The sequence below is a fragment of the Giraffa tippelskirchi genome, chromosome 5 (assembly GCF_054371585.1).
Source record: "Giraffa tippelskirchi isolate mGirTip1 chromosome 5, T2T-mGirTip1v1.2.pri, whole genome shotgun sequence".
In the NCBI taxonomy this organism is placed as follows: domain Eukaryota; kingdom Metazoa; phylum Chordata; class Mammalia; order Artiodactyla; family Giraffidae; genus Giraffa; species Giraffa tippelskirchi.
The window spans coordinates 107,427,839-107,499,927 of record NC_137279.1 but is presented as its reverse complement, the minus strand read 5'-3'; the positions used below and the strand labels follow the sequence as shown (position 1 = coordinate 107,499,927).

General features: G+C 45.7%; 1 protein-coding gene across 1 annotated transcript; it reads right to left on the bottom strand.

Moving 5' to 3' along the window:
• Positions 1-12,018: 12,018 nt before the first annotated feature.
• On the bottom strand, positions 12,019-69,207 carry NGF (nerve growth factor). The gene is made up of 3 exons (XM_081493324.1): positions 69,134-69,207; positions 20,766-20,889; positions 12,019-12,912 (listed from the first exon to the last, which is right to left on the bottom strand). The coding sequence occupies exon 3, from the start codon at positions 12,898-12,900 to the stop codon at positions 12,175-12,177; it is 726 nt and encodes a 241-aa protein (XP_081349450.1). The 5' UTR covers positions 12,901-12,912; positions 20,766-20,889; positions 69,134-69,207; the 3' UTR covers positions 12,019-12,174.
• Positions 69,208-72,089: the final 2,882 nt, after the last annotated feature.

Sequence of the window (72,089 nt, the reverse complement as noted above, 5' to 3'; positions counted from 1 at the left end):
GTGGGGCTCTTAATGAGAGGAATAATGCAATTATAAATGGAACTAGACTGAGCAATTGCTATTTTATTCACTCCTTTCCAGTTTGGTCTCATGTTTTTTTCTTTTTCTTCCCTGTTCTGCTTTGTCATCAGATGTGCTTGTTTCAATGAGTTCATAGAAGTTCTACAAAGATCAGAGGTGCTCCTATTCAGGTTGCTGGAGTGGGAGACATTATATGGATTTGGGAGCCAATGTATAATTAGAAGTAAAGATCAAGCTTATGCCTGGTGCATTCTTGGTGCCTTTATTCCTTAGGCTGTCATCATAGTGGGAAGCAGCTGGCAGAAGGTATAGCTAACACATCCCTGAGCCAGGCACTGTGATAGGCTCTGAAATTCCATCATGAGTTAGACACAGCTCCTGCCCACAAAGACTTTAAGTCTCACCATTCAGTAAACCACACGTCTGTGTTTAAGCTAAATAATCACTGGCAAAAATGGGAGGTGGAGAAGTCCTGGTTTAATAATAGTAAGAAAACAACAAAACAAAACAAAAAAACCCTAGCAGTTATAATTTACCATAAACTCAAAAGGAAAATTTAGAGTGATGTGGCAACTGAAAAAGGTTGTGTAATTTTAGACGCCATTAATAGACATATGCCATGTGGATCAAAGGAGTTAATAGTCCCATTGTAATTAGTGCTGGTCAGTCCACATCTGGAGTATTGTATTTCCTTCTGGACACCACATTTGAAGAGGAACATGGATAAATTAGAGTGTGTCCAGAGAGGGCTGGCCAGGATGGTAAAGGGGCTGAAAATCCTTTCATACAGAGTTTACTGAAGGACCTGGGAATGTTTAGCCTGGGAAATAAAAGACTTACGTGGAGGACATAATAGCTATTTTCAAAGATTTGTCATATGGAAAAGAGCATGTGTCAATTCTATGTGTTGTTTCAGAGAACACTTCCTAGGGACAATATTTGGGTGAATGGGTATAAATTTTGGGGAAATATTTTTAGTTCAATATGAGGAGAAACTTGCTAACATCTAGGCTGTTCGACAGTGGACTGATAATCCTCTTTTCTTAGCACTTGACTTTCTTGTCTCCTTTTCTGCCTCTCCTTCTCAAGGTCAGAACTGGTTTTCAGGTTCTTCTTTCTTCTCTAAGAGTCTCAAATCTCTGATCCTTTTTGGTCATCTAATGGAATGCAGTTCCAGAATTCACTTCTATATGAGTGAAACTAGCTCTTGATAACTGACAGTATGCTAAGCACTCTACAGAGGTAATAATGCTTACTGCAAAGGCATGAGGTAGATAAAATTATCAATTATATATAATTGTCTATTTTAAAAGCAGAAAAATAGCTTAAACAACTTGCTCAAAGTCAAATAACTAATGCTACGGACTGAATGGTGTGCCCACAGGGCTACCCTGAAGGTTCAGTCAGTAAAGAATCTGTCTGCAATGCAGGAAACCTGGGTTCAATCCCTGGGTTGGGAAGATCCCCTGGAGAAGGAAATGGCAACCTACTCCAGTATTCTTGCCTGGGTAATCCCACGGACAGAAGAGCCTGGTGGGCTACAGTCCATGGGGTCAAAAGAGTAGGATATGACTTAGCAACCAAACCACTGCCAACAACAATCAAAATTTAGGTGTTCAAGCCCTAACCCACAATGTGACTGTATTCAGGAATAGGGTCTTCAAGGAAGCAATTAAAATTAAATGAGGTCATAAGGGTGGGGCCCATACCCAACAGAATTAGTGTCCTTATGAGAGCTCTTCCTCACTGTCTTTCTGTCGTTCCCACCATGTGAGGACACAGTGAGAAGGCAGTCATCTATAAGCCAGTAAGAGAGCCCTTGTCTGGAACTTTGATCTTGGACTTCCTGGTCTACATAACTGTGAGAAAATACATTTCTGTTGTTAAAGCCAATCTATGTTATTTTGTTATAGCAGCCTAAATTGGCTAATACAGCCAGTCAGTGGGAAAACCAGGATTTGAACCCAGGAATTCTACTTCCATAGCCTACTCTAACCACCCTGCTATGCTTGCCTCTTCCCTACCAAAATATAAATTCTTAAGAAAATAAATAAAAGACTTTTGGTAGATTAGGAGTTTGGACCAATGTGGACTATTGGAGCAGGGTTGTTGCTGTTGTGTGGTTTTTTATGGTGAATAAGGGGCAAATATAAGCATGTAGCTTGTATGGGTGTGTCAAGAGCAGAGATGTTCAGTGTGTTCCCCTGGATTTATCATTATTTGCCACTTGAGTTGTACATAGTGTCTTTGTTAAAAGAAAACAGTACTTAGACCCACTCATTCGCCCAGATGGTCTGCACATGTCACCAGGCTGAGAGCCCTCTTCATTCAGTGGCACAGTCAGGATTCTGATTTAAACATTGCCCTTCTTTTTTTGACACTCTCCCCTCATTCCACTGGGATCTGGGTATTCCATTTTCATTGCATATTTATTGCTTAACATAGGACAAAGCCTTTTATAATGAATAAGAAAATTGAAAAGACTTTTTTCCTCCTAAAAGCCTCTATGACTCACCCAATACACACAAACCACAACCCAATAAAGCCATGATTAAAGTCTATGTAGAATAAATCTCTGAATGAGTAAAGTTTCGAGTTCTGTTACCACAAGTCATCCAAACCCTTTAATGTACGTTGGGCCCTCTTGCTCATAGACCTCTGTCCCTATCATCACTTTCCCCAGCCGTGAATCTTAAGCTTGTATGATTTCTCAGTGGATAAGAGTCTTGTTTAACAGGAGGCACAGGGGGAGGACTTCCTGGAACACATGGAGAAAAATCAGGAAAATGCCCCAAGTGAAAGGTAAATCCAGAAGAAAAGAATCAGCAGCAAACAGATAGCTTTCCTAGTAGTAATCCTTGCCTGTACTGAGTTCAGAGGCTGCCAGAATAAGTGAGCAAGACTGATTTAGAGGAAATATTGCCCACATTTTCATTTTCTGGCTTCTGTTCTGTGTAGAAAATTGTTGTTTAAAAAAAAACCAACAACAGTAACCACAGCTCAAACAATCTCTGAAACAAAATATTTTCCAGATAAATTTATATTTATCATCTAGAGCTACAAATCTCTGGCTCCGAATGATGCCAACCAAAGACCTTCATTGAGTTATATAAATATATGATTTCTGATATATGAATACAACATTCATTTGGTTTTATTGCTTCCATCAAATATTAATTCAGAGAGAACTAGGTGGCCATCTATTCTGATAAACCTTAAGTAGCTTGAATTCTTCGCAATTGCTTCCAGCAAAATGCCTCTTAGGGCAACTGAAAGCCACACTCTTTTGTGTGTGTCCATGATATTTTGCTCAAAATAGTGATATTTTTACTTAATGGATAAAAGAGAAATTATAATGGCAGCAGCAACTGTTGTAGATACAGAAGGGAGGTGACTAAATAGAGAAGATATTGAACTGGTTGTTATTTTTAAATGACATTCTTCAAATATAACAAACTGTAAATAAACTGTATATCACCCTTTAAGGATGAGAGCCAGAGGTGGAAACTCTACATATGGCTACCAAGGGATCTAGCTTGAGATTTTCAAGTGCTTCAAGAGACTCCTGATGTGGTTTGGCTATGAAATTCATCTACTTGAAGCTGATGGGTGACAAACTTTGAGATGGAAAAGGGCTACTTGTTTTACACATTTAATTGTGACATTTTTCATTTTTACAGCCATTGCCAATAGTTATATCAAGTGTTATGTAAACTGTCCTGGGTGCAGTAAAAAACAACCCCTCCGGGAAGTTTTAGGACAGTTCACAGTGTCTAAGGCTGATGAAAATGCTTTTTCATCCCTCTGTTATCAAGACAAGGAAACTACAGGTCAGAGAGGAGCAGGACCTTGCTCAGAATTATTTTGAGAGGGAAAGACTCTGCATCATGTCTCCACTATGGTGTTTGCTTGTCACTAACTTTTTCACAACTAGGATGAGCCTGGTGTTGTATGGCTGATGACTTTCTTTCTTTCTGTCTGAACACCAAGTACACCTTTGGGACCTGACACTTGCAACCCTGCCTCCGCCCCAGGTTTCTTTTTGCAATAAGCTTCTGCCTCGTTGGTTGTAGCTCCCATTGCATTCTTCCCAGCATGATGTAAACTGGGCCTGCCGTTTCTGACTTCTCCCTTCTCAAGGGAAGATAGCAGCACTGACCTTGTGGGACAGCAACTCAGGAGTGTAAGGCAGAGGTTGAATTCCCAGTGACTGGAGCAGAACCAGCACTGTTGTTCAGTTCAGTTCAGTTCAGTCGCACAGTCGTGTCTGACTCTCTGCGACCCCATGAATTGCAGCACGCCAGGCCTCTCTGTCCATCACCAACTCCCGGAGTCTACCCAAACCCATGTTCATGGAGTCGGTGATGCCATCCAACCATCTCACCCTCTGTCGTCCCCTTCTCCTCCCGCCCCCAATCCTACCCAGTGTTAGGGTCTTTTCCAATGAGTCAACCTTTCGCGTGACATGGCCAAAGTATTGGAGCTTCAGCTTCAACATCAGACCTTCCAATGAACACCCAGGATTGATCTCTTTTAGGATGGATTGATTGGATCTCCTTGCAGTCCAAGGGACTCTCAAGAGTCTTCTCCAACACCACAGTTCAAAAGCATCAATTCTGTGGCGCTCAGCTTTCTTCACTGTCCAACTCTCACATCCATACATGACCACTGTTGTACCCAAAGCCAATTTGGACTCTAAGAACTAGAGATGAGTCTGGTTAGAATTCCCAAGGGAGAACTGAGGTCTAGACCAAGGGGAGGCCATGTGTGGTCTATGACCTTGCTACTCAAGTGTGTGGTCCCTGGAGTAGCCTCATGGACAACATCTAGGGACTTGTTAGAAATTCAGGATCTCAGCCTCCTACCCACTACATATTGAATCAGATCCCCAGGTGACTCAGGTGAACATTATAGTTTGAGAAACACTTCCCTGAAAAAGTCAGGTCAGGATCAGGGTCAAGGGGATGAGGTCAAGGGTTTAGAACTCAGTGAGGATGAGATACGAGTGAGAGGAAGTCAGGAACAAGCAAGTGGAGGCCAAGGTGAGGGGGCAGGGTGATTGCTGCCAATACCAGGGGGTATTTGATGTGTTATGGGTGTGGGGCTGTAGATATATTTGGACTAAAAGTTGAAAGAAAGATCAAAATTCTGTGTCTAGCCTCCAATTCAGACATTGAGCCCTGGAGGACAGGGAACCCCTCTTATCCCCTGTCTGCTGAGGGCCCAGCATGGCATCTGCATGTCGCTGTTGTGTAGTTGGTCTCTGTTCATCCGATTAAGTCCCCTCAGCCTCTCCTGGCAGTTATACAGCATGGGTGATTAAAAGGAGAGTTGCCACTGATTCTGTATCTTTGTCAGGAGTTTTCTGACAAGATTAAGACATTTTGGTATATTTTGTAGCAAAAATCACCCTGATAAATCAGAAAGGAAGCAGCATCATATCCCTTGAGAGTACAGGCAGTGTCCCAGAAGACCCAGGCTCCCCCTGGGGTGTTGGCCCATCAATGTGCCATTTCTGCAAAGAGGAGAATGGGGCTGCTGGTTCTTGCTATTATTGTTGAAAAGTTCCTGCCTAGATGCCAAATCTGGAGCCTCATTGCATACCTGGGAATTGTTATTGCCACCCTCTGCAGAGCCTTTGGAATGAGCTCGGCTTGCAGCAGGCTTCTCCTGGCAAGAGTTAACGCTAGGATGCAGCTGAAGGAATGTGAAGGCTGGAAAGCCAGCTCAGGGGATTGCTATTGCAATCAGAAGACGGCCCAAGTCCGATTTCCAAAGTCCTTTGAAGGGATGCCAGCTTGGACACATGTTTCCAATTATCATATGCAATCTTGAGAAAGTGTGCAAGTTGCACTTTCATTATGTCAAAGTGAAAGGGATGGTGAGGGCGAGATAAAGCAGGAGAGGCTGCCAGGCCAGAGACTGCACTTAGCTGTGGCACCGAGTGTCAGCCAGGGCATCGAAGCTGGCCTCCCACCCTAGTTCGTCCCTGGAGCCAGGGATGCACGGTGCCCACTCTGAGGATCCCTTTTCTTCCTATTTACTTTGAGCTTCAAGGAAACCAGCTGATAAGGCTGAAGGAAGTCCCATATTCAGAAGCCATTTGACTAGCCCTTCGGCATTTGATTGAATACAAAGATTGGGTGGACAGCATACGGGGACCTTGTGTTCACCAGTAGGATTTCACACTGTTATTATCTGAATTTTCTCATGGTCTGTGTTTACAGGTGAAGCTGGTTCCTTTGTCACTTTGTACCAGGTTGGCCAATAAGTTCACGTTTTTCTGTAAATGAGATGGAAAACCCGAATGAATTTATTGGCTGATCCAATCATTTAGACCAAGGTGAGAGAACAGGGGCAGCTGTTCTCTCTCTGTCATCCAGAGCTGGGCAACTTCGTATTTGGGTTTTACCTTGTTTGTAAACCTGGCAGAAGTCCCAGCACAGATTCCATTTATCTGGAGCACAGATAAATTTCACTCAACTTCTTTGTCTAAAGACAGTTCAGAAGCTGTTTCCTTCAGGAAGTCTTCCTGGGTTTACTATTTCCACCCGATTGCTTCTTATCACTGTGACCGTCATTCAGAATCACTGTGGCATCGTTGCAGTGATTTGTCTTTTGTTCTGTGATTTTAAGTCAGTATGTGAGTGTGTATAAGTGTGGAATGTACACTTCCTGGCTGCTTCATAGCTTGCAGGGACTCTCTTTGTGAGTATATCTGTGTGTGCTCCTTTGCGTCTGACGCTTTGCAGCCCCGTGGACTGTAGCCCACCAGGCTCCTCTGTCCATGGAATTTTCCAGGCAAGAATACTGGAGCAGGTTGCTATTTCCTACTCCTGGGGATCTTTCCAACCCAGGGATCAAACCTTGGACTCTTACATCTCCTGCATTGGCAGGTGAATTCTTTACCACTAGCGCCATCCAGGAAGCCCCCAGTGTATCTGTATATTGTGTCTTTAAGTGGGCATCTAGGAATATATAGATGTGTGTATCTTTACACATGGTTTATACATAATAATTTACTATGTGCCAATCACTGGACTAAGTGCCTTTCAACTCAACAAAGTAGGTGCTATTGTCATCATCCATATTCTCCGTATAAGAAAGCCGAAGTGCAGAGAATAAAGGTAACTTGTCCGATATCACTCAGCCCAGCTAGTGGTGAGGCCAGGGTTTGACTGTGGTGGTCTGATCATGCTCTTCATTAGACATCAACCTCAGAAAGCTGCTCAGATGATTCCCAGGCAGTGGCTTCTGGAATGACCTTCAGTTCAGACCATTAACCCATTTCCTGCTGATACAGTGCAGACACAGAGGGGGTGGAGATGGTGGTGGTGGTGATGGTGTTGGAGAAAAAGATGAGCATTAACTTCTTAATGTCTTAATTACCTTAAGACACTGGTGGAGTGCCTGCCACATGTGAGGTTAAGCCAGGTGCTGAGGGGACACAGATGGAGCACTTCCTTCATTTTAAGAAACAGCCCTGGGTTGGAAGGATTCTCCTCAGGCGACTGCTGCAGGAGGACCTTCCCAACTTCATCTTGGACCCGAGGTCCCTGAGTCATTTCCACAAACCCAGGTGAACTTTGAGAAGGTCAGAGCTTTCCAGTTGCAGACGCAAGTGAATTGGAACAAAACAGAGCCCACGTGCTTGACACGTGGAAACTCTCAAAGCCAGTTGTTTATAAACTTGTCAGGGGATGGGGAAGTAAACACATCCCAGATAGCCAGGGAGTAGTTCTCTGGCAGGGATGCATAAGACAGAAAGCACAGCCTTCCAGTGTTCTCCTTAAGGTGGTCTTGGTTTTAGAGCCCATAGACTTGCTCGGAGCTGATCGACATGAACTACTAAATGCCGTGCTCATGTAGAATAAGCTCTTAGTAAATATGCTGATGATCACTGTCAGCATTGCTTGTCATGAAAGGGACCTGTGATACATCCTGCTGAGCTGTCTGTTCATGAACCTCCTTTGCCTTGTTGAAAGCTGTCCACTCCATTCTAATAAACCTTTAGAGTTTCTCTACTAATTCTACTTTTCAACACTAAAATTTATTATACACTTCTTAGGCGCACACACACACACACACACACACACACACACACACACACATGCTCAGTTGTGTCCAATTCTTTGCAACCATATGGACAGTAGCCTGACAGGCTCCTCTGTCCGTGGGATTTTTCCAGCAAGAATACTGGAGTGGTTTGCCATTTCCTCCTCCATGGGATCTTTCCGACCCAGGGATCTAACCCATGTGCCCTGCATTGCAGGTAGATTCTTCACCGCTGAGCCACCAGAGAGGTATTGTTATCCCCATTTCACAGATGAAAAGTTGAAACTCAGAGAAGTGCAACAACCTGCCTTAAGGTCACATAGCCTATGCAGAAGTAACTTGCTTGTCTGATTCCAAAGCCCATGCTCTTAACCATGACACTAGAACCTCTAGAATCTAGGTGGCCTTCCTGAGCCCAGATTTAAGAAGAATCTGAGCTGAAGAAGTGCTGTTTTTGCTCTTACCCTTTGGGGCCTGGCTGTACCATACCTGTATCCCACGATGTCCACTAGCCAGATTCTCGTTACCCAATCTATGTACCTGACAACAAACAGATATCTACTGAGTACCAGCATTATTGTCACTCTCCTATAATTAACACAGAAGTTATTAAGTTTAGAACAAATTACTTTGCCTTGCACTTGTATAGAACATGACTGTTTACTTTAAAATACTTGGTTTGGCTTCATGCTCACAACTCTGGGATATAGGAAAGATTATTTTCATTTCACAGCTGCAGGAACCGAGGTCAAAGAGGAGCTTGCCAAAGTTGCACAGATAGGAATGGGGGAGCTGGGCCTAAAAGCTAGCTCTGCTGATACCAATCCCAGTGTTCCAACCGTCCCACTGGCTACTTCCTCAGTACCAGGGCACCAGGGCTCCCACAGCTCCAGTCAGGCCTGTGAAAGAAAGACTGAGGTTACCACTGAGGGGGACCCCATGGTCTCGATTGCCCACACTTCTACTCAGGTCTGCTGAACAGCTGTGTCCCTGTTGTAGGTTTTCTGTTAGGAGGGAACGCAGGTCCAGGGGAGGCTGGTGCTGTGCTTGAGGGAGGGGGAAGTCACGGGGACAGACTTGAAATATAAACTAGAATCGGGTACCATGTGGATCTTGTCTCCCAGAACTGGGAATTTTGCCTCAAGCTGAGGGGAGCACGAGCCTCACCAGGAGGGCTGGGCCATGTCAGCCTGTGGACAAGCCAGGGTCTGCACTCATTTTGAGGGCAGGCGTGCTGGAGGGAAGTGGGATCTGGGCTTTTGTGGACCCCAGTTAAGAAGACCTCAGTGAGGCAAGTGAAGGGAAAGTTTGTGGGATTTGCAGGTGCTGCGCTTGGGCAGAATATAATGGGCAGTTTTGAGCTGTTTTTTCAACATATTCAAGTGTCTGGGCCTCTGGTGACCCAGCAAGCCCCTGGGGGGACAGCCTGGGTGGATCTGGAAGCCAGAGCTCCCCGCTGTGTGGCTGTGTGGGGGGCAGGTACAAACTTTAGAAGCCACCAGGCTCTGGGTTGTTTTTGGACCTTTCTGAGTCTTTTCAGCCAAACTCATATCGCCTCTCATTGTGTGAAAACTTTGGCTCCCATGCTGGGACTCCAGAGCTCAGCCTAGAGCAAATGTTGCCTTTAGGGGAGGCCATAGTGTTAGTGGAGAGGGCACACTTTCTCTTACCTGGCCATCAGCCTCGGTCTTTCCTCAGCAGTTGGAGGCTGCCTTCCCTCCAGGCAGGCAGTGGGGTCCCAGTCACCCACAGGGTCCTGCAGGGCCGGTGGTGGCTCTCCAGACTCTCTACAAGGTGTGGCTGCTCACAAACATAGCCTTGCTTCCCTGTGGAAGCTTCCTAAATGCCTCCCCCTCTCCCCACATTCAGGACCCACAAGGCCTGTCTGGCCCTCAGAGGAAGGCCACCGCCCCCCCCCCCCCAGGAACTGTTTGTAGGAGGGGCTGGGAAGGCCAAGGCCACTGGCATTAGAGCCCAGGAAAAAGCCACAGTCACAGGTCAGCAGGACGGCTGTCTCCCTGCAGCCTTTATCTGAGCAAGTATCTCAGCACAGAATGTTCTGGTTGGTGTTTCTTGTACATAAATCTTTATTCCAATTGCAGTAGCTTTGATAGGAAAAATAGGGTCCATTTCCTTATGCTTTCACCCTAATCAAATGTCTCTCATGCCAAAGCTCCCTATGTTTCTAATTTGCCCTGTTTGGATTGGGTTGAGGATGGCGGGCAGGCAGGGGAACAGGGAGAGTTACAGATGAATGGATACTACCATTTACTTTTCTTTTTTTTTTTTAATCAGCGGGGCAGTTTGGGCCTGTTACAAAAACTAGATCGGCTTTTTACCCTGGGGGGAAGGGGAAGGGTAGGAAAACAAAATTTTCATCCCTATGTAAGTGCTCTGTCTAAGCGAAAAAATTCTGTGCCTTCGGGGAAAAAACAAAACACAAAACAGACAAAAATGTTGCAGGGGAAAGTGGCACCTTGAGGATGGACAGAGCCCTGCTCCAGGCTGTACCTGGAGTCCCTGTCACCTCCAACTATCTCTAAGACTCTCCTGATACAGCCAGTGTGGATGAGCACACCCCCAGCTTAAACACACACACACACACACACACACAAAATCCAAAAAACCAAAGCAACACAGGAAACTACCCAGGGTGTTGGATTTCTTAGAGGCCCAGGGATCCTGATGCTGGTAAAGATGACACACCTTCCTCCTCTGCTTGTGCTCCCCATCATCAGACCCCCTGATCCCCTGTCTTTCTCTTCAAATGTCCTCTGTCAGGGAGGAACAGAGTTCTCCTTCCTTCTGGCTTGGCCCACCCCTCCTCCGCCTCTTACCCCACTGTTTGTATTGGTTCTCACTCATATTTGTCATCTTCTCCACAGGTCCCATGACCCCATCCACCTTTGGTCACTGGTGGAAGTCACCCAGGTAGGAATTAAAAAGTTCTTTTGGGTCTGGTCTCTGGCTCCTGTGGTTCTGGACTGATGCTGGGGCCACTGGAAGTTGCTGTGGGGCTGTGAATGGGTGGCAGGAGTGTTAGAGGTCGTCATGTTTTCTGGGAGAATGGAATCTTTCTGCAGGAAGCCACCGAGGGATAAATTGAGGGCCAGCCATTAGAACTAAGGCAATCTTAACATGTAACCAGATCTACCGTGACAGGCCTCCTGAGATTATTTTGTTACAACTCTTAAAGAGAGCTTTTCAGCCAAAAAAAAAAAAAAAAAAACAGCAGATCTTCCTCTCAAAAAAAGAGCCTGCCTCATTAGTCTTTGGTGAAAGTCTCCTCCTATCCATCTAGTGAGTCCTTCCAGGACCCAGCCTGGGCCCCTCTGTGGTGGGAGGTAGCTCTGTGCCCGGCAGGGATCTGCCTTCTGATGAGGCTCCATGAATTTCCCCAAATGAAGCAATCAAGGCTCAAGAATCTGGGCTGTGGGGCAGGTAATCCAAGGATTAGGTATCTTTGGCTCTGGAATGCAGAACAAAGTTGCAATCCAACAGACGTGCCTTCCTAATCATGCCCTGCTTAGGCTAATATCTGAACCCAGTTAGCTTTCCCTGAAGTGGCATGGCTGGCTGGGAGTGGCGGGTGGGTGAGGGTTACAGGTGTGTCTGAGAGAAAGAGTAAGGTGTCCCAGGTGGCACAGTGGTAAAGATCCGCCTACAATGGAGGAGATACAGGAGACGGGGTTTCAATCCCTGGATCGGAAAGATCCCCTCGAGGAGGGCATAGCAACTCACTCCAGTATTCTTGCCTGAGAAATCCCATGGACAGAGGAGCCTGGTGGGCTACAGTCCATGGGGTCACAAAGAGTCAGATATGACTGAGCACACACACACTGAGAGAAAGCCAGGGGGTACTGTGGACCCTCCTCCCTGCAGCCCCCGAACCATTGTGGATGGTCACCCTGGGCAGAATGACTGGAGGACCAGCACACAAACTGCTTCCAAAAATTTAATAAATAATGATTTTTTAAAACTGTATAAACTATAAATTACCATGCAGTCCTTATAATTTAAAATAATTTACAGGTTGAGGTAGGGAGGGGCGCAGGAGAGTGTAGAGGGGAGCAGGGAAGGGTTGGGGGCTGCTGCAGATCAGGCTCTCCGCCCAGTCTTCCTGCTGAGCACACACACGCAGGCCGTGTCGATCCGGATGAACCGCCAGGCGGCCTGCTTGCCGTCCATGGTCAGCGCCTTGACGAAGGTGTGGGTCGTGGTACAATACGAGTTCCAGTGCTTCGCATCGATGCCTCGGCACCCGCTGTCCACGGGGTTGGGGTCCCGGCACTTGGTCTCAAAAAAGTACTGTTTGAATACGCTGTTGTTGATGTTCACCTCTCCCAGCACCATCACCTCCTTGCCCTTGATGTCCGTGGCAGTTGTCTTGTCCCCCACCCACACGCTGACACTGTCGCACACCGAGAATTCACCTCGGTGAAAGACGGGGTGGGATGATGACCGCTTGCTCCTGTGAGTCCTGTTGAAGGAGGCCGCCCCACCCTCCTCGAAGTCTAGATCCTGAGTGTCTGCGGCCACAGGTGGGGGTTGGGTGCTGAACAGCACGCGAGGTGAACGCAGTCGCCGCTTTTTAAAAAGTTTGGGGTCCACAGTGATGTTGTGGGTCTGCCCTGCCACCCTGGCGGCTATCGGCCCAGCCGGGGCGCTGTGGGCTCTGCGGAGGACTGTGTCAAGGGAATGCTGAAGTTTAATCCAGTGGGCTTGAGGGATGGCGTGTCCAGCTGGGACATTGCTCTCAGTGTACGGTGCTGCCTGTATGCCGATCAAAAGAGCTGTGATCAGAGTGTAGAACAACATGGACATTACGCTATGCACCTGGAATGAAACAGAAATGAGGATTATTCCACGGGGTGCTGAGTGTTGGATGAGGGTGGTTTCTGGGTCCCTCAGAGTTGACCTTCCAAGAGGATGACAAGGAGGCTTTCCCTGGTGGCTAAGGGCAAGGTGACCCTGGAATTTCAAACTGGGACCCTTCTGAGAGTGAAAGGTGATGCTACAACTGTTACACTAGGATGACAAGCTTAACCAGGGCTGGCTCAGACAACCTGGGTGTCTGGGCACCTAATCGAAAAGGGGTGGGCTTTTCCAGGAAGGGATGGACAGAGTCCCAGAAATTCTGCCTAGTGGTGTGGTATGAACTTGGTAGTGCTGCTTAAAGAATCGTTTGAGTTCTCCACCTGCCAGTGAGGCAATAACCATGGGCAGGTGGTGTGTGTGCAGCAAAATGGTTTGGGGAGGATGAGTCTGACACCTCTCCCAGCGCTGTGCCCTTCCCAGTGGTTTGAATCCCTGGGGAGGCAGTGGGAAGGGCTGCTGGGGTTTTGTCTTGAAGCCTCAGCCTTGAACCCATCCTCTGCAGGCAGGAGCACCAGGTCAACTCTGAGATTTGTTGATTGAAAAATCCACAAACATGCCAATCCATGTCGGGCAAAAAACCCCAAAAAGTATATAGCTCTGGGACGTCTGAGCCAATCTATTCAGCCACCGGTGCATGCCTGTAAACATGGTATTGACAATGTTTTCTCTTTTCGGGAGTGATGTTTTTCAGCTTTTCAAATGCATTCACTTCAAGTTTCTTGTTAGCTTGTGACTTAGGTTAGGATTTATCATCTCCATTTCATATGCAAGGAAAGTGATCCATAGAAATGAACTAATAGGCTGACAAATACAAAAACTGGACCAGAAATAGAATCTAAACCTGACCCCTTACTAAGCCAGTTTACCCTTCCATCCTTCTTTCCTCCTCCACTTTCTCTTTCATTCTTAAGTGTGTCTTTTCAAAAATTATTTACTCTTAAGTGAGAATAGACCAAATAGCATAAATCATCTGTCCCTACTAGCAGTACAGGCCCCTCTTGAGCTCATGCCAGATGGGGCTCTGCACTTAACTGTACTGACTTGCCTACCAGCGACCACCCCCAAGGTAACCTGCTGTGAAACTAGCTCTGTTCTTGAGCTCACTTTTGGTGAGTCCTATGCACACTTGTAGATGTGTATCAGACGTCACCTCCTCTGGGGAGCTTCCCCAGATCTTCCTGGTAGGGTTAGAGGCACCTCCTAGACAGGGTGTTACACTTCCAATGCAGTCCCTCCCCATCTCTCTCCCCTAGATCATTCTGCTCTCTGCCCACTCTTCCAGCCTGGCATGGGTACCATCTCTTCCTTGAGACCTTCTCAGATCACCCAACCAATAGCCATCTCTCCCCATTCTCAACTTCAGAAGTGTGTGTGTGTTCTTTTCTACTAAATGAGTGTAACGAAAAGAACTCTGCACTGGATCTAGGGTTAGGAAAACTCATTTGGATTCCTAGTCCTGCTACTTGTTAGCAGAAGAAAGCCACTTAATCTTTCTGAGCTCTGATTTCCTCAATGATAAAAAAGCAGGCAATAAACACTATTTCAGGGCTTTTCTGGTGGCTCAGCAGTAAAGAATCCACCTGCAGTGCAGGAGACATGGGTCCATGGGTTTGATCTCTGGGTCAAGAAGATCCCCAGGAGAAGGAAATGGCAACCCACTCCACTATTCTTGCCTGGAAAAATTCCATGGACAGAGGAGCCTGACAGGCTACAGTCCATGGGGTTGCAAAGAGTTGGACATGACTTACCATCTAAACTACCACAAACACTATTTCACAGGGCTGTTGTTAGAATTAAATAGATGCTCATACACCTATTTAATTCTGAGTCATTCCAATGTCCTGTGATCAAGACTTTGTTTTCTTCAGTTATATTGCTGCTAATTCATTCTTGGAGCACACTCCATCCCACATCTTTTCATAGCACATAGTTTAACTTCTATCAGGCTTCTTTTCAAACCTAATGATTTGAGACTATCTCCCCACTAGTTGGGGCGAGCTGGAGGGCAGAGTTTGTCTCATCCACCTGCATGGCTAGTGGATGAGGTTTAATAGATTTACTTTTTGATGGAAACGTCATGAGAGGCATTGAAAATGAGAAAAATACAATCACAGGGTGTTCCTGTTGGGGGCTCCCCATCTGTTCTCTGTTTGATTATTGTTAAGCTAATTTTCAACTGTGTAATTCTTAGAAAAATGATATAAGTGTATGTGATTGTCCGGGGTGGGGTTGCGGTTATTTTATGTTCATGATTGTCTCTGTCTGCTGACCAATTTTGTAGCATTTCAGCAAATTCATTTCAATGTTCTTAAGTGTTTGTATTTACATGTCTATTCTTTGAATTCTCCTTGGAATTGGTCATAACATCTTACTGGTTCTCTCACCAGTTAATTTAATTGAATAAAAGTTGATACTTGTTCATGAAAAAATAAACAAACAAAAATATGCTTTTCCTACCCCTTTTTGCTCTAGTGATTTGTGCTTAACCCTATTACCTCTCCCTGTGTTGTGAATCATGGTTTACCTGTCTGTTTCCCTCAGAGCATTTTGGAAGTGGTGCCATCTGAGTTTCCTGGGGCCATGCGCAGTGCCTGGCATGTAGAAGGTCCTCAAACTCTACAAGGAGAGTGACTGAGAGAGTGAATGGGGATGTCCACAGCAGCTCACCATCTGCCTTCTTTCCACCATGATGCCTGGTTTCTTTTGGATGCTGTGCATATGACCGCATGCTGCATTCCTAATCTGTTTTAAAGTGATGCATTCTTCTTCTCGGTAATGTGCTTCTCTTCAGCTGCTAGACAGCTCTTTGGTGAGATACCAAGAATAAAACCACCAAATTCTTTTCTCTTTGGCTACTTCAAAAAATGTTTGTGTTTGCTCCAGTTCTCCAGCCAGCCATGCAGAGGAGGTAGTGACACATCTGGCTTTTTGACCGTCACTGGTTCTGCAGGCTAATGGTCTTGCAGATAAATGTCCAGCTGATTAGTCAGTTGGCTGCTAATTCAAGCCTTTGGCTTTTGCTCCCTTTCTTGTTTCATTTCTTTCTGCTTCTCAGAAACAGTATCTCTCATCAGGTAGACGAAGGGAGAAGAAATGAAATGGAAATTCATCCCTTCATATCCATATTAGTAACACTTAAGAGTTTGGATAGGGAAATGAGAAGACTACAATGTAGTCATCAAATGTATTCGATGATAATAAGGGACATACCGCTCCCTGTTTCCCATTACCAGAGGCTCCCACCTCATTCTACAGTCTCCCCTTTGCTGAGCTCACCCTCTTCTACAGAGTCAACTGAAATGTCTGTGCAGCTGATGCCCATGCCAGGATCTCTGGTCCAATTCCTCCTTTGAAAGCCAGTTCTGAACTTCTAGTTTCATGATAGGCAACTCCCCACGGGTGTCAACGTTTTAAAACCAAGCTGTCCAAGACAAGAACCTTCATTCTCATAGTCCCCACTAGGATCACCATCCTCTCCTTTCTCCTCTTTACTCAAAAGCAGCTGCCCGATTTTGGGCCACTTGATGATTGATGAAGGCAGTTTCACAGCTACTATCTCTTGTGAGCCTCTCCCCCCATCCTCCTAAACATGTTTCTCTGCATCTCTGTTTTCTATTCCTGGAACCACCATTTGCTTCATTTGCCAGCTCCAAGCCTCACTCCTCACTGGACTCTGCTTTTTCCTCTCTGCCTTTTATCCAGCCCGTTTTGTGTGTTTTAGTGTCATCTTTTGAAACTGTGCTTTTTGTCCTCACCTCTATGTTTCTGGTTCAGGTCATGCAACAGTCTCCCAACTTATGTCCTGGTTGCCTACCATCCCTGGTTGCTCCATTTAACTTCCTAAAGCATTACTCTGATCACATCACCATGCTCAGAAGATCCAGAGGTGAGCAGTTGTCTAGGGAGCCACTAGGACTGCTCAGCCTGGCAGACAGACCCTGCCTTCCATCTACTCCCTCCACATAGTTTGCATTCCTGGCAAACAGATCTCCTCACAGGATGTGCCAGCTCTGTGCTTCCCCACCGCTGCCCTCAGTTCAGACTCTTCTGTGCCAGGCATTCTCCCCTTTACCCCTCCCCCTCCACCAACCAGTGCCTTTTCTGCTCCCCACCTCTGCTGGTCAGAGTCCTTCCTGTTGGCTGTAAGAATCAACTTAAATGTCATGTCCATTGGGTAGCTTTTCCTGTTTTCAGAGAGACCAACTCTCTTCCTTCTTCATTAAGGAGAAGCATTTCCTTAAAATTCTCTTACAGCATTGTGTTCTACTCTTATCCTCCCTCCTAAAGGGCAAAGTCCCTGGAGGCAGAAATGCTTCCTGTTCATTTTTTCCTGTGCAGGTGACCTAACCCTCACAAGGAGCTCCACCTCTAAGAGTCTGAGTGTGTGAACAAGTCTCTTCCTTCTGTGTCCCTTCATTTCTACATCTGTTTCTGGTATCTTTCAACTCTGAGTGTAAGCAATTATAAAGTTTTCTGCTCTGCCTAGAACTCTGCTGGTTCTACTCAACTGACTACACAGAGTTTTAAAGTCTAATGCTGCTCCTCAATACACTGTCAAGGTAACCCGTGGTTGTGGTTGTCGTTTATTTGGTAAGTCACGTCCGACTCTTCTGCGACCCCGTAGACTGTATCCTGCTGGGCTCCTCTGTCCATAAGATTTCCCAGGCGAGGATACTGGAGTGGGTTGGCCATGTCCTTCTCTAGGGGATCCTCCCCACCCAGGGATCGAACCTGCCCCTCCTGCCCCTCCCGCGTTGGAAGGCGGATTCTTGACCATACGGCCACCTGGGGAGCCCCTCACCTGTCCTCACCGGGTGTATTTGAACACAGTGGAGATTTGCATCATGAAAAGATTGCTTCATTGTTTCATTAAGATTTTAAAATGTTGCAAATTTATCTCTCATTTGGGCCTTAGAGCAAAAGGATTTTTTTTTTTCTAAATTAACTTACTCATAACAGTATGCCCCTATAATCTTTTTAAAAAAAATCTTTTGTTTAAAAAGTAATGAGTAGATAAGAAAGAAAAGAAAAAATTAGTACGTATTTTATTCTAGTGATTTAAATTACAAGGTGCAGTTCACAAAAGAATATTCTCTCCTTGGTTGATTGTGAACCAGGGAGGAGTTTTATTTATTTATTTTTAAAAACAACCTTTGAAGCCTTACTTCTGAAGTGGTGACAGTCCTCACTGGGCTTTCACTAAGCAGAGACCTGTGAGTAGAATGATTACCTGGGGAAGATGCAATTAGGGGCTTGCAGGATGGAACATGTTCTGTTTAATGTGTGAATGTCTGTGTTTGTCCTGCTCCCACAAGAATGGAAGATAAATGACTAAGAGTTGGGGGGGACCTGCTGGGGGCTTTCTTCCATCTATTCAAGGGTCACCCAGCTTCCTTGCCCTCTCCTGGGCTGGAGGTACATTCTGTGGTTTTCCAGTCATTCACATACTCCAGTAATAAGAGAAATTTCCTGCACCAGGTGAGTGATTTCACATAGGTGTTCTCATCTGAATAGGTGGTGAAGCTGCTGGGCAGAGCTAAGTAACCGGTCCATCTCTGTGGCCAGGATGGCCAATGGCGCTGGAAGGCCCTGTGAGCGTGCCTTTGGATATGCCTTGTAGAGGGAGCGAGAGAATCCCTGCCTTGGCTGGAGGAGTGCTCAGAGGGAGCTGTTAGTGATTCTCAGACTAGCGATTATATCGGTGAACCAAGGTCACGAAATGCTAGCTGGAGAGGAAATCCTTGTGGCTGAGAAAATCCAGCCTCCTTCTCCATCTCATTCGCCACATTAGAGTGTGGGTCAAGAGTCATTTCGTGTTTTACACTTGGCCTCCACTCCAAATGTAAACTGACTGCTGTCTTCAGCTATAAAGACGGGGACACAGTCGGTTGTTGGGGCCTGCATGGAGTGAGAGAAGAATTCTAGGGCCCCTCAGCTTCCCAGGGAGAAATCCCTGAGGCTGCTGCAGAGAAAGGCACTGACAGTATAAAATCCAGCTCTTCTGCTAGCGTCTCCCAGCCAGAATTTATTATGGGGAAGCATGAACTGGAAGGCACGTCAGAGCTGATCAAGTCTAGAGGTTCAATGCATCAGAATCTGCATTGATTTTAGCCCCTGGAAGGCTTATGAAACTACGGACTGGAGGGCCCACTCCCAGAGTCTCTGATTCAGTAGGTTTGGGGTGGGGCCCAAAAACTTGCATTTCCCACAGCTTTTCTTGGAAGAAAAGCTATGACAAACCTAAACAGCATATTAAAAAGCAGAGGCATCCCTTTGCCGACAGAGGTCCATATAGTCAAAGCTATGGTTTTTCCAGTATTCACGCATGGAGGTGAGAACTGGACCATAAAGAAGGCTGAGTGCTGAATAATTGATGCTTATGAATTGTGGTGCTGGAGAAGAATATTGAGAGTCCCTTGGACACAAACCAGTCAATCCTAAAGGAAATTGACCCTGAATATTCATTGGAAGGACTGTTGCTGAAGCTAAAACTCCAATACTTTGGCCACCTGATGCAAAGAGCTGACTCATTGAAAAAGACTCTGATGCTGGGAAAGATTGAGGGGAAGAGGAGAAGGGGGTGGCAGAGGATGAGATGGTTGAATGGTATCAATGATTCAATGGACATGAGTTTGAGCAAACTCCTGGAGATAGTGAAGGACAGGGAAGCCTGGCGTGCTACAGTTCATGGGGTTGCAAAGAGTTGGACACGACTTAGTGACCTAACAACAACATCCTGTCCAATCCTCAAATCTTAGAGAGGAGAGAAATGGACCTCGGAGAGGCACGGTGACCTGGGGTTATGCAGCTAGTGAGTGGCAGGCTCTGCATGTGGGTACTTGGCATTGCTCTGCCTCAGCTCTTCTGGAGGCGAGAGGGCTGAGGCTGCACACACACTATTACTGATGGGTCCTGGGCCGCATTTATTCAGCCTCCAACATCAAAATGAAAATTCCATTCATCAGGCTGTAAGTTTTACCTTCCTGAAGCCATAAATCCAGATGCCAGGGAGTAATTAGATACTTAATTATTTTATCTGGTTTATCAGGTTTTCTCGACATCACGCAGGCTTGATCCAAAAGCGCTTAAAATGCCCATAACAGAAGTATGCGGTCAGAAACCACTAGCAGGTGCGGGCACCTGTGGATTTATTGTCTACTTCAGGGCAGAATGGAGACAGAATCTACTTGTCTGAATTCTTAGAGACATCTTAAAATGAATGAGGAGAGATTATAATTACATCGTATCAGTTTATTGGGCATAATTGTCTCATTACCCAGCACAACAATTCTGGCAGGTGGGTCTTATTCTTCCCATTTTATAGAGAAGGAAAATGAGACACAGTAAGAGTAAATAACTTGACCACGGGCAGAAGCCTGGTGGGAGTGGAACTCACCCTTGTTTCCAGACCTGGAGTTCTCCCTACCCTCCACTCCACAGGCAAGGGCATGAAGAGTGATCAGGGACCTTCAGTCTCCTAAGATCACTTGTTCAGACAGATCAAGAGCTGTGTGGAGGGTCTGACTGGTGCTGTCTGTCTATTGGAGGTCCTGGGTTCTGATCCTTTAGACAGGGGTGGCTCAGTCTCTAATCATGTCCCTGAAAACTGTGGGACTAGCCTGAAAGCAAGAGTGACATCCTCTCCAGACAGACTAGGAGGGCCACATGTGGGGCATCACTAGGAGCCACCAGCCCCTTCTGATTGACAGCTGGCACGGAAGTCCCATCCTCAGCTGCAGGCTTGTTTCCAGCTAGCCTGGCATCTCTAGAACTAGGAACCTTGGTGAGGCAGATGCCCTGCAGGTGCTTACCTTAGTGTGGCCAGGACAGAAAGCTGCTCCCTTGGAAAAGCCGTTATTGGGCCCAGACGCTGAGCTGAGCTTGGGTCCAGCATGCCATCCAGCCCCTTGGACTGCACAACCCCGGGCCAGGACTCTGTGGGAGGAGAGAGCTGGCGTTAGATGGGTGCTTCAGTACATTGTCTAGCAGATAGGTAGCTGTGCCCCAAGCAAGAGGATAAACCTCATTTTCCTGAGTGCTGGGACTCTGCCAGCACCAGAGCCAAAGAAGCCAGAGCTCAGCTACTGAAATTGCCAGGGGCCTGACCTTTCCCAGACCTGGGGCGGCACCCACCTCTCAGTCTGGTGCCAGAGCTCTTGGTATCTCCCTGGACACAGTCTATGGTTGATCTTATGCCCCGTTTAGGTGCTTCTAGTCCCACATCAGAGTCCGGTTCTAACAGGTCCCTAATCCAGCATCAAAATGGAATCCTTCTGTACATTATACACATAGATATAGCATACCCAACTCTGGACCAGTATACCTGAGGTAAATTATTCAGAAGATAAAGTCCTGACAATGAAGAACAAGGTGGTGCCTTGATGAAACTCCAGACCAAGTCATGGTGGAAAGCAAGACAACTTGACCACTTGATAGATAACAGAGAGCTCTTACGGAACTAGGATGACAATCTCAGAGATCAAAGTTTAGCAAAGACACATTTTAGGAATCAGGAGCTAGGGAGCTGGTACAATGAGAGAAAAAGTTCTATTCAGTTTTAGGTTGTAGTTCTTAGAAGCAATGGTAGGTTTCTATTCCCCCTTTACCCTTAAAAACCTTGTATACGTAGGCACTTCATTCATTCATTCAACAATATTTCCTGAGCACATATTTCTACTATGTACCAAATACTGTCTTAGGTGCTAGGGACCCAGCAGTGAATAAGATCAACAAGGTCTATACTCCATGGAGTTTACAGTCTTATATAAATAAACATAACATCTTATATTCTCTACATGCCCTGCAGGTAAGCAGGATATAATGATAGGGGGTGATGGGGGGGTGTAGTGAGGGGCCACTGAAGACAGGATACTCACTAGAAATGGTCTTCCATTCTAAAGAAATGATCTTCAAGTTGAGATCTGAAAGATGAGAAGGAATGGGGGAGACAGCATTTCAGGCAGAAGGAACAGCAAGTGCAAAGGTCCTGGGGTGTAGAAACAAGTCAAAGATGCTAAGCATGTAGGAAAGAGACCTAAGAAATGAGTTGGAGAAATAGAAGAATGTAGTGAGCAACTATGTGTGCAGGGGTGTAGTGAACAACTACGGTTTCACCCTATAATAGGCAGTGGGAAGGGAGCAGAAGGCTTTAAGCTGGAGGGTGACATGAGAGTTTTTACAAATGAGTGAGTGAACTATTAATGGCTACTGTGGAATTTTATTGTAGGTGGGGATAACTCCCCCCCAAAAAAGTTCCAAAATGACACCTTTATCTTTCCTCTCTAGATTATCTTTTCAACTCCTGAACCCCCCCTTTCCCAGCATGCCTTTTCCCAGTGTGGACCCCCTCCTCAGTCTTCCTGCAACACCCACTCTCAGCTTGTACTACCGAAGCAAAGGTCAGTGAAGCCGTCATGGCCCCCAAATCCCGGATCATGCAGAGGAGCTGGATGACAAGGTGGTAGAAAGGGCCTGGAGTGATTTTCCTGCTACTGGAAATTGTGAAATTAAGGACTGGGATGTTATCTTTTCTCTTTCTTACCCACTCTACTTAAAATATCCTTTTTCTTCAGAAGTACCAAAAATAGCTTTCAAACCTAAATTGGGGTTCAGGCCTAGAGATGAACACTTATTCAAATACTAAAATAGTTAGATTTTGTAGCAAAGACCTTGTTCACCCTGAATTAGGGTTGAACTGAACACAGGAAAGGGAGGACAGTAGGTCGTCCAGGGAGGAGGTGGGAATTCTGGGATCTGGTTCCATCACTCACGGGAACAGGATCTGATCGATCTGGTCCACAAACCCTTCAACTAGGTGTTTGGCCAAATCTGACTGGTCACCAGACTGGAAACTACAGAACTTTGTGCTGGCCCAAGTCGCCAAGGAACTTTAGGCATCTCTGATCTTTCTCCACAGATGAGGAACCAACAGGGATGCTAGCTAAGGTCCTTTCCAGCTCTGATTGCCCATGATTCTATGGGCACTAATATTTCCAGCCTGCATCCATACTGAGCATCTAAGGAATGCTTTTCTTCCTGTCCAAACACTGGGGTTCATTTATTTCATTAATTAAACACTAAACTTGCAGGCACTGCACCAGCCACTGTGCTAGGTAGTAGGGACACAAAGAAGAATGAGACATAAGCACAACGTCCAAGAGCAAAGAAGCTAGAGGTGAGGAAAGCAAATACATGAACGGCATTTAAAGCACAATGTGCTAAGTATGATAGATAATTCTGACATGGTGTGGGAAACATAGCAGAGGGAAGAATTAGTTTTATCTGGCCAGGTCATAGAGGAAGTAACATCTGAGCAGGGTTCTTAAGGATGAATAGGAGCACATCAGGGAAGAAGGGAAGAAAAGCTATCACAGAGCCCCGGAATTCCCACATGGCTTAGGAGGGGTTGTCGGGGAGGGTGAGAAGAGGATGTGGTGGTCTTATACAGCAATAGCAGGAACTTATGAGCTTGCAAAACTCATCGCTGTGGCCTACCTGCTGACTATACCTTCTAATGTGACACGAAAACCCCTACTTTAATCTAGGGAACAATCAGGGAAGTAACAGTGACTCTCTCTGAAAACATTCTATATATTCCACTATATGCCAGAGTGGCCTCCAATATAGCTGATTTGAAGGGGAGGGATGGTCAATCTAAATCAAACATTCCACAACTCCTAGGCAGAACTGCCTTCTTGGGGGATGGGCTGTAGATCAACCACAATAGCCCCCTTTGCCTGCCAGGGTCTCCTGCCAACCACATCTAGATGCCTGATTGCTACATTTGAGACCCTGTCTTGCATCTCCTTTGGTCTTCTCTTGTTCAGTATAGGTACAGGTAGTTTGCTACTGGAGACAATAATTTCCTGCCCAGAATACTGAAATACTAAGTGATTGTCATAGATATTATTGTCATTGTTTTTAGTCTCATGCTAGTGAAGGTTGGGGCTCTAAAATTAAATCTGATTTAAATATTACTGATTTCTAATGCAATGATATTAGGAACAAACAGCCCCAAATGCATATCTATTTTTAAAACCTTGTCTTTTCTCATGCAGTAATTACTTAATCAGAGAGCTTTTTCACTTTTAAAAATGCATGGAAATAAATCCCAGCTCATCTCAGGACCATGTTCTATTCCTTCTTCAGGGCATGAAGGAATACTACTGTAATCTGGTATTCCTTCTACTGCTACTGCTAAGTCACCTCAGTCATCTCCGACTCTGTGCGACCCCATAGATGGCAGCCCAGCAGGCTCCGCCGTCCCTGGGATTTCCCAGGAAAGAACACTGGAGTGGGTTGCCATTTCCTTCTCCAATGCATGAAAGTGAAAAGTGAAAGTGAAGTCACTCAGTTGTGTCCAACTCTTAGCGACCCCGTGGTCTGCAGCCTACCAGGCTCCTCCATCCATGGGATTTTCCAGGCAAGTTTAGACCAGGACATTGCTGGGTCTCAGGTATTCCTTCTAGACCAGAATAATACTGGGTCTCAGGCTTTAAAGCAGTGTTTCTCAAAGTGGGTCTACCATAATGCTAGCAATATCTCAGAATTTCTTAGAAATGTATATGCTTAGGCTCTACCATAGGCCTAGCCATGCTTAGTGAAACCCAGCAGATCTGAATTTTAATGCCTACTGCTGATACTGATGCATACATAAGTTTGAGAAGCACTTTTTTGGAGGGTTCCACTCTGGACCCCCTCCAACTGCAACCTCCCCCTGGGGTGAGGGAACCAAGGCTAAGAGAGAGTGACAACCAGAGTCAGAGTACTTCTGCGGGCTGCCTGCTTGACCATAACTTTCCATATCACAATTAACATTATGTCTAGATCATACCTCAGAACCCAAGATCAACCAGCCTTGAGTCAGCTGGAGCTAAAGGTTCTTCTGAAGACCCCTTGAAGTTGAGCATGTTTGTATGGCCCTCTCTGTTGACACTTGTCTCAGCCTCCCTTTCACTCTCATAAGGTCTCAATGATATTTTGGTCAGTTTTGAAATATATATTTTGTAAAGCTTCCAAGGTGACCCCAAGGAAAAGTCAGGGCTGAGAATCATGGCTGCACAGGATGAATGGGAAACTTGACACTGGCTTTGATGAGCTAGCAATGAAGAAAAATGATCAAGAAATGAACATATCTCAGAAAATATAAAGTGCAGGTATGGTCACACGATAGGCAACAAGAGTGTGTCAGCATATTAGCTCCCAGACTCTTGAGGGGATGTTGTCCCTGTCTCCCCTTCCCACACTCCATCCCCAGAATTATCTAGGTATAATTGACATTTGTGAATTTTGAAAGTTTTTTTTTAACTCCTTGCACGCCACTTAAAATGTTCTTTGATGGTGGAGCTACGATTAGCTTATTATCAAGCCCAAGGACTATTTGCTGACATTTTTAATATGCAAAATTGGAGAATGCTTGACCAAAAAGACTTCTTAGAGCACTCATCCTTCACAGGTGCTGGGACCCAATGGCTAGTCCTAAGACCAGCTTACATCACATCAAAATGCTAGAGTAGATGGCATGAGCTGCAGCCCCCTCCCTCCTGGATTCCACCTGCTGGAGTTCTGTGAGCTGGGAAAACTCACTAGGGAGGCTGGGCAGCAAGAACATGTTGCTGAGGGCATAATAATAACTGTTGGTGCTGTCACTGTGGTTTTCATTGCTGTAACTGTTCCCCTTAATTCTTCCCTCTCTCTGTTAGTTCTCACTCTGAGCCTATGCACAAAGAAAATCTGAAATCTTTTACATTGAAAGTCTCTTTCCCTAATTTTTAGCCTAATCAGACATTTTTTAGTATGGAATATGACTGCGAGGTTTGCTGACTGGGAGCTCTTTCTTTGGGGAAAAAAATTCAGTTTTGGCCGTTTTGAGATGATTTGACGTGTTTTAACTATTTAGTGGTTTTGGCACAAGTGATAGGAAAATAGTGCATCTGGCAACAGGACTTAGGAAGATATTCAGGTTCAGCAAAACCGCTATTCCTTTTTTTGACTGAAAGTTTCAATGCTGACAATTCTGAAATGTCTTGCCACATTTCTCTAAAAGAGAAATGGTCCTATGGCTCTTTTGGAGATTCTCAGATAAATTACAAACTCTTCCTAGCAGTTCCCCAGAGAGGCAGCTCAAAGAAGACCATCATGTTGTTGACCTTGAGGTTCAGAATCAATTAGCATTTACTACAATTGTGTGTGGCCTTCTGGGGTGTGTGGTGGGACACAGTTGTCATGGTATTTGCCTGACTGGATCTGTGAGCTGTGGATTCACAAACTATGCAATATCAGTGCCATAGAGAGGTTTTCATAACGTGAGTAATCACAATGACACGAATGTGGTAGAAGGTAAGACATCTAAACACACAGCAGCCTTCCATAACAGAGCTGAAGCCAATACATTTTTACAAGAATGTGCTACTAAATAACAGTTCTTATAGTGTAGCCCATCAGCTTAGTAATACTAATGATATATCTATGATCTACATTTGAGTGCCAAAAACAATCCAATAGTTTTTCATACTTTTCTACAACCCTAAGAAAATATCTCCTCAGTTCCAACTGGCTGATTCTTAAACCACAAGAAAAAGATCCATTTCAGTTCTGTGCTGGGCTTTTCCTGGCTATTGTTTGCATACTTGGGACTAAGAGCAGGCAGAAGTATTAGGGAAAAGGGGGAACTCTAGGGTTGGTTGGAATCAAGGTTTACATCCAATAATATCAGTGCCTACCAAGGCCTCCAGCCTACTCTAGATCGAGATGGGGATTCCACCTGGGATGGAATACATGAATGAAAACAAAACGCTGCCAGTGAGAGCTAACTGGCATCCAAGCTCTTTATTCCATTTGCTTTGTCAGATTAAATATCCTCAGCTCTTCTTAAGCTAGCCTTTTCCTCTCAGTGTGTGGTATGTTTTCCAAGCAACAGGTCAAGCAATGTTACAATACATAAGTCTATAATGCAGTTCAGATGTAACTTCAGAAATTAAGACCAGCTAAACATCCACAGCCCTGAAAAAGACCTGGGGAAAATCCTGACTAAACAGACACACAGTGTTCTAGGACTTTACAAAAGGCAGGCAATTCATCCTTCCATGAAAGAGGGATAAGGGACAAGCTGTGGGACTTGAATGTAAAAATCCCTGTAGAAGGCCACCCTTAGTCATTAAAGAGTCCATGAGATGTTGCTGTTGTTTAGTCGCTAAGTCATGTCTGACTCTTTTGTGACCCCATGGACTGTAGCCTGCCAGGCTCCTCTGTTCATGGGATTTCCCAGGCAAGAATACTGGAGTGGGTTGCCATTTCTTTCTCCAGGGGATCTTTCCGACCCAGAAATTGAACATGCATCTCCGGTGTCTCCTGCATTGGTAGGAGGATTCTTTGCCATTGAGCCATCTGGCTATTTCTATTTGAGCAGCTGGACTTCAAATTCACTGCAAAAACGATTGCACCCCAAACACCCTGCTTCCAAGAAAACATGGATCAGAGGCAGCCAGCACATTCTGGGGATACCGAGTCCCAAGGACACATCAGATGCCATCCCACTCCATACCCCCTCGAGGGAGCGAGTGACAGCTCCCTCGCTCTTCTGTGCTGACATTTCCTGGCTTGTCTGCTGACTTCACACTCAGAAAATCTGACTCAAGGCATGAAAGAGATAACGCAGCCCAGCTTTGCCCAGGCATGCAGCACATGCAAATCCTAGGTAACCCGAGGCTAAGATAAGAGCTGGAAATGAAAAATTTATTTCCATGTGTGTGTTTGCCAGGAGGCTTTGGGCTGTTTTAGCTACTTCCTGTGTATGTCTTTAAGGATCCCAGCCCCAACTGGGCACTTATTATACAGATCATATATGCCTGATGGGGACTGTTGGAATGTCAATGGGCTGGTTAACTGTTGTTTAGTCGCTCAGCTGTGTTCAACCCTTTGAGACCCCATGCGCTGTAGCCTGTGAGGCTCTTCTGTCTTTGAAAACTTCCAGGCAAGAATACTGGAGTGGGTTGCCATTTCTTCCTCTGAGGGATTTTCCCAACCCACGGATCAAACCCGTGTCTCCTGCACTGGTAGGATTCTTTACCATTAAGCCACCAGGGAATTCCTGGCTAATTGTAATAAGGGGATGACAGGCATTAAAAATCCCTTTAAGGAGTTTCATCTAGTTCCTTCATTTCCTCAGGAGGAAAGATCAGGGGAGATGAAAACCTGCTGTCCCCCTAAAGTCACTTGATTCTCCTACAATTATATTTCACAACATTCTCAGTCTTCTAGTGTTTCTTCTTTTAGGCTTCATTTGACCATGACATTATGAACAAAAGCAAAACATTGTACTGAGAAAATTTACTCCAGAGCTAACAAGGGACCCACAGAGTGCATCATCTCCAGGGCCCAGAGCACTGTAGGTAATTAGGAATTCCAAAGATGAAGGCAGACAGTTTTCCCTGTTCTATCACTGCACACACACACACACACACACACACACACAGAGAGAGAGAGAGAGAGAAACCAGGCACTCAGTCACTCAAGAGGCAAGTTTAGATGTTTAAGGTTCAAAGAAATAGAAACTATTTATTTTAGGATCTCAATTGTTATTTCACAGAATTATAAGCTGTTAGAGCTGTAAAGAGAATGACTCTGCAGGTCCCTTGATGGCCGAATTAACCAAGGCCCTGAGGCCTGGGCCCGGTTATATTTCAGCCTCACCACTTATCAGCTGTATGACCTTTAGCAAGTGACTTAGCCTCTCTTTGCCTCAGTGTCTCCTCTCAAAGGTCAGAATTGAATTGTTGAGAGGCTTAAAAGAAATAAGCATTTAGCCCAGGGCCTGGCACCTAGCTGGTGCTGCATAAATGCTAGCTCTTCTCCATTGAAGACATTCAGCTATAATCTGGCAGTGGGTTACTGGCGGGCTGGGTGCAGAATAGAAAGTGATGCCCCCCGTCCATCCCATGCCCTTGTCTGGCTGTCTCCAGCAGGAAGAAATCCTGTTTATGTTACAGTCGTTGTTTATATCCCAATCTTTTTGGAATGGCTGGCCAGGCACAGGCTCAGTGGCCTCGTCTGAGCAAGTGCGGGAACACGGTCTGCAGCTGCAGGATGATTATCTGCACTCATTTGCTGACAAAGATGCTGAGTAACAAGCTAAATACATTTGTTTTCGAAATGATCCATCTTTTTCAGCCTTGTCACAGAGGAAGGAAGCTACTCCAGCTATGACTAAAACTTGCCAGGCCCTGTAGAGTTCATAGAGTCTTTGCCTATGGTGATTGCTGCCTTACAGGAAAAGTAGATCACAAGAAGAATATCAACACAAAGGTATCTTCATGGTCTAATTTATGCTCACTTATCCAGGGACTGGGGACAGAGTTTGACATCTTCTGGATCATTAACTTCTTGAGATCTTAGGTGTTTTTCTCTCCATGGGGCTGTCTCAGAGTAGGCCCTTGTGTGTGTGTGTTAGTCGCTCAGTCGTGTCTGACTCCCTGTGACCCCGTGGACTGTAGCCTGCCAGGCTCCTCTGTCCATGCGATTTTCCAGGCAAGAATACTAGGGTGAGTAGCCATTCCCTTCTCCAGGGGATCTTTCCGACCCAGGGATCGAACTCACGTCTCCTGAATTGCAGGCAGATTCTTTACCATCTGAGCCACCAGGGAAGCCCCAGGCCCTTAAAGAATGTTTATGGGACAGAATTGAAAATTCTTCCCCCAGGTGCACCAGACTATTCATTTTTTTATATTATATTGATTAATAACAAGAGGTCCCAATTTATTTTCCTGGATTACTGGGTGAGTCCCCGCTGTCATGTTGACAATGTGGTGTTTTATTTAGGAAGGAGAATGCCCCATGGCTAGGCTAACAGGTGCATTGCTAAGGCACCAACTGTCTTACCTCTGAGCAAAGCCTCATTCCACCTTCATTACCAATACTAAAAAACACACAAGTGTCGGGAAAAACAAACTCCTTATTTCCGGCTTGCTTATTTTTCTTGTCCAGAATTTCTTTGGAGAAAGCTATGCTCCGGTCCAGCCATTGATTCTCTTATGCAATCTACTGGAATGGCAATCACCTCATTGTTTAGTTACAACCCACTAAAAGATGAAAAAAAGAAAGAAAAAAGCAGAGCACACACATACAGAATGAGGGTGGAGGCCGCATGATGATAATGAAAACCATTTGTTAGCATTTCACTCCTTTCTTTGTGAATCAGCTGAATTCCTGGCACCACGCCTCTGTCTGTGAAAGGGAGCTGCACCTCCAAGGCCTTCCAGGGACTCATGCCACCATGTCCTGTCTAGAGTGTCACCCTTTGTCCCCAGGCAGGTGCTTGACTGGCGGCCCCAGCTCCCTCTGGGCCACAGCCATCAAGCCTGGCTCTGGTCCTCACCTTCAATCCTGGGACACCTACCCATCCAGTGTGACTGTGCACGGCCTCGGTGACCTCTAAGCTCTGCCTGAACCAGTTGTGGTCCACTTTGCATACAAAGGGCTCTCCTCTTTACCTGCAGTATCCACCCATCTGTGTCCAGGATTGCAGCCTCAACTTTCTTTTTAATTATTTCTACTTATCTTTCTCTCCACAGACCTGATTTCCCTATTCCCAAAATAAAGACTGAAACATTTTTAAGGATAAAAACCAAAAATAAATAAAAATGAAAAAAATAATAAAACAAACAAAAAGCTTTCAATAAGCAAAACGTCCCAAAATTTACAGCCACTAGAATAGTATATGTGCTTCCCTGGTGGCCCAGTGGTAAAGAATCCACCTGCCAATGCAGAAGAAAGGAGTTCCATCCCTGGGCCAGGAAGAGCCCCTAAAGAAGAAAACAGCAACCCACTCCAGTAATCTTGCCTGGGAAATCCTATGGACAGATGAGACTGGCGGGCTATAGTCCATGGGGTACAAAGAGTCAGACATGACTTATTGACTAAACAACAACAACAGAACAGTAGTCTGCTTAAGCATCTTTGTTTTGCTGGCATTGTCCCCAAGAAAGGAAGCATCTTGAAATACGTACATTGTAGTTACAGGCAGAACCCAGCACCAAATGCTCTGTGCGTTTGTGCTCATGAAGGCCTAGTACCTAAGCGTCCCATGGCTCTCTGCCCACCTTTCAAATAGATCAGAGCATTTATACAAGTCAGGTCCCTTTTTCAGATCCATAGAGCACAGCAGCATCATTTCCAACCATTACCACCACCGCTACCTCCACCACCATGACTGTCACTTCCACCACCATTGCCACCATCGCCATCACCACCAGGATCTTCTTCATCTCCATGACCACCACCATCCAATCATCACTACCATCATTCCCTCAATACTTCCTCACTGCCACCAGCCTATCATTCACCCATCACCACCACCAGCATCACCACTGCCATCATTTTACCATCACCACTATCACCCCCACTATCAATACTACCGTCACCATTACCACCACAAGGATTAAATAACTTTCTGGAGTCAGGCAGGGAAGTCTGATCAATGTTTCTCAAGGCTTCTTCTTGCTGAGCCAGAAGAGGGCAAGTTGGGGGTCATTTAGTCCCTTGCAAGTAGTTAAGTGAGCTATTTATGTTTCATATAACTCCCAACTGAGTGGTGAACGGAGCTGGGTCTAGAAATCAATATTCCTGCTTTCCGTCTATGTATTCCATCAGACTATTTCCCAGCACCCATTCTGGAAGTTGTTTTTTTCTCTCTCCTGAGTTTTGTTATTGTTGTTAACTTTGTATTTCTAATAATATCAAATCCCTTATGAGTATACAGTGGAAATGACAAATAGATTTAAGGGACTAGACCTGATAGACAGAGTGCCTGATGAACTATGGACAGAGGTTCGTGACATTGTACAGGAGACAGGGATCAAGAAAATCCCCATGGAAAAGAAATGCAAAAAAGCAAAATGGCTGTCTGAGGAGGCATTACAGACAGCTGGGAAGAAAACAGAAGCAAAAAGCAAAGGAGAAAAGGAAAGATATTCCCATCTGAATGCAGAGTTCCAAAGAATAGCAAGGAGAGATAAGAAAGCCTTCCTCAGCGATCAGTGCAAAGAAATAGAGGAAAACAACAGATTGGGAAAGACTAGAGATCTCTTCAAGAAAATTAGAGATACCAAAGGAATATTTCATGCAAAGACAGGCTCGATAAAGGACAGAAATGGTATGGACCTAACAGAAGCAGAAGATATTAAGAAGAGGTGGCAAGAATACACAGAAGAACTGTACAAAAAAGATCTGCACGATCCAGATAATCACGATGGTGTGATCACTCACCTAGAGCCAGACATCCTGGAATGTGAAGTCAAGTGGGCCTTAGAAAGCATCACTACAAACAAAGCTAGTGGAGGTGATGGAATTCCAGTTGAGCTATTTCAAATCCTCAAAGGTGATGCTGTGAAAGTGCTGCACTCAATATGCCAGCAAATTTGGAAAACTCAGCAGTGGCCGCAGGACAGGAAAAGGTCAGTTTTCGTTCCAATCCCAAAGAAAGGCAATGCCAAAGAATGCTCAAACTACCACACAATTGCACTCATCTCACATGCTAGTAAAGTAATGCTCAAAATTCTCCAAGCCAGGCTTCAGCAATACGTGAACCGTGAACTTCCAGATGTTCAAGCTGATTTTAGAAAAGGCAGAGGAACCAGAGATCAAATTGCCAATATCCACTGGATCATCGAAAAAGCAAGAGAGTTCCAGAAAAACATCTATTTCTGCTTTATTGACTATGCCAAAGCCTTTGACTGTGTGGATCACAAGAAACTGGAAAATTCTGAAAGAGATGGGAATACCAGACCATCTGACCTGTCTCTTGAAAAACCTGTATGCAGGTCAGGAAACAACAGTTAGAACTGGACATGGAACAGCAGACTGGTTCCAAATAGGAAAAGGAGTACGTCAAGGCTGTATATTGTCACCCTGCTTATTTAACTTATATGCAGAGTACATCATGAGAAACGCTGGGCTGGAAGAAACACAAGCTGGAATCAAGATTGCCAGGAGAAATATCAATAACCTCAGATATGCAGATGACACCACCCTTATGGCAGAAAGTGAAGAAGAACTAAAGAGCCTCTTGATGAAGGTGAAAGAGGAGAGTGAAAAAGTTGGCTTAAAGCTTAGCGTTCAGAAAACTAAGATCATGGCATCTGGTCCCATCACTTCATGGGAAATAGATGGGGAAACAGTGTCAGACTTTATTTTTTGGGGTTCCAGAATCACTGCTGATGGTGACTGCAGCCATGAAATTAAAAGATGCTTACTCCTTGGAAGGAAGGTTATGGCCAACCTAGATAGCATATTTAAAAGCAGAGACTTTGCTTTGCCAACAAAGGTCCATCTAGTCAAGGTTATGGTTTTTTCAGTGGTCATGTATGGTTGTGAGAGTTGGACGGTGAAGAAAGCTGAGCGCCGAAGAATTGATGCTTTTGAACTGTGATGTTGGAGAAGACTCTTGAGAGTCCCTTGGACTGCAAGGAGATCCAATCAGTCCATCCTAAAAGAGATCAATCCTGGGTGTTCATTGGAAGGTCTGATGTTGAAGCTGAAACTCCAATACTTTGGCCACGTCACACGAAGGGTTGACTCATTAGAAAAGACCCTAATGCTGGGTAGGATTGGGGGTGGGAGGAGAAGGGGACGACAGAGGATGAGATGGTTGGATGGCATCACCGAATCGATGGACATGGGTTTGGGTGGACTCCGGGAGTTGGTGATGGACAGAGAGGCCTGGCATGCTGCAATTCATGGGGTCGCAAAGTGTCGGACACGACTGTGCGACTGAACTGAACTGAACTGATGACATTAGTTTAGACCTTGATAAAATTCTCTCAAAATAGGAGTATCTACAACTATGAAGGACATTGTAAATAAACACATGTATACTTCCAAAGGTAAAGAAGGAATTATGTGCCTTGTCTTCCAAAATGAGGCCTGTTCTTCCATTTGCCTGTGCAGTGTTTGAGGATCAGTGCACTACTGTTAGGAGAAGGAAATAGCAACCCACTCCAGTATTCTTGCTTGGAGAATCCCAGGGACGGCGGAGCCTGGTGGGCTGTTGTCTATGGGGTCGCACAGAGTCAGACACGACTGAAGTGACTTAACAGCAGCAGCAGCAGCACTACTGTTGCCAACCATCTTTGAGCTTTTCTATTTGTTCACAGTCTGAAGGCAAGTGGGATTTGTGTTTAGGCCCCTGCAGGAGGGAGAGCTCCCCCGACCCCTCGCCTCAGCCTCCAGGAGGTACTCCTCAGGCTAGTGTGACTCTACGCACTGACTGGCTCCCGCTTGAAAGATGGGGGGAGTTCCCTAGGAGTTAAAGGCCAGCCTGAGGTGGCTCTCTCGTGGCCCCTCTGCACCAGCAGGAGAAGGGTCACCAGGTCCCAGAAGAGGGCTGGCTCCCTGGCACTCTTCTTCCTCCAGACATTTGTTTAGACTCCAGAAGTTTGAGTTTAGGCTTATGGGGAAAAGAGTGTCTGGTAGGATAGAACCCCCCCTCCCCCAGCCAAAACCCCTAGGCATCTCCCTTAGGCTGCCTGAGAGGCGCCAAAAAGAATGGGATTACCTACCAATATTTTAGGTGTAAGATTAAATGTAATGTAATATGATGCATTAAAATATAAATACTTCAGACTTCCCTGATGACCCAGTGGTTAAGACTCTATACTCTCAATGCAGGAGGCCTGGGTTTGATCCCTGTTCAGGGAACTAGATCCTCCATGCCACAGCTAAGAGTTTTCATGCTGCAACTGAAGATGCTGCATACCACAGCTAAGACCCAGCGAAACCATATATATATGTACTTTGCTAGCATAAACCTTGGGCTGAAAGTGAATACAACTACTACCACTAATAATAAGTAACATTGATTATGCATTATGTGCCAGACATTCTACTAACGGCTTTCTAGAGATTACCTTTTAAAGTACTTATTAACAGTCTTCTGAGATCAATATTATCTCCAGTTTACAGATAAGGAAACTTCCACTTAAGTGGGGAAGTGCAAGCGCTTAGTGGGTGGCAGGAAGGACAAGAGCACAGGGCTCCCACGCTGTGGTCACTGCTCATCACCCTTCTCCAGATGCTCACAAACCTAACGGTTCAGAGGAGCAACAGCTGTGTCCTCTGGGCTTTGTACTGAGAGTGGGTTTCTGTTTCTGTGATATGGATAATGTATACATGGGATCCTGCATAGTCTCTGTTCTTGAATTTACCTAATCACTTTTAAAAATCGAATGGGGATCTCCTGATTTATGGAATGCCTTGACTTTGCCACTTCTCTGTCATGAGACTCCCCTTATTTACTACCTTGAGGGAGTCCACAGACACTGAAATACCGTCCTCACTTAAATACTCTAACCACCAAGAAATAGAGTCTGGATGGACCCATTATTCTGACAGTAACGTAGGCATAGAAGACAGATGCTTAGTATGCTCAGCTGTTACTACTGAGCAATTTATAGACAAGGGAAGGTGTCTATTCCATGTACTCTCATATTCTGTGGATAAGACTTACTCTTAATTGTGAAACTGTGAAAAAAGCCAAAAAACCACAGCAAGACAGAAACTACTCACTCTGGGCTGGGATGTGATTCTGTGTTGGTTGGCTTTTTGGGTGTGAAGACCAAGCCAGAGCCTGATGGAGCCAAGTGGAGTCTGTTAATATTTCCATTCATGGACATGCAATAGAAAACCATCTCATACATTTACAGGAAAACATCACATACAATATCTTTGTTGTGCTTAATCAGAACCAGAGTAAAATTCCAGTCACCAAGAATAGAAACTTACCCTAATGATTTCATTTTTATTCCAAAATATACAGTGTTTTCTCTGCCTGTTCTGTTTGTCACTTTCTAAAACAAGAAATTACCAAACTATGACTTTGGTTTGAGGGATGGGCGAAAGCAGTAAACACTGAACAGAAAGTCAGAGAGATCGAATGTCAAGGGTCTTCGGTGGATGAGCATTCAGAAGGGGATTCAGTTTGTGGATTGTTGACTTTATTTCCCAGAACCGTGTAAATTACTCAATCAGGGTTCAATTGTCCAGGCTTCATGCTCTCAGCAGCGAGTACTTCATGTATATAATGGGAGGGAAGCAAAGGCAAAGAAGAGGGTGAGTCACCATCAGTGATTTTTTTTTTTTTAAAGAAGACTTGGTTGTTTTCATTGTTAGCAAATTAAATGGTCTTTTCCAAGAAGAATGAGAATCTCATGCTATGAAAAACAGACAGGACACTTAGACAGAAGAGAAGCATTTCCTTCTGATTTGCCACATTGAATTACACTGAATTGAATAGATGGCTTGCCATTTGGAGTCAGGTTGCTATGTTGCAGCAGATTAATGGTTTTCATTTTAAGTTCTGGAGTGAAAATCTGGCAATTTCGTTGGCCCACCAGTCTACAGCCTTCAGAAACTCCCATTGAAGGAGACGGGCTTGCTGTCTTCTAACTTCTCAAGAATAGTGTGAGCAGGAAGAGTGCAAATCACAAGAAGACTTTTCACCGGTAAGCAATAGCTGTCACCTACAGGCTGACAGTGACATTTTGGCAGACACACCAGAAGCGCACACACACTGGCCATGAATTCTGTGGCTTGGCCCCATCCCCACTGGGCACCATGGGGCATCTGAGTAATGCTGGCACTGACGACGGCTCTGGCTCTGGTGCTCAATCTGCTGCTTCCAATTAGGGGCCAGCCTGGGGCTGGGGCCAGGTCAGGGACAGAGAGAGAAACGCCTCTCTCGTTTCCCATCAGCTTGGAGCTTGAAGAGTGTTTGTGGCACGAATGAATGAGTTCTGAACAGATGGAATCAGACCAGCCCAACACCTGCAGGCACTGGGACAAACTCAGTGAGCTGGAGTTCGCCCTGCCCTTAGGAAATCTGATGTCATCATAGAGGGAAACAGAAGACATGGAATGAGAATGATGGAACTATAGTAAGAAGCATTTGAGAGAGGAGGAGAGTGGGAGGAAGGGCAAGAGCAGAAAAAGAGAGTGGAGAGAGAGAGGGCAGGAAAATGACCGGGGTAGGGAGTGGGGGGCAGTGGCCAAAGTGGAAAGAGGTGAAGGGGGGGAACCCAGAGGGCAAAGGAGCAGTAGCAAGGAGAGGGGAACCAGAGGGAGAAAGAAATGAGAGAAAGACACACAGACTGAGAGAAGACTTTGAAAATGGCCTTGGCCTCAGCTCCAGTGAGGGGAAAGAAGTACTCGCACAAATCATAAACAGACATGCTCTTCATCCTGTGCTGACGAGATGTGATTCCTGGATTTCCCTGGAGAAACAGTCCAAGCAAAGGTAATCAGAGCCACTTATAATTAGCAGCTCCTTCCATCAAGAACCCAGATTTCACTGAATTGGCTTCTGGTGACCATACAAGATAATCCTGATGATGTTTCAATTAACAGTCTACGAGAATACAATTTCTGCTGGAAAAAATTCCACATCTGAGCCCAAACCCGATGATAGCATTGCCTTGGCAGCATGACACAATGACTTCATTTCACAGGTTAGGGTAAGGCCGTATCCCAGGGCACACCATGCCTTGAAGACAAAACTTCCTCATCACGGAGCCACCGTGCTGGGTGAGCCAAACTGACCCCTTAAATAAATGTGATCATGACCTCACCACTATCAGATGCAGAGAAAATGCCTTGGAAGAGAAATTGTGAGTCGAAAGGACAAAAGGTCAACATCGGGGGAACTGGGGCTTCCCCTTGATGGGTCAATCCAGCTGGAGTCAGTAAGAGTGTAAACTTCGGTTAATCAAATTCTCATTAATAACCCCCCTAACCAAGTCCAAACACAGATAAATGATGATGCCCTTGGAATTCACATTGAGCTTGCATCACTGCTTCACCAGGTACCATCCATAAATCTCGGATGCAGGCTTCTGGGGCTGGAGCTGCAGAGAGGTGTCTTGAGGGTGTGCTCCCACCACTAGACTTGTGCTGCTGCCATTTTCTGGTTACTGCGGCCCAGCCAGTCAGTGAAGGAGCTGAGGGCAACCACAGGCTCTGCCCAAGATCCACCATGCTTCTGTTCCCAGTGTGGCAAATGATAAAGGCAAACCAGGAAAGCAGGGCATCTGGAAACCATCCCATAATAAAAATGACTGGATGAATTGGGGGGGTCACAAATTTAGGGACACTTTCACAGGGAGAGGAGAAGAGCTGCTCTCCATTGTTCCAGGAGACACAACTGGGGGGAATGCACAGAATTGGAAGAGAAGTGGGTCCTAGCTCGACACGAGGTTGCCAATGATGCCAAACAAAGGGGAACTACTAACTGCTGTGGTAGAATTCCCTGTCATGAGCCATATTCAATTCAGGCTGAAGAAAGATAATAGCCTCTCAGGACTTCCCTGGTGGTCCGTGGCTGGGAGTCCACCTTCCAATACAGGGGACACAGGTTTGATCCCTGGTCTGGGAACTAAGATCCCATATGTCTCAGAGCAACTTTGGAGCCCAAGTACCACAACGAGAGAAGCCTGCACCCCGCAGCAAAGAGCCCACGTCCTGCAACTAAGACCTGATGCAGCCAAAGAGAAAATAAAATAAAAAACATTTAAAATATAATAGTCTCTCATTCTGGGGCTTCCTTGGTAGTTCAGATGGTAAAGAATCTATCTGCAATTCAGGAGACCTAGGTTCAGTCCCTGGGCCAGAAGATCCCCTGGAGAATTTCTCATTCTAAGAGTATTAATCTTGTGTAAATTATCAACAATTAGAACAAATAAAAGGAGGGAGAGAGAGAGAAGAGGAAGGAGAGCAGGAAGGAGGGCATGATAGAAGGAAAAGAGAGTAACGATGTAAGTAGTGAGGATGATTCTTCTTGTAGTCCTACCAAGCTAGCACAGGAGGTGGAGATGCAATTCTTCCATCAGTGTCCATTTCCATCAGCCTCTCCTTCTGTGAGCCTGTGCGGATTTAGTATGTTTTAAACAATATGGCCCCTTTGAAGCCAACAACATCCAGTGCTCCACCCAAGAAAGAGCAGTCTGTTCCCACATTGAAGGAAAATCCAGCTGGTTAAACTTATTGAGAGGCATTGTTAATCTTCAGCACGGGGCCTTCCTAAGGGGCTTTTGAAGGTAAACTTGGCTTCTCTTCACTGCTGTCTTGTACACTGACTTTAGAACACAGACCTGTTGAAGGGCAGATAGATGGTCTTAAACAGAAGGTGGATGATGTGGAGGTAGCTGCAGGTGTCCTATTGAGCTCCTGGTAGCCATTTCTTTGCACATTCACAAGACCCCTTGCTATGCTGACTATAATTACTCATCTGTCTTAGTTGAGGCTAACAAAGCATGACCTAGGGACTGAATTTGCGTTTCCTGCATTGGCAGGCAGATTCTTTACCACTGAGCCACCAGGGAAGCCCTTTATTCTTTACACTTTTTGGGTGGGGTTCACTGGTGGCTCAGTGGTAAAGAATCCACTTGCAATGCAGGGGATGCAGCTTCAAGATGCCAGTTCGGTCCCTGAGTCAGAAAGATCCCTCGAGAAGGAAATGGCAACCCACTACAGTATTCTTGCTTGGGAAATCCCATGGACACAGGAGCTACAGCCCATGGGGTTGCAAGAGTCAGACATGACTTAGTGACTAAACCACCACCCTTTTCTAAATAGTTTTCAGTGAGCCATGAAGAATTTTTTATAATCAGAATAATGTATTTTAAAACAATTTGATAATTGTATACTTAAAACTGTGGAAATGTCCATAGAGTTCACCTGTTAATCCCAATTTTGAGACTTTATTCCACAAAAATAATTCTGAGGAACAATCTATACTTATGACTTTTTCCCCTAAATTATTTATAATTGCACAATCAAAAGCCAAGTGTCCTCAATAATGGGATAGGTCATTAGTTACTTGGTGGAAATCTTTTTCTAGAACTTCTGTGAGTCATTAAATATGAAAACTGTAGAGACAGTAAGAACCTGGAGGAATGCTTATACTGTAGTGTGGGATGAGGAGTGGGGTGAGGTAGTGGCAGAAACAAGTTAGGAAGGCTATGTATGAAATCTTTGCAGCCAAGGGAACTCACATGTGCACAGGGGCCAAGCCAGGAAGTAAATATCTAAAATAAAACTAGTTGTATTCAGTGTTAGAACTTAGGGTGATCTCTTTCCCTTCTCACCCATTTTCCAAATGAATCGTAATGTCATTGTAATGCCTTTATAATAAAAACAAGATCCATAAACCTTTCCATATGTTCTTTCTGGAAACTCATCAGGTCTCAGGTGATACCAGTTTTGTTCCAGGTTTCATGACATACCAGTTTTTGTTTCTCTCTTAGTGTTCCCCTCAAGGAGCCTAGCCTGGGCTTCTGGACTCTGCAGTGGAGCAGTTAATGTTACTAAGCCACCAGGTTTACTCTATGGCTTTGGGTGGCTGCGGGTGGGGGACATGCTTAGTCTGTGAGCAGCCTCTCTGTTTACTCAAGTTACAGTTTTATTGCTTTGAACAGAGAATAAGAAACTGATGAATGGTTCCAGGGCCTATGGACGCACTTTCTATACTTGGAAGTTCTTGGGCATGTAATGAGACTTGGATTCTCCTTCATCTATTGTTGACTTAGGTGATTCTGTTCCCCCAAAGCTCACATAAGGTTTAGATATAATGGCAGCTCCTGATTATCTGTTCTATGGAAGGAAAATATTGGAAACAAACCACCAAGCTATTTGTAGTGCATATCTTTTGGTTGTGTCCACCCCAGGCTTTGGGGAAGGGTATGGGGAGAAAGAGGGAAAGGATGAGTGGGAGGAGGAGAAGGAGGAGGAAACCACTGAAATTTGAAACATGCCTGACCCTCTCCAGGAATAACTCTAGGGGCTTGCTAGTGTGTGGCTCACTTACACGTCCCAGACAGACAAGGGAATGGAGACTCAGAAGTTAGGTAACTTGTCCCAGACCACACAGGCTAGAAAAATGGAATTATTTAGTTCCAAAGCACAGTAGGCCTTGATTTCCATGCTCTGGGCACATACAAACAGATAATACACAGAATGAAAAAAAAAAGTCTAGAACTGACTTTAATCCCCAGGGGTTCTCTTATAGTAAATGGCTCTCAAGCAAGGGTGATTTTGACCTCTAGCTGCACCCCAAGGGATATTAGGCAAAATCTGGAGACATTTTTGGTGTCATAATGAGGTGGGGAGTGGCTACTTGCATCTCCAAGGTAAAGGCCATGGATGCTGCTAAATATCCTATGGTGTGTAGGTCCACCTACCACAATCAAGAATCATCTGGGCCAAAATGTTAATAGTATTGAGGCTGAGAAAGCTTGCCCTATCATAATAGAACCCAAAGTAACTTAACCCCCCTACATTCACTTCCTTGTTCACTTTTGAAATGAAGTTTCTCTGCTTCTGAACACTTCTCAAATATATAAAGCATCTGAGATGCTGCCTGCTTACTGATCATATGATTAGGAACCACTCAGCATACGTAAATCAAATAAACATGCATAAAATCTAGATGACAATGCCAAGTTCAATCTGAAATTTATTAAGGGAGTTTACAGTGAAATTGCTAGCAAGAAATTAGCAGCTCCCCAAGTGTTACCAATTGTGGCTAACCTAATCTGTATTAAATTCTATAATGAACAGCTAAATGTTCTCTTGAGCCTCAGGATTCCCATGTGGAAAATCAGAGACTTGGCTGTTCTCCGATAACAAGGTCAAATCACTAAGTTTTAACACTTAAGCTGTATCTATAAGCAGAGGAAATTGCTTTGGTTTGCTATGGCTTGCCCATTTGGAGGGGCAGCACACATTAATTTTGTTACTTTGATAGCATTAAAATAGCCCCTGGATAACCAGAGCTAATGAATTATTTAATACTTTTGTGGTTCACCATAATTTTGCAGGCATAGAATTGTACCAATATTTGAGAAAAACTCTTAGAAACTCTGCAAAACTAAAAAGGACTCAGGGATCATCTAGTTTAGTCTTGAACTGATCAACTAGTTTTCTCTGGATGACCTACTATATGTCCAATTCCATGCTCAGTATCAGAGAGAACACTGCTGCTGCTGCTACTAGACAAGCATAAAGCACAAGCTTAGCATCAAGTAATAAACAGTATAGGGGAGGAGATGAGACCAGTGCACAGGAAATATTTAGTGAATAACAGGTTCTAAATTGTGTCGTGCACAGACTGTTAGCAATGACAGGGTTCACATAAAATTGTTGATATTTGTCCACGTGTTTACCTCTCCTGTTACACTGACAGTTACTAAGAGTACAGGGACCTTGACATTTTTGTGTCTATCTTGATGTCTAGACAGAGCCTGGTCTATAGAAGCCAACAAATTAATGTCCATTTAATAAATGAACGAATGATCTCAATAGGAAGTGGACCTTGAAATCACAGAAATGTCTAAATCAGTGTTTCCTACCCCTTGGGGTGTCAAAAGAAATTTGGTAAAACAAGGGTTCCATGGTCAGATGCATTTGGGAATTGTTGGGTTAGAAACAGTTTTCTTTAATCAGAGCTTTCCATATGCCAGTATGCACTGGGAATCTCTAGAAGGATTCACTTTTTTGAGGTCAAACTTATTTGATCATGGAAACATTTTTTTAACTGAAGATTTGGTAGCATAAATTTGAATCAATACACTTAGAAATTTGCAAATAAATTATCCAAAGAAAATGGTTTCTTGAATTTATCAGTGCTTCAAAAATAGTATAATGAAGCCATAAAATTATGATTTGGGAAATCTTGAGAGAGAGGAGAAAAGAAGTCCTGTCTTTCTAAATCATGCTGTGTGAAGGGAAGACCAGAATAATTTTTATGCTGCCCTTGAGGAACTCTCATAAGTGGCCTCCCTGCATCGCTGGTTTACAGAGTCCAGTTTTGGCCTACTATAACGGCTTAAGCCTTGGATGGACATTCGTCAAAAATTTGGATGAGTCTTTTCTTAATATTCCCAGTGGGCTTGTACTTTTATTTTTTTAAATGTCTTTTGCCCTGAACTGCTCAACTGGGCTTGATAAATTCTCAGCAGACTGCTGGCCTCAGAGCCCTAGAAGATCTGGGACAGCTGCTGTTTGTTTTCCTGTAAATCCGCACTTGCTTTGATTTTGGTGGGTTTCCTTACATAGTTTCCAATTATAAGGATCACTTATGGGCACCAGTCTACAAAAAGGTAAAAGCAAAAATATCTATTAAGTTTCTTTACCTTATTAAAAGCTTCTTTTATCTAACTTTAATACAGCTTTCAAATGTAGAATTGTTTTCCCTTTTCTAGTTAACTTTTGAAACAAGTCTTCCAGATCCCAAAGGGTTTTTTATTAAAAGACAGAGCAGTTTCAAAATAATTGATGGTGAACTGGGGAGTTGAGTACCATTCTATTGCCATTGGGAGAAAACACAAGCAGACAAGTGACACATTCTGTGAATTAATTCTGTTTAAACATTTGAGCCTGAGGATACAGTTGAAGGCAGTGCTAAATCCATTTCTGCAAGTAGCTTTGTGTTTAAGATACATTTGTAAAATGATTCCTAGTACATTGTGTCATGTGCTAGCCCAACATATAGCTCTGGAATTTTGTGCTTGGACTTTAAAGGAGCGAGTTATTGGGAATGAGCCTCGTTATAGCTCATCCTCATCTCTACCAGGGCCTGGGGGCACGGGTCCTGAGATTGACACTGCAGAAAGACCCCAAGCCATGTGTGGTTTCCAGGTGGCACAGTAGTAAAGAATCTGCCTGCCAATGCAGGAGCTGCAGGAGACCTGGGTTGGAAAGATCCCCTGTTGGAGGAAACGGCAGCCCACTCCAGTATTCTTGCCTGGTGAATCCCATGGACAGAGGAGCCTGGCAGGCTACAGTCCATGGGGCTGCAGAGTTGGACATGACTTAGTGACTGAGCATACTGCAAACAAATGGATGCAGCTCCTAAGTTGAGGAACAAAGTTGTCAGGTCCTACAGAAGTGTAGCAGAATGGGACAGGAGCAAAAATCCTGGTGTGTCCAACTCACCAAGGTTTGTCTGCATGGTGCTGTGGCGGACGTATGGTATACCCTTCCCCCCAGGACAAACCCTTGCCCCTGGTGGCTCACAGCCAGTCAGCCCTCTGGTCACACTTGCTTCTGCTGCTTCCCTCAGAGCTTGGCTCGGGATGCTGGCTCTGCTGTGACTGCACCTCTGTTTGCTCCAGCACACAAAGCCCCGTTTGTGCTACTCCTTCTCCCCAGAGTGGCTGCCTAAGTTCTAATAAAATACTGGGACCATCTCTCAGAAACATCAACAAACTGTCTGGGCACGGTGCCCCTTATAGATGATATGAACTGGATTTGAGTCACATAATTTGTGGCTAGCACTGAGCAACTGTTCAATTTAATTCAACACCCATGTGATGAGCACCTGTTCTGTGCAGGTGCACTATGCTAGGAATTGTAGGAATTACAAAGAGGAACAGGACTGGTCTAGTTGGAGTAATAAGTACACAAACAGCTAATCTGAAATGCAGAATGAAAGCATATTGTTAATTCACTCATTTAGCAAATATACGTTGAGTACCTACTACCTGCCAAGGCAAGATTCAAGATATAGGGAATCAGTAGTGGACAGGGTGCAAAAGTTCCCTGCATTAAATGGTCTCAAATTTAAGAGATATGGACAGAAAATAAAGGACAAATAGGGACTTCCCTGGCGGTCCAGTGCTTATAAGAATCCACCTTCCAATGCAGGAGACATGGCTTAGATCCCTGGTTGGTAACTAAGATCCCACATGTCGTGGGACAACTAAGCCTGCAAACCCCAACTACAGAAGCCCATGCACCGTGACAAAGAGCCCATGTGCCACAATGAGACCCAGGGCAGCCAAATTAAAAAATTTAAAAAAATAAAAAATTAGATGTTTAAAGAAAGAAAAAGAAAGTACAAATAACCAACAAAGTGTCAATTGATGGTAACTGCTGGAAAAGACAAAGAGGGTAAGGATTTGGGAATTACAAATTGGGGAAGTGCTACTTTGTAACAGGAAAGTCCCTTGAGGTGATGTTTACAGAGATCTGATGAAGTGTGGCAGAGAGCTATGCAGAAATGTGGGAGAAACATTCTAGGCAGAGAGGATGGCCAGTGTGAAGGTCCTGAGGCAGGAACGTGTTTGGCTGAAAAGAGTAAATATTCCCCTGCAGCTGGGGCAGACAGATCCCTGGGGAGAGCAGCAGAAGATGCGATGTCAGAGGCAATGGAGACAGCCCTTGCAGGACATTCTGAACCATAGTGAGGGCTTCAGACTTTATTTTTAAGGACAGAGGGAGCCATTACAAAGCTTTGAACAGGAAAGTGACCTGATGTGATATATTCTGAAAGGAGCACTCTGAACCTGCACAAAGCGGACCAAGAGTAGAAGCAGGAAGATCAGTGATGCAGCTCCTGTGATAATCTGGCAAGAGGTGGTGATGATCAAGACTAGCATGGCAGTGGGAGGACTCTGTGAGAAGGAGGTGTTGAAAGAACAGGGTGAACAGGATTCCCTCATGGACTCTGATGTGGGAGGAGTGAGGAAGAGGAGAATCAAGAATGATTCCAAGGTCTTAGCATCCAGCAGGAGGGAGCTGTAATTCACTGAGATGGAGAACACCAGGGAAGGAGCAGGTTTCAAGGGCAGAATCAAGAGTTTAGGTATGGACGTGGTAAACTGCGATCCCTATCGGATGAGAGTTCGAGCAGGCAGTTGATAACCAAAATTTGGAGTTAAGGGGCGAGGTCAAGAACTGTAAATATAAACTTTGGAAATATTGGGATTTGAAAATGTCTAAGATAAGGAGCCTGGAGAGCTAACTCACTGAGGTTTATTATGTGATTCAATTTCTGACCTTCATTCTTTTGTAGATGAAATTAAATCTTCCTGCTCTGAAACTCCCTTTTCCCCTTTCTGTGCCTTCCCTGGTCAGTCTCTGGAAGCTTCTTGAAATCAGAGACTGTCTTATTTAGCTTCCTATTCTGTATACTGCCCAGCACGTGCCTGGCATGTCAGAGGCTGCAAACCTTTGTTGAGTTGGGCTGAGCAAACCATTTATCAGATACCTGCTATACACCCAGGGCTGTGCTGTGTGATATTATCAGTAGTATAGGACACCAGTAGGGAGTCAGTATCATTACACATCAACCAGGAAAGAAACCAAGAGGCCATCTGTAAGACTGAAAGGAGATGCACAGTCGGAAAGTGGTCAGGAACCTAGAGTCTGGTTTGGTCTTTGTTACTCTCTGACATTGGCTAAGTCATCACACATCAAATATCGCATTTGTAAAATGATCTGGACCGATTACCTCTAAGAGTCCTTCCAGTTCCTAAATTTCTGCCTCACCAAATTATGCACTATTTATAGGAGTAACTAGGAAGAGATCTAAGACCTGATGGTTGTTGTTTAGTTGCTAAGTTTTGTCCGACTCTTTGGACAGTAGCCTGCCAGGTTCCTCTGTCCATGGGATTTCCTAGGCAAGAATATTGAAGTGGGTTGTCATTTCCTTCTCCAGAGGATCTTCCTGACTCAGGGATCTCCTTCACTGGCAGATCAGTCTTTACCACTGAGCCACCAGGGGAGCCCTCCAAGACATGATAAAGGTTAGAAAATTCAAGTTGGGCTCTAGATTTTTTTTTCACACTCGTGTATCTCAGGTAAGTTCAAAAAAGAAAACACTTGATATATGTTTATTGTCTACCTATTGTTTTTGCAGAGCTTAGATGTCATCTTTAAAAGAAAATGAAATACATGTATATAATGATAGCTATGTTTTATCAAATATCTCATATGTGCAAGGTATTGTTGAAAATACTTTATTTATTTATTTGGCTGCACCAGGTCTTAGTTGCAGCACGTGAGTCTTTAGTTGTGGCATGTGGGATCTAGTTCCCCTACATTGGGAGAACAGAGTTTTAGCCAGTGGATCACCAGGGAAGACCTTGCTGGAAATATTTTACACGGATTATCTCACTTAATGCTCAGAATAGGTCTATGAGTAGAGTTGTTTTGTACAGAGGAGGAAACCAAAGCCACACACACACACACACACACACACACACACACACAGATAAATCTCAAAAACCAATCAACCAACTCACTCTAACAATATTTTATTCAGATTATAGAATCTTAACTTAGAAGCCTCAAAGAGAGTCAATATAATCTTGATACAACTTTTAAATCTTAGAGCAATTGAAAGAGTTTATTAACTAACTAGCCTTTTACAATATATTTTTCTCAAATGACATTGCATATTAAAAACAAAGATTTCCCCCTAACCTCAAGAATTGTTTATAACAAGTGGAATATTACTTGTAGATTGAGTCTAATTTTCTTGAACGGGCATGCACAATTCCAGATATGCCTCCATGCTTTCTATTCCAATCCCACTACTCAGAGATAACTAATGTCAACATTTTGGGTACACCATGTTTACATCATGTTGACAAGGAATTGTCTTTGGTATTCAAATTTTCATACCAATTTAGTTTCTAGAAGTATTTAATTGTGACACGGGCCTGGCCCCTCGGAGTGTGTGATGGAGAAAGGAAGGGTTTCGTCTTGCCCAGTTGGTAAAAATGGAGTCTTGCACAGGGGTGAGGCAATGGAGTCATGGCTTCTGTAATTTTCCAACGTGATGGCACTTTCATGGAGCCACCATCTGTTTGCAGGGCAGCTCTGATGGCTGGGCATCTGATTTCAATAAGCCCAGAGAGTGGCTCCATCCCACAGCGCATTAGCAGGCAGGCACATCTGCTCTGTCTCCACACTCCACAAGCCAATGGAAAGTTGGTCTTGTGGAGCCTGTGGTCCTGCTTGACAACAGAAGACAGTAGTTGCTGTTGGAGCCTGTCCAGTCATTATGGAGGTCAAGTTTTGACCCAGAGCCTTTCAGAGCTTAGAAGCCTGTCTGGCATTGTTCTTTATCATTAGTTGTGTTGTCTCAATTAGAAAAAAAAAATCTATGAAGTCTGGATGCAGAATTCTCAAGTCTGGAATTCCTCCCACATATGGAAAATAAGACTCACTCAAGGAAACAATGCCATTGTGTTTGTCACCCACATACTTTGGGATCTGACCACAGAGAATAATTTGCACTTTATCCAAGCTCTCTTCACCTGGGGCTGATAAAGACCTTCCACCAAACAGAGCCACAGTCTGGGGACTGCAGTCAGGGGACCCCCGTCAAGTGACTTATCTGGTAGCAAAGTAAGTACTCGGTGCTTGCTGTCTTACTGGTAACACATCCCTGCACTGGCAGGAGTCCTGTGTCACTGAAATGTTTGGGTAATTATTGGCATTAAGCCGTTTTATTTAACAATATTTAGACAATGCATGTAATAACATTAACTAGTTAATTGTTTCGATGTTAATAAGGAAAACACCCCTTGATCTTCAGACCATGTGGGTTTCAGTAGAGTAAACAGATAGTCTGTGCTGCTCCAGGAGATGCTAAATGGGCAACATGAGTTTTCACCCTCTCAAAGACTGCCTCCCCCTGGCCCCTGGCACACAACTTTCCCCTTCTTTGGGCTTCCCATCCTCTCTCTGGCCTCTCTTCTAGGACCCAAGGGGGCTTCCCAGGGGCAGGTTGCACCCTGGTCATGTGGAGCCTTTGTGTGAATTAGTGAGTACAAAGAGATCCAACCAGTCCATCCTAAAGGAAGTCAGTCCTGGGTGTTCATTGGAAGGACTGATGTTGAAGCTGAAACTCCAATACTTTGGCCACCTGATGCGAAGAGCCGACTCATTGGAAAAGACCCTGAGGATGAGATGGTTGGATGGTATCACCGACCCAATGGACATGGGTTTGGGTGGACTCTGGGAGTTGGTGATGGACAGGGAAGCCTGGCATGCTTCAGTTCATGGGGTCACAAAGAGTCAGACATGACTGAGTGACTGAATTGAACTGAACTGAGCCCCCACTTACCACCTCAGCTGGATGCCCAATACAGGAGGGGTCCCCAACCTCCAGGATCTAATACCTGATGATCTGAGATATAATAATAATAGAAATAAAGTACATAATAAATGCAATGCACTTGAATCATCCCAAAACCATCCACCCTCACTAAGTCCATGGAAAAATTGTCTTCCATGAAACCACTCCCTGGTGCCCAAAATGTTGGGGACCGCTGTGATACAGGAGACAACCTGCATTCCTGCAGTCCCTCTACTGATGGGTGGACAGGACTCCCCTCTGGACTTCCTCACTGACTCACAAGATCTGGGCCAGGACTCTGGAATTACTGCACTTTGCCAGAAAGGTCAGTAGGTACCCTTGGCATCCAGGGCAGTGGCAGAAGAGGGACAGGGAGGTGATGTAGCTCCTCTACATGGCAGCCAGGAGCTGTCTTCACATCCACCTGCCTCTTGTCTGCATCACTGTGGGCAGCTCTCCCTGTGCCAACCTCCTTTGGCACATCTTCTTTGACCTCTAGCCACACTCTCTCCTTTATCCTCTCTTCCATGCTCTAAATACAGAGCATCTACAGACAGCAACCGCTCCAGCATCACCATGTCTCTGCCACCCTGGTGGCCCACCTGCTGGTCTGCCAGCCTCATCCCGTTTGAGGAGCCTCTATCACTCAGCACAGCCCCTGCCACCCTGTGTGTGCAGTTTGCTAATCAGATAAGCAAATTCAAGACTGGGTGTCAGTAATGCTGCCCTCATCACTTTGGGTTTTGCTTTTAAGGGAAGCCTACTGGAGACTCACAGTCCACTATGTGCTGATGCCCACAATGGGCTATGGAAGATAATGTTGAATGGCTTCATAGGACCCCTTAAGTTGGTCCTTGCATATTCATGCATGGCTCTGGGTAGAATCCTAGCCAGACTCACTGGTTGGTGTCACCCAGCTTTTACATCTGACTAGAGATTAAGCTAGTAAAATAATTAAGTTTCCACAACACAGAGGGCGCCTTCTCCAGCATGAGCCAAGTGTGATCATCACGGGACCCCATCCAGGAGCTGGGAGATGATCAGAGGGAATCAAGTAGACTGTCCAGCTTCTTTTCCCAACCAGACCCTACGGCCAGTATTTTCCTTCAAGATTCCCCATCTCACAGCCCTGCTCAACCTCCTCCTCTGCATCTGCACCACCATCCACAGCCATTGTTTGTTCCCCTGTATTCTGTATGCACAGCAGACACCACACACACACACACACACACAAACACACACACAGGTGCACACATGCCTTGGGAACAAAGGTACTTCCACTGCAAAACATCCCCTCTGTGATGTCCACCTTCCTTGCTTCCTGGCAGTCTTTGTTAAGAACTCAAAACTCACTTTTTCTTTTGGCAAATCCCTTTAGAAAACTGGGAGGACAATGGAGGGTGCAAGGATGGGAGAACTGATTGACTTTTTAAAACTTTACCAAATCATACATACTGTGAACTCTGACCTGCACTCACTTGGTGTTTCCTGTACCTAGAAGCAGACTGGGGAAAACAGTAGTGGTGCCATCTCCTAACCTCGTGCCCTCAGCTGGGCTTTCAGCCCCTGGTTCTTGTGCCCCCAGCAGCCCGAGTTATATTAAGGAAGAACAATGTCAGCCTAGCAGCCTTAGCCAGGCTCCGAATTCCTGAGGGGTCACAGCCTGATTGAGATCTGCCTGCCAAGTGTCTCGTACAGCACTGGGCAGGCGTGGGTGGTTGATAAATATCATTAGATGGCAAGAGGGTGACGAAGACCACAAGAACGGGCTTTTTCTTAGAAGCCAGATGGCCCAGGGTCTGATATAATCAGCCCCAAGGCCTAAGTCACTTGTTGACAGTGACTTTCTGGGAACAGGCTCTTGGTAGAGACTCTGCAGGCAGGGGACAGGCATTTGGCTTAAAGGGCAGGGATTGTGTTGCCCACAGCAGGAAGCAGGTGGAACGTAGAACCATCTTGGTAAAGATGGTTCTCTGAAGGAAAGGGACCTGGATTTGTAGCATCTTCTGCTTTCTGGGGTGTAAATACTCCCACCACAGCCAATAGCAAGATACTAGCGTGACTTCACTGAGCGTGAAGTTGGGAAGAGAAGTTTGCGGTGGAGCAGGCATGAGCCTGCTTGAGCCCAACTCCAGAACACCACTATCAAAAATATGCTTCCTGGATGAGGTAGGAAGACTTCCCTTCATCTTGGGAACATCTCTCCTTCTCTTTCTCCTTCCTGCCTTTCAGATCTCAAATGAATTATGCCTTTCTCCAGGAACCTCTCCTGCCTTCCTAGGACCACCTCCCCTCCCCCATGATGGCACATGGATCTTTCACATGGGAACTCAGAGTGGAAACTGCTCATTCCTTTCTGTTTCTTGCCACTGGCTTCCTGTCTGGTCTGTAGCCCTAGGCGGGAAGAACTTTGTACAGTTTTTGTCCACCTTGTATCACAGGTGCCTCTCACAGCTCCTAGCACAAAGTTGGTGCTTATAAAATAGCTGATGAAAGAGTGAGAAAAAGAAATGAGCTAAGACCTGAGCTGGACTTACCTGCTAACCCTGATTTTAGACAAGGCACTTCACCTGCTAGCTTTCTGGCTTTTTTTCCCCTTCTTTTAAAAAAATTGTATCTATATATAAAGACTGCATGATTTTGCATGATTCTTTCAATGCCAGGAGTTTATGGATATTTGAGTCAGAAATGTAATGCAGTTTTTGAATGTTTGCAGCTGCTTCAGCAACATCTCCACTTTTTTGTGTGTGTGGCGTGTGTGTGTGTGGGGGGTGGTTATAAGTGCTGTGCATGTGTGTCTATGTGTGTGTATGTGCATGTGTATGTGTGGTGTGGAAGGTAGACCGGGGCAGACAACGGAAGCCTGAGAAAAGGGAGAAGAAAATCTCATAATAAAATGTTTCCATTTCCTTTTCATGTCCAAGGCCACTGGGTCAGAGGAGAATCCATATAACAGCCAGCCCTGTGGTATTAGATTCACCCCAGTGATTCTTTTTCCCAAAGGCTGAAGGTTTCCTTGGAATTAAAATGAAGTAAGAACTTCCAATCAGTTCCTAAGTCCCTTGTAGGCAGGTCCAAGTCTTAAACATCCTTATATCCTGCTAAAGCCCCGAACAGCGCAGAGAGAACCCAGTGACATCTGCTGAATAGTTAGCTTTCAGCAGACCTCACCTTGGCAGTAAGCGTTAGTCCTAATCACCAAGTTTGTTGGGACCAAAATGTTCCTCCATTTTTATAGGTTTGCTCAGGAACACACGGGCAGAAACATCCCCAGGACATTTTATAAATTTTGATCGCTTCGATCATAAATGAGGCAGCTTAAAATTTATTTCCCCTGGAGTCCAAGAAAGCTAAAGGACCCTTGTCTCTGGGATTTCTTTTCTGTCCCAGTCTAGCACTTTCTGGCAAGAAGAATGGCAAAAGCTAAATTCTGGGCCCTGGGCTCCCCTGGTGGCTCAGCAATAAAGAATCCTCCTGCCAACGCAGGAGACACGGATTCGATCCCTCATCCGGGAAGATCCCACATGTTGTGGCGCAACTAAGCTCGTGCGCCACAACTACTGAGTCTGTGCTCTAGAGCCTGGGAGCTGCGACTACTGCACCCACATGCCACAACTACTGCAACCCTCATGCCTAAAGCCTGTGCTCCACAATGAGAGAAGCCACCTCAATGAGAAGCCTGCACACCACAGCTAGAGAGTAGCCCCCACTTGCCGAAAGTAGAGAAAAGCCTGTGCAGCAACAAAGACCCAGCACAGTCATAAATAAATAAATAGATAAATAAATAAAAATTATTTTTAAAGACTCTGGGCCCTTTTCCTGATCACTGCAGAAATTCATTTCAAGGGCCACGGGCCGCTTGCTTTTGTGCCCATCCCAGAGATGAACGGTGAGAGCCAGGTGGCACCACCTCCAAAGCCCTTGTAAGAAAGGAAAGGAGCTGCCCCCTGTCCATGCATAGCATGACATCACCTTTCCTCATGATGAAGCCACATGGTGGCAGGGAGGAGAAGATCCCAGAAATCTGTGGGAGTGATTTTCAGCTGGCTGTAAATGCCCTGTGTCAGGGACAGACCCTTGCACATGGGGGAAGGCTGCTCCAGCCTAAATCCTGCAATAGTGCTTAGGTTGCATGTGTCTATATATAAGCTTGACCTGAGTAAAGAGTTGAGAGAGGAACTGGCATGTAAAAGACAGGCTGTGATAACAAAAACCGTGACAAGAAGGGTAAACCTTTTGAGCCTCAAGTGCATAGTGCTGTGTTAACCATCTATAAGCATTATTGTATTTAATCATCACCACAACTTTATTCCTCCCATTTGACAGATGGCTTAACTGAGGCTTACCTCCACAACTAAACAGTAGCCACAGAGACACCATGATGTTGAACTTCTGCCTTCCTCAGCTAGGGATTTTCTCCCAGTGTTTTAAACTCCATCCCCTTCTCTCACTTCACAAAGACCTTAAGCTTCAAAATATTTCCATGAGTCATTAACTGAAGTCTGAAATTTTACTTTCCAAGATTTTAATAACATAATGTGAGTAGTTGCTATTTGTTGAACAGCTTTTAGGTGCCAAGTACTGTGCTAACTGTTACATATACGCTCTCATTTAGCTACTGCTTTATAAAGGAGGTATTGTTATTATTCCAGTTTTACAGTTCTGCCAGGCTTCTCTGTCCATAGAATTCTCCAGGCAAGAAATCTGGAGTGAGTTGCCATTCCCTTCTCCAGGGGATCTTCCTGACCTAGATATTGAACCCGGGGCTCGAGATTCGAGATTCTCTACTGTGTGAACCACCAGGGAAGACCTTACAAAGGAAGTATTGTTATTATTTCAATTTTACAGTTCAGGAAACCAAGAATCAAAGGGAGTTTTTGTAATGTATATGAAGTCACACAATCATCAGGAAAGAAGGGCCAGGGCTCTCCTTTTGCTTCCTCTGTTGTCTGTGAGTGGTTCACTGCTTTCTGACCCAGGGTATTTGATGACCGCTGAGAGCATCTGCCCCTGGGATAAGCAACCATCTGAGTCTTTGTCAGCCATGTATCTCTAGCAGGAGTGAAGGGTCAGAGGTCACTTTTTGATGCGGTAGAAGTTTGAGAGCATCAAACCTCTGTATACCAAGGAGACCTAATGATGGAAGGGAGCTCCAGTGACAGGTTGACAGAAAGGTTGTGTGACCAAAAAGTCAAAGTTGAGTGTCAGCGGCTCTCTGAAGAAGCAGGAGAGAGATGGTCAACTCAGGGGTGTTTTATGACTTCTGAGGCTGTGTGACAGACAAGCTCATCACCTTAGCTCCACGAGGCACATGGGACCCAGGAGGCTATGAGACTACGTCTGCGGGAAATCCGTATTTCTATGGACTGAGTCAGGGCTAAATTTGACATTAGGGCAATGCAACACATCTGAATTTCATCACCATTAAATCACTCTTTAGACCTTGTAAATGTTCCTAATGATATTTTTGGTAGGTTGGAGTAAGCTGTCTACATCTGAGGTGTATTACTTTAAACCTACATTAACAGACTCATAAAATAAGGTGTTGGCTGGCTAATCCCCTGTAGTCATACCCTCAGAAGTATCCAGGCAGCAGAATGAACCAGAATTATGAGTAAGTGTCCTGAGGTAGCCCTGAGGGCACAGACCCTGACTATACGTGTCACTTGGAGGAGGCGTTAGGATGAGTGGAGCTGTGTACCTGGGACCAAGCATTCCCTCCTCAAAGGCTCCATAATCTACAAACTCTGGAATCCTGAGAGCCTGGGAAAACAATCCACGATCTGAACCCACCCCTCTCAAGAACTGAACATGAACATCCTTATTGTGAGGCAGCATGGGGAGGCCAACCTGGGCCAAGGGGCACCCACTCATCACCTGGCATGTGCTGCACACAGATTGTACACCATCACATGTGGTGTTGTGGGATTTGCTTTTTTTAATTGAAGCACAGGAACAATGTTTGGCAATGGGTCAGAATGTTGGGAATTAAGGCTATCCTGGAGCCACGATTTTTATAATTATCTCATGTAGTATCAGCTGGATACTACATGGGGCAGCACAGTGTTTATTCAAGGCACAGTCTCTGCCTGCGAAATCTGATTCTACCCTTTACTGGCCTTTCTAGCTTCTCAGGCCCAACTCAACAGTTGCCTCACTTGGCTCCTGGAAAACTGATAGCAGAACTTCCAGTTTCTTTTCCAGAAGCTATTAATATAATCAGCCCTTCGGGATGAGCTACTTAGAGACTTTCCCCTGAAGGTGACCTCTCTTCCCCTCTCCCCCGCCCCCGCCCCCTCCCTCCCTCTATACTGACCTCTGTTCCTGATCTGAACCAACTTGAGCCCAGATTTCTCCTTCCTGCTCCTGCCTTTCTCCCATTTGCCTCTCTTTTCTGGTTCCTCTCTTCAATCTTACATCTAAGACCCCTGAGCTCTCCAACTTTGCTCTCTATCCTATTGAATATTAAAGTCCACAGCTGGCTCTAATCTATAAGAGGTGCTCCCAGGTATGTTCATGCTTCAGAGGAGGCCAAGCTTCCAATGCCCTGCTCCATTTTGGGCCAGCTTAGCTGAACAGGTGGGGACTCCACAAACTTGCAAAACAGTCCTCCAGGAAGCCATTCCCCACAAGCCGGATCCCACTGATGGTCTCCTTTCCTAACCTTCTGTAGTAATCGCTGTCTGTGCCATACGCATCAACCATTCATTCATTCACTCAACGAATACTTCTTGAGCTCCTATATGTGATGAAGCCCTTGATGAACACAACAAAGTCCCTGTCCCCATTCTCACATTCCTGTGGAGGAGTCGAATAATAAACAAACAAACAACAAAATAATAAAACTAAGTAGTATGACATATAGAGAGCAGGGTAAGGGGAGAGAGTCTACCGTGGCAGGGTTTGGTTGAGTGGGGATAGATGTATTAAGTTATAGTGCTCAAGAGGTGTAACACCCAAGCAGACCTAAATGATGATCAAAAGCTAACTATGTAAAGAAGATCTGTGGGTAGAAGTGTTCCAAATAGAAGAAACAGCAGGTGCAGAGGCCCAAGACAGTATCAAGAATGATGTGTTGAAGATACAACAAGGAGTTCCATGACGCTGCCTCACAGCAGACAACTGGAGGAGTGACACAGGATACAGGAGGGAGGGTCAGGGTCCAGATCACGTACATGCATTCTCCACTTCACCTTCTGACATTTGGAGCCAAATAACTCTTTGTTGTTGGGTGCTGTCCTGTGCGTTGTAGCATGTTTAGCTGTATCCCTGGACTCTGCCAGCTAGATGCTGATATCAGCCCCCCACTTCCTCCATGTGTGACAATCATGTGTTTGCCATTTTTGATGCTTCCAAGTGTCCCCTGGGTTAAGAACCACTGAAATAAGGCCGTGGCAAGAGTATGGATTTTGTTCTATGTGTAATTGGAGGGTTAAGAGCTAGGAAATAATGTGACGTGATTTACATCTTTAAAAGGGCACTCTACTGTTAGGTTAAAAGGTTGTAGGGGAACAAGAGTGGAGGCAGGGAATCCAGGAGGGAGTCCCTGTAGAAATCTGGCTGAGAGATGGTAATTTGGACTAAGAGGCAGTAGTGGGATGCGAGAAGTGCCCAGGTTCAGTATTTAGTTGGAAACCAAGAAGACTTGCTGGTGGATTGAATAGAAAAGGTGATGAGCTACTATGTGTAAAATAGATAATTAACGAGAACCTCCTGTATAGCACAGGGAACTCTACTCGGTGCTCTGTGGTGACCTAAATGGGAAGGAAAACCAAAAGAGAGAGGATAAATGTGTACGTAGGGATGATTCACTTTGCTGTACAGGAGAAACTGGCACAGCAGTGTAAAGCAACTATACTCCAATTAAAAAAAGCACTAGTTGTTTGGATGGGCTTCCCTGGTGGCTCAGGCGGTAAAGAATCTGCCTGCAGTGTGGGAGACCTGAGTTTGATCCGTGGGTTGGGAAGATTCCCTGGAGAAAGGAACAGCTACCCACTACAGTATTCTGGCCTGGAGAATTTCACGGACAGAAGAACCTGGCAGGCTACAGTCCATAGGATTGCAAAGAGTCGGACAAAACTGAGAGACTTTCACTTTCAGGTTGTTTGGCTAAATAGGCCAAGAACTATAGAGAATATAATATTAGTAGGCTTAAGAGTAAGCTTCTCCAAGGGAGAAACCATACACTGTTTCTAGTTGTGTCCCTATAAACTAGCAGAAAGAACATTGTAGAATGTTTGTTGAATTAATAAACATGACTAAGTGAATGAGAAAAAATAAAGGTGATGAGGAAGATCTAATCAAGGGTAATTTCCTGATTTGGGATCTGAGCAACTGGGAATAATGACATCATTGTCTAAAGTAGGGAAGACTAAAATTAGACTTGGAAAAGAGTAGTTCAGGGGTCAATAACTCTAAATCTGAGATGTCCGTTAGATGTCCAAGTAGACATGACAGTAGAACCTGAGAGCCTAGAGCCCGGGGGAGAGGACCAGATTGGAAATAGATATCCAGAAGTTGTAGAACCTATTTAATGCCTGGAGAGGCTGAGATAGACCATCTAGGAAGAGAGGAATACAGAGAGGAAAGGACCCTGGGCTGAGCTCCAGGCAATCCTATATTTAGAGGTCAGGAGAAGGAAAAGCTGGCAGAGGAGACAGAGGGGACATTAGGAGAGCTTCATGTCCTGGAAGCATCCTGCAACCACATCTGCCTTGGACTGTCCTCAGCCAGGTTACCAGCTAAGCAGAGAGCCCCTCAGGTACACATCCATGATTACTGCCAAGGACCACTACAAAGCCAAGTTTTGGACAAGCCAAGGACTTAGCAGGAGTCACGTTGTTTAAGCTTTACACTAAGAAGTAAGTGCTACTAGCCCCATTTCACAGCGGAGGAAACTAGAAATTGGAGAGCTGCAGGAACTTGCCCTGGCCGCATGTGTTTTCAGCCCCACTCCTGGGCCTGCAGCTTTGGAGAGTCTGATTCCACATTCACGCTTTTTCCACAGTGCCCTTGGCCTCCGCCTCGCAGGGGCTCGCTCAGTGCCTGGCACAGGCCTCTGTTCCCACCATGGCAGGAGCAGCTTGTTTCTTCCCAGGATTATGTGAAGTGCTTTCACATCTGCTACTGCATTTGAGAGGGGCAGGCGGGAGCTGGGATGGCACACACAGAGCAAGTGGCGGTCAAGGTCCCTCACCTGACTCAGGGTAGAGCCAACACTGGTGCCCGGAGTCTCAAAGTCCTTGTCCAGGGTTCTCACATCTCACCTCTTATACTTACAGTCAAGGTGTCTCCCCAGCTGGCAACCGTATTCAAGGCAGAAGGTAATTCCAGTATCCAGGGGCAAACTTATTACTCTCATTTTACAGATTAAGAAACAGAGGCTCAGAGAGGCTCTGTGATTTGTCCAAGTCACACAGCTAAGAAGAAGCTGACCCAGAAATAAATCCCCACTCTCCTAGCTCTCAGTATGACAGAGCTGAAATAAATAATCTATATCTGACAACCATTTTTCTTTCTTACATAACAACTTTCCCAATCCATAAAAGAAATAAGCTTCAGACAGTTTTCTGGAATCTTCACGAGCATGAGTGTTGCCAGTCATAATTCTGGTTCATAATCATTAAAGAAGTGAAAATGAGGAGAATGTGGATATTCTGTATACTGTGCCAACTTAAAATTACTTTTGTTATGCTTAATCATAAAGGTGATTTAAAAATAACCTACAACAAATAATATTTGTTGCTTTATTAAGCCCTCTAGTTTCTGACATGTCCCACTCTTTTTTAGAAAAATTCAAAACAATACTTAAAAGTTCCACTCCCAGAATATTTTCTTTCATTGCCAAGATACAGAGATGCTGACACATGGGTGTGAAATCTGGAGTCAGGTTTTTGTGTCTGACCTCCTCGAAAAAAGAAAATGAAAACATTTCAAAGTGTTCACACTTTCCCCACAAAAGGACAGATGCAATACCCTTGAACCCAGATGAAAAGAAAGGTAATTCATTTCATGCATAAGAGACGTTCTTGGTGGTGTGTCATGTTCTGGGACAATTGATTCCATTTGTCATTGCAAGTTTCAGAAAGGGTGGAAATATGTTTTTCTTCGTCCCCTTTTGGGCACAGAAAATGTAAGTCAGCATCTGCTTTTTCCTAAACAAAACAACTCAGGTGCAACAGTGATGGATTTAAACAGCCTCTTAGCTGCTTTGTTTATGATCCGGTCAAGATCCCGATGCTTCGCTCAATATAGCCCACCTGCTTAAGGAGCAAGGGGCTGTATATGATGTGACAAATGTCTCTCTTCTGCTATAAATGTTATTATTTTTTTAAAGATTTTTTTGATGTGGACCATTTTTAAAGTCTTTATTGAATTTGCTACCATATTGTTTCTGTTTTCTCATTTGGTTCTTTGGCCGCGAGGCATGTGGGATCTCAGCTTCCCAACCAGGGATGGAAAATGCAGCCCCTGCATTAGAAGGCGAAGTCTTAACCACTGGACCGCCAGGGAAGTCCCTATAAATGTTCTTTAACATGTGTAACTGGCCTGATGGCATGAATTTTACAGGAATGGTGGGATGAGTTGTGGTAAAGAAGACTCTTATAGAGATGAAAATTATAACAAGCTCACTTTCTCCCCGTAAGCCCCCCTGCCCTGCAACCTCGAAGAGAGATGTCTTAACTGCCTAGAAACAACTGCCTAGAAAGGAGCATTAAATCTTTGGTCTGGACAGGAATTCAGCATTTGAGGAGATGTCACTAATAATCCTCTTTGAATCTGAGTGGTGAAAATGGGGCCCCGGTGGGGGTGGGGAGTTGCATTTTACAGAGAGAGCACTGGAATGAGCCCCAGGGGAGCATGGAGAACACAAGAGGGAGAAGGTGAAGCTTCCGCCTGAACAAAGAGGCAGCAGTTTGTCATCGCTGATCTGTCCTCAGGGGACTGCATTAGCCAGGCTCTCAAGAAAATTGGGACGTGTCACCTTTGTGGCCCCTGGTATGGGTCATTCTTCCACATACCCTCAGCTGGCGAGGGGAGGTCTAGGGTCAGTGACAGACTGTGGGCCAGGTTGAGGGCTGGAGTCAGAATTAGGGTTTGGCTTACCTGAAGCCGTCAGCTCCAAGGCCCACACTAGGAGCCTGTAAGCTGTTTATAGCAGGAGAGAAATTGAAATCCTCTGCACTGGGGCAGCCTGGAGCCTTGCTCACAAAAAATGTTAGGCTCCTTGCTCTGGGCAGGGACTTCTTAAGAATTTGACAATGTCAACATTTTAATAGTATCTTAGCCCTGTTGTCCTTATAAAAATATACTGAGAAGGAAAGGATGTGATTTGTGGGAACAGAAGCTCCTTCCAGAATCACTGTACCACCACATTAAGACCAAAGAATTTGTCCCGGTCACAAGGCCGGGGAAGGCTGTGATGCTGTGATACCCCGCTGATGGTTCTCAGTGACAGAGAGGGGGATGTCTTGGGCCTTTGGGACAATTACTGTCATGATGATGTCCAGGGAACAGAATCACAGAAAGATGCCTCTGCCAACATGAAATAGAAGAAAGAGGGTAGAAAGGTAGGGATACACACAACATACCATGCTATTGTTTCTTTGCTAGGCTGGCCAGAGATCTCAGGGACAAAGACATTTAGGGAGGTCATCATTCTAATGAGGTTGAGTAGTCTCAAAGAAGAAGATAAAGAGGGAGGAGGCAGAGGGGGAAAGGCGAAGACCATTAATGACAGTGGCTCTTGCTTACTGAGGCCTCCTTGATGGCAGACCCAGTACCAAGCACTTCCTACATCCTTGTCATTTAATCTACACAATAGCTCTATGAGGAGGCAATTAATCTGACCTTGCAAATGAGGAAACTGATGCTTAGAGAACTTAAATTCCCTAAGATCATACAGCTAGGAATCACAGAGCTGGGACTTAACCCCAAGCTTGTCTGGCTTCAGAGCGATGCCCTTTTCTAAACCATGCTGTTGTCTGTGCCAAGAGCTTTTCAACTTTTTTAACCATGACTCATAGTGAAAAAATACATTTTCCGTCATGATCCAGTTTGCACACATATTGTGTAAACATATATACAATTAAAACAAAGTTTTCACACATATTTCCCCTTGTTCCATGCAATGCATGTTGATTTTTAAAACTTTACTTCTTTCTTTAAAAAAAAAGTTGTACCACTTAATTGATTTCTCATCTCCCTAATAGGTCCCAACCTATAGTTTGAAAACCATTTTCCCTTACTTTATTCTATGACAATGGGTTTGAAATTTTTTCAACTTCTTGCTTGATCCCTTTGGATGCTGGGCTGTATCTCTGCTTCTGAAGCAAGCTGCTAATCATGTACCCTGGACCATCCCTCTGGTGAGGGGACATCATTAATCAAATATTTCAGAAATTACAAATATCCGACAAAGCCGTTTGCTTGGAAAAGAGTCAGTCCAGGAAACCATCCAGAAAACATAATCGCTGATCTCAGGCACCAACTAGTAATATTTTAAGCAATTGATGCATGCTTTCGCAAAAGAAACTATTTTCTCTGCTTTCAGAACTTACAGGACACATCTGCTCTGACGGGACCATGCACAGTCACCATCTAACAAGAAGTGCTCAAGGAAAAGAACAATGCAAGGGTCTGTGAAGACCACCACTCCATCATCAAGAGTAGTGTTGTCTTTCTCAGTTTTGGGTGAGTACACCCAGGATCTGAAATTTGATTGGTTTGCAGTGGAGTGCATATGTCTCCACCTTGGTTTAGAATTTGGGGTGATTTTGTTTCAGCAGCTAGGGGCAGGGTCAGGGTTGATCGAATCAGATTTCGATCATGGAAAGTAAGGTCCTCATCAGGTGGCTTCAGCACAAGTCAGCCCTGAGGAGCCTCGGACTCAGTGACTTCACTCCAAACAATGTGCATGCTAATTGAGAAAACATGTTCCTGTGATGGCCTCATGCAAAAATCCAGATTTACAATTTTTTTTTTTTTTATTCCTAAGAATTCCTTGAATATTTGCCATGCGTGTCTATACAGCCTCCCGGAGTACTTTTTCTTCTTATGGAGTAGAGTTCTGTTTTTCTGCTGTTGGCCCAGATTGGGTTTTTGAAGTGTGGGATTGTGATAGAGCAAGTGGGAACGCAGTCTCGGGCCTTGGGGAGAAGCAGGAAGAGGGCAGGAGGGGAGAAAAACAGCCTACAAACGCTGTCCTTCTCTGGGGACAGGAAAAGCAACAGAAGCCCAAGTCCTTGGAAAGCCACTGTTCACAAAGCTCAGTGAATGGCCCTTCTTCATGTTTTTGGTCCTTCATGCCCTCTGCACTGGCTAAACCCCACCTGTCCAGCATTAGGACAGAACTCAGGCTCACTGGGCACCGCCAATGTTCCAGGCTCTGGACTAAGTAAGGGGTTTCCAGCCCTCCTTCCTCTCACCCTCGCAACTGTCCCCTGAGATTCGCATTATGAGTCCCTTTTACAGATGAGGAAACTGAGGCTTAGAGTCATTATGTGGTTATAGAGCCAATAAGAGACAGAGATTGGGTCTGAAGCCGGTTCTGTTTTATGCCAGGGCTGCTTTTATGCAATCCTACCTGCCTGCAGGACATTCCCTTCCTCTAGGATGCCTTCCTAGAGGACACTGGTCATTCAGGCCTCTCTGAGAGTCGATGGGAACTTCTTCAGCTAGTTTCCATTTTGATACTGCTCTCAATTTCTCCAAGTATGTCTCTCTGGATAATAAGATGAAACTGCAGGCAGGTTTTATTGATCTGCATGGATGTTTTGAAAAGTGAAGGATCTATACACTCAGGCACAAAGTTTGAATTCTTAGAAAAGTTGGAAGATCTGGCCACATCGGGTCTACAAACCCGCAAAGCAACAGATCGTCTGTCCTCTTCTGATGGGGCATACCCTCTCTAGTTCTCTGCAGCCCCCACCAGCCTAAGTCTTACCTCATTTACATTATCTGATGAGCCTCTGAAGCCATTGAAATTTTGATTTGAGAGCAAGCTCTTTGGGCAGGATTTATATTTATTATGACTCTCCACAGGGCCCAGGCCCCTGGTTAGCATATTAATCAAGATGCTCACTGGGAGAAGGCAAATCCATCCATGGCCTGATGTTGCCTTCCCAGGGTGGGGACTGTTCCCCCTTTAACCACAGGTTATATGCTATTTAGCAACAGCTGCCCAGCCACTGACCCTTGGGGTGGGAGAGCACGAATGCCCGGCTGACACAGAAAATTTCACTTCCTCCTCTTCCTTCTCTTGTGAACTTGATAAGACACATAAAATCCTAAGGAAATGAGTTGTTGGAGGGAGGAGAAGTTGTTATGTGGGGTAAGGAACCGAAACATTCTTAAAGCTGCCAGTACAAATGGCCATTCTCAAGAAATGCCTTATTTAGAGAGCATTACATAACATCTCTGAGATACAAGTCTGAGAAGTTTACCTCTGAAAGAAAATCGCAGGAGAACATCTCTGAGTTTCCTTCCACTCCGATATTATGAGGCCAAGGTAGTTCAGAAGATGAAATGTTTGGTTAAAATTCTATCCCAATGAGAATGTTAATTACAGAAAGTCAAAATGAAGGGGGATAAATTCCTAGAGAAGATTCGACGCTTCCAGAAAGATTTCTCCTCCCAGGGCAGCAAAGCTTTACACATACAGAGGCATAAAAAAATGCAAAAATGATGTTATTCAATCTGAAGCGAAAAGCGTACCTCAGATCAGTACCACTGAGGGAGAGAATGACAGAAAAGAACTCGTGTTTGTTGAGTGCCTGCTCAAGTGTGTGCCAGGCCTGTGCTGGTGTCCTACCAATATCACCCCGCTTGAGGTGCCCAGCCCAACAGAGCAGGTCCTACTGTTACCTCTGTTTCACAGAAGAGGGACACCAGGTACAAGAGACGCCCTCTTGCATCTCTGCTTTCCTGGTGCTCATCTCCCTCCTCCCTGCTGACTTAGTCCAGCAGCCTTCAGGAGCATGACTGCTCTTTCCTTTGAAATCATAGTCCAAAGGGAGTCTGCCTCTCTCGGCATCTCCCATACAGCATGGGGGCTCAATACCTGGTTATTGACAAGGATGAGATGGCACCCTAGTGTGCTAACCTCCAAGCCAGGTCTGTGCTGTGCTGTGCTTAGTTGCTCAGTCATGTCTGACTCTTTGAGACCCCAAGGGCTGTAGCCTGCCAGGCTCCTCTGCTCATGGGGATTCTCCAGGCAAGAATACTGGAATGGGCTGCCATGCACTTCTCCAGGGGATCTTCCCAAGCGAGGTCTGGTTGGGTCCAAACATGGGATGGCGTTTCACTAGACTGGACAAGTGAGAAATGCAAGTCACTTTAAGCCTGTATGAGATCCACAGTGACTAGAGGCTTAGACAGTACCTCCCTCTCTGGACCTGGGCTGAGCTTTCATGGTTTCCAGCAGGCAGCCCTCCCTGGGCTCACTTGGGAATGTGTGTGGTGTTCAGACAGATGATATATTCCACCAACCTGGCTACCGAGGGGACAGCCAAAGGAAATGGGAAAATCAGCCCATCTGTGTACCAAGTAGCACATACTTTGTGGTTACTGGGAGCCTATTCTGTAGCAGTGGATTTTAACTGCCCTCAGTGTGGAACAGCTTCTGGGGGAAGCTTGGGCCGTTCATCCTCACTGACTTCATAGCCAGATCATTCCACTTGCAGAGCTCTCCACCTGCAGAAGCCACCGCAGGCAGTGCCAAAACCTCTCCATCTGCTTACCCCAGTGGGGAATTTCAGGGAAACCCTGACTGTCTGACTGACTAATACTACTACTAATAAAAAGATTTTCCACATGTGAAGGAGGTTGGCCAAACTTGGGCAATTCAAAAAGCATTGTTGCTAGTCCTACTTGACAGATTGCATCACCAGACCAGTCTCAGTCTCATCTGGGAATCTCCTTACATCTCTGATGTCCATTTTTTTTTTTTTTTTTGGCCTCATTAGGAATCAACTACAAACCCTGCCAGTTCTACTACTTTGGTAGTTTTCTCTCTTCTGCAACTTGGGGGTGTTGTTGTTGTTTAGTTGCAAAGTCGTGTCCAACTCTTTTGCAACCCCATGGACTGTAGCCCACCAGATTCCTCTGTCCATGGGATTTCCTAGGACAAGAATACTGGAATGGGTTGCCATTCCCTACTCCAGGGGTTTGGGAGGTAGCAAGCAGTAAAATCCTCCAAAGAAATTATTCATTTTAGCCCTTTACACTATGAATAACCCAATTGGCCCTATTTTTTGTCATCCAGTGAGACCTCGTGGCAGAGGTAAGGATAAGTGAGAATAAACCCAGTGCTATATGCACCATCTCTCCAGTGTACATTGCTAGCCTACTTTTTCAATTAAATGTCACATTATTGATTCCCATTTACTCTCACAGCTTGGGCACAGTTGTATTAATTTGATATCAACATGGGCCCACGTTGTATAAAGTATTGTCAGTGCTGGGGAGGGCTCTGCTTCCTTGTTCTCTCATTCAGAGAAGGGACCTCCTGGTGCTACAGTGTGATGCATTTAGTAAAGGAGAGAAGGATTTCCTCCCAGTGCTGTGGACACCCGGGGCAGGCAGTCTGCCGGTATTTTTAACAGCATACGGCAGAGAAGGAAGCCGCCATGCTCTAATACCACTGGTCCCTTCCCCCCAACTCTTTCTGGTTTTGTTTTCATGTGGGCCATTTGTAGTCACACTCCACTGACAAAAGCAAAGGATGATGCCCAGCAGGACCACAACACTGAGCTTCCTGAAGCCTGATACCCTGGCTCTTGGAGGATGAAGCCCCAGGGCTGGATCTCTGAAGCCCCACTTCAGTGATTAAGTAGAAGATGGCCTGACTATAAGGCTTGAAAGAAAGGTCCTTATTGGTGATTGCCAAGGGAGTTCTCAACTGGGAGCTGTATTACCCTTTTAATAAGCATTTAGGCTTCCGTGGGTGGGGGGAGGGGATTTCGGGTTGTCACCATTTCTGTCATTTTGGTAGGTGAGGCAGGAATACTCAACTTCCAGTATTACAGAAATAAGTCACCCTTAACCAAGAATCTTCCCCAAATGCCAACAGCCCCATTGAGAAACACTGTTAATACACTACCCTTCTCCCATAGATTGGGAAAGTGAAGGCTGCAAAGTTTAGTGACTCGCTCAAGATCACAAAGCTGTTTTCCCTTCTGTCTTACAACTCAAAAACTACCACAAGAAGTTTACCCAAAATACAGGAGAGAAATATTAAGAGATCATTTCAGTATAATTCCTCTTGAGGCAAACAACCTCTAGGAATTCCTCCAAAACATGTAAGGTAACCCATAGAAGAGTAATGAAAAAATCATGAGGCATAAGATCTTTTTTTATTATGTGATTTCACTGTTCTGGTCTTGGCTAAATTTTGTGGCTCCCCTCTGGTGCTGAGCTCTATCATCTCGGCTTAAATAGGACCATTCCATCCCTATGCATAACCCGCCGAAAGGTCAGTGACCACAAAGCCTCAGCTTCTCCAGCTGCGTTTCTGCCTCAGGGCCATCTCGATTTTGCTACTATTTGGAGATTGGATGTTAACCATCTCCCCACTGTCAGGAAGCAAGGTCCCTGGCAATGGGTTGGGGAAGGGTCTTTTCCTCTTCCTTTACTTGCTAGAGGCCACAGAATGCTCTTCTGTGAAACTGGCCCATCACAGAGTTGATTTCTCAGGACTGGCTGAGCCTAAGAGCTGACAGTTTAGTTGATGATTTGCAAGTTCAGAGGTGCCAGTCAAAGAAAGAGAAACCCTCTGGGAACATGGGTTGTTTGCTCAGAGATATCCAGACTTTATATGAGTCCTCAGCAAGCCTTCCACTGCCTGCTGAGGGCAGAGTGTCATTTTTTTCTGTGGCTCCAGTGCAGTTGCCACTGAAATAAGGCACTCCATGAATGTGCAGCCGAAGTGCTCAGCACTCATTTAAAAGGAAAGTTGTGTGATTTTCTCATCAGTTTAATCTCAGCAATGATGAGAAACTTCCCTCGGGCTCCAGCCCTGCCCTGCCATGCCCTACCCTCCCTGCTGATGTCGGCAGCTGGGGCCCCCTGCCTGGCCACTGCACAGATTTTCCTCTGGAAGAGGAGAGTGTGAAACCTCATTCCCTGCTCCTTCTGCCCCTCCAGGTTGAGGAGATCTGTGGTGGGAAGTAGGAGAAGGTGAGAACCCCACTCATGGACAAAGGTTAAGGATATGGAAAGTCCCTAGTACTAGGATGGCTGCCCCGAGTGGAGCCAATTTTCCAGTTCTCTAGTGGGTCTGGGGAGCTTTAGGGTGAGATGGCTGTCCAGGGGTGGCGTGGCACCAGCAGCTGCTATAAAATCCTCTGAGATACTCCTACAGTCCTATCAATACATGTGTCCCCAGTCCCCGAGACCTTGGTTCCCCATTTCCCTTGGTGCCTCCTCACATTTTTCCCTTTAAGGTTGCCCTTTTTCCCACCTGCACAAAAACATTGGCAAAAGCCTGGGGAAGGATTTTGGTGGCATGTGATGTTAATCCCAACCCCCTTCAAGGACCAGAGTCTGAGGAACATTCATTTCCTCTCTGAGTCAACACCAGCAGGGCCAGCCTCAGACCCCAGACCACTCTCACTCATCCCCCCAACCCCAATCCTCAGTTACCTCAATGTCCGGGAACACTGACCATAGTGGATTGACATTTGGGTTGCCCAAGCTGACCTATGACTTCTCCACAAAAGAGACGCTTCCAGATCTAATGGAGTCTTTTTTCAGTGGGTCTTCAGAAGGGGAAAGTTTCAGACATTGGATAGGAAATTGTAAACACTGCGCAAGAAGAGCTGGCAGGGCCCAAAGGCTGTTGTCCTTCTGCATCACATTGAGAAGGAGAAACAGTCGCCTCCAGCAGACTTAAGTGACAGCTTCAAGAGTCTGAAGACCCTGGAGAGAAGACACTGGTGGGCCTGCCACTGCCCTTTCTGAATTTAAGAATGCAGCTGGCCATGCATGTGTGGGGAAGGAGAGGGTTGGCACTGCAGTGGGTGTGCCCAGAGGATGGAGCCAGGACAATTAATCAAGTGCCTTTTCTCCAGGATTTCCATTGGCCTCAGATGACAGAGGGGGCAGAGATACCCAGGAGAGTCCTATTTTGGTTTCCAGCTGGGAACGTGCACTAAGTTTTCCTTTATACCCATAGCACCCAAAGGCTTTGCAGTAATACACTTTAATGCATGAAACACTCATAAATTATCCGACAAACTGTTACAACTTCCAACCTGGAACAACTTGGAAAAACCAGCCTAGCAAGCACTCTCTTTTTTAATCTCCCAAGTCACTAGAGAAGAGAAAGTTCAAGCAGAAAACACCTTCCATGAGAATCTCAGAATTTTTTTTTTTTTGGAAAGCAAAAGGAGAGTTGTAATCAGAGTGAAGCCGCTTGTTTATGATTGCTCAAAGATGCTGCTCCTTGACCTCAAGTCCTGTCTCTCTCTCCTCCGGGTCCTTGCCGCCTGGACCTAAGGCGCTGCCCGCCCCACCCCTTCATGCCAACTTCTCCTACACCTGGCAGCAGACAGCTGGAGGTGAGGCGTGTGACCCACGTAGCAGGACTTTCCATGGAGGTCCCTTGACCAGCAGCCTTCCCCTATCAACCCCTGGGGCCATCACTCAGGACTCCCAACCCTCCAGCGACCCGCAGAGGAGCCCAGAAACCCTGGTTCCACTCGCTGCACCAAGTCCAGAGCCCCTTGCCCGGCTCGTCCCCATACCTGGGAGCAGCGTCCCGAGGGCAGCGTAGCACACGTGAGACTGGGCGCACACCGCAGCCCGCGCTCGCCGCACGTTCGCCCTCCGCGGTGCAGACCACCATTCTTGCTGCCCCGGCGCGCTCACAGCCCGCGCATCCCTCTCGCCCGGCTCCTTTGCTCTCCCTCACTTGCGCGACTTATAACCCTCGAGCTAGTCTCTGGCACCGTGGTGCCGCGACTGCAGAAGCCAGGGTTGCCTCCCGGACTTTCGACTGTCAATCGGGAGATCGGGAACTCCACGACCTGATAGAGCGCTGCTCCCCACGACTCGCCCGCCAGCAGAGGCTCCCGCGCCCCCGCACCCACTCGGGACGCTGCTCTCACCGCTACACTTCGGCCCACGGGACCTCGGGGGCGGTGGTGCCCGGAGATCTCGCCAGACCGCGATCCCTGCATACTCTCCCACGGGAGCCTAGCCACGCCGGCCCGCACCCGTGCCCGCGCTGCACCCCTCTCGGGCTGAACTCGGGGCAGCCTGACTCACCGCTGCGCTCCCCTCCGGCTCCCAGCGCTCTCTGCTGTGCCGGAGCGCCGAGCTGCTCAACACAGGCTTCTTGAGTTCTTAGCCCCTCCTCCCTGAGTCACCCACTCCAAATCCTTTCCCCCACTCCAACCCTCCCCGGCCCCAGCCCCGCACCTGCTCTGGCCAGGCGGAGGTGCCCGCCAGCGGGGGCTCCTGGGGACGAGAGAGGTTGGTCGATCTTGCCCCGGGAAGGCTGATTGGACCCGGCCTGGGAGGGGTTCAACCCTCCAGAGGTCAAAAGGAAGTGCACGCGGTTGGAGGGGCCGCGAGCAGAACCCGGCTGGCTGGGGATTTTCTGAGACACCAGGCCGGGGTACTGGTTGCCGATGCCCACAGGCCGACAGGCTCGGGGTGGGCGTATTTGCCTGGCTGACCACTCACCCCTCACCTCCCCACGCTTTCCTCCAGCATTGCCTGCAGCCAGCGCCTGGAGCCCGGCGGGAGTGTCCGCCGGACGTCACCTTCCCTGCCCTAGGTTTCTGCTCCTTCTGCTCCTGGCAGCCAAAAGAGACAAGTCCAGAGACCCCTTTCTCCTGGGACGCCTCCTGTCACCCTGGGAGAAAAAGAGCGCCCAGGGGAGCTCTGCAAGATGAAGGTGCAGAGGTTTCTCTGACACGAGGGAGGGCTGTGGCCCTGAGAACGGTATCCCCCTAGAAGACCCTGGGGACAAGGGCAAGTCCTCTGTAGAGAAAAGGCGGGGAGCACTTAGGCATCAGGACCTAGAATCAGAGCCTTCACTTAAGTCCCTGACTCAGGGAACTTCCTTCCTGGAGTCCCTGATACTTGCGAAGTTGTAGGCATGTTTATCTGTGTGTGATGCCTGCATTTTTCTGGGTAGAGGGTGCACAGCTTTCATCAATGTTGCAAGAGTTCTGTGACTCTAAACTGACCTAGGAAGACAGCCTTCCACCCCACCCCAAGCCTTACCCAAATTCTTCTTTTCCTCCACCATCTGTGCTTTCTGTGGGATGGGATCTCCTGGATCACCCTCCAAGATTTCTTGGGTTCAGTGGAGTCAGAGCTTGATGGGGGAGGCGTGTCTGACCCATGGCCCATACTGGCAAGGCAGAAATACCCCTAAAGTCAGATTGCCACTAAATGTGCATCATTAATTGTAATAGTGTTCTGGGGGATTCATATGTCTTCAGAAATTCATTCCACCAACCCCTCTGGTGTTGAGCTTGTAGACATGTATCTTCAGTTCTTCCTTGAGTAAATTGAACGCTGAATCCCTACTCTGCCTGATACCACAGGGAGGAAGGCATGTGAGGAGAGAGACAGAGAGAGGGAGAGACAGAGTCTCACTTTATGGGTGAAGCCGTGCCACTGCAGTCAATGTGAAGGTCACCCACAGGTGCCAGACTTAGTGAGGCATAGGGCTTCCTGCTCTAAGTCCAGAGGTGGCGCTTGTTCCCCAGTGGAGGGCGCTTGAACAAGGTGAGGCTCTGCTTTGGCACTTGACGCAGGTTGATCTGAGGCTACCACTGCTTTCTGTTTTTGTCTTTGCCCCCATACCTAGGTTTACCCATTTACCTGAGAAGGATGAGGTAGGAAGAAAGCCTCAGACTTGCAAGGGAGCTTCAGCTTTGATATGACCTCGTTATTTCCCAGCAAAGGCTTATCCACTTGAGTTGTTCAGTTACTAACTGGTGGAGGAACACACCTAGGAGGTGAGTGTAAGTGACCAGAGCCACCATCAATGGCCCTTTCTGTAGACGTGGCATCAGAGTAGGGTGACCCATTAGGTAATGTATCATTGTCAGTGAAACAAAGGAATTTCCAGACAATAGGGCAAATTCATTCATCAATCATGTCATGTATAAACTTGTTTGAACGCGCCAGCCCTAAGCTTTACTTAATCGCTGCCCAAGAATTCAGGGATGAAGTTGAAATTTTTAGAATAACAGAGTATTAGGTTGTTGAATGCAGACCTTTTGTATGTGTCCTTGTGTTATCACCCAGAAGGATAAAGGGTTTGGAGGCACTTGTGGTTCTTTTTTATGTAGAATGTAAGAGGGAGATTTAAAAGTGATGTAAACAGGATACAAGCCTGGATACCCCATTCCCCAAATTGTTGATCATATTCTGATGACACATGTTGGTTTAATAAGCACTCCTTTCCATCCCTGAATGTCCCTGAGTTTTAAGGATTTTGAGTAAATTATAACATGTAAATAACAAACACACATTCCAGAGATTGATCACTGAGCACCTACTATGTGCCAGGGGATTCCCAGGTAGCTCAGTGGTAAAATATTCGCCTCCCAAGTAGGAGATTCAGGTTCGATCCCTGAGTCAGGAAGATCCCCTGGAGGAGGAAATGGCAACCCACTCTGGTATTCTTGCCTGGGAAATCCCATGGACAGAGGAGACTGGCAGACTACAGTCCACGGGGGTCGCAAAAGAGTCAGACACAATTTAGCAGCTGAACAACAACTATGTGCGAGTCTGTGAAGTGACCATGGTACCTGATCAAAGAGCTTGTGTTCTTGTGGGGGCTGGTTATTAGATCCTGGATGTGTTCATCACCATCTCTCCTGGTCCTAGCAGTGGGCCTGGCACACAGTCGGTGTTCAGTGAATGCTTTTTGAAGCCCACAATGCTCATAGCCATTCGCGGCTGTCAGCGCATCCGCACTGCATTGGTTCCCAGCAGATTCCAGGTCAGACCGGCCTTGGCACACAGACACATAACCAGATGTCTCTTCTCTTGCTTCTTCCACTTTCATGAGGATCCAAACAGAAACGACTTCCTCCTGGCCACTGAGACGAGGACCTTGAAGCCTGGACCAGCTACATTTATAGGAATGCAAACAGCTGAGAGGGCAGCAGGCAGAAGGAATGGTGCAGACAAGCAGAGGATAAGAATGTTTTCTGTACTAGATTTTCTCGAAAGCTTTTTATCCAGGGTATCAAAA

Coding starts and splice junctions, on each gene's coding strand:
- NGF (XM_081493324.1), bottom strand. CDS start 12,900: ATGTCCATGTTGTTCTACACTCTGATCACAGCTCTTTTGATCGGCATA.